We start from the raw sequence: 72,089 nt of genomic DNA, 5'->3' as shown, positions 1-72,089 counted from the left end.
AATAGGTCGTACGAGGATAGGTTGAGAGTGCTCGGCCTTTTCTCATTGGAACGGCGAAGGATGAGGGGTGACTTGATAGAGGTTTATAAGATGATCAGAGGAATAGATAGAGTGGATAGTCAGAAACTTTTTCCCAGGGTACAACAGTGTTACAAGGGGACATAAATTTAATGTGAAGGGTGGAAGGTATAGGGGGGATGTCAGGGGTAGGTTCTTTACCCAGAGAGTGGTGGGGTCATGGAATGCGCTGTCTGTGGGAGTGGCAGAGTCAGAATCATTGGTGACCTTTAAGCGACAATTGGATAGTTACATGGATAGGTGCTTAAGCTCGGACAAATGTTCGGCACAACATCGTGGGCTGAAGGGCCTGTTCTGTGCTGTATTGTTCTATGTTCGATGTTCTAAACATGGAAGTTTCCTCCCTAAAGAACATCAGTGAGTTAGATGGGGTTTTCCAACAATGGATTCACGGTCATCATTAGACAATTCACGCTTGATTTTGCTGAATTCATATTACATTATTTGCCACAGATGGATTCGGACCCGGATCCGCAGAGCGTTATTTGCGTGCTGGCATTAACAGTCTCGTGATAACATCAGTCAACCATTCATTGCCCGTTGATTTAGCAATCAGGTGCTCATACCCCGATGCCGTCGCCTTCCAATTTCTTTACTCGTTAACTCCTTTGAGACATTCGTGTACATCACATTCGAAAAGCTGAATAATAACAGCGAGATCCGTCGGTAATTCAGCTCCTCGAACATCCTCTGCAATTTAATACAACTATGGATGATGTCACCTTCGCCACGGTTCCACTTGACTCTCAATAACGCTTCATTTCCTCCATCTCCCAGATCCACTGCATTCTGGGACAGTGACTTACACAGAGTCACACCCCTTTCAGTGTAGGAAGTTCTCCTCACCTCTGCTCCGCCTATCCTTAAATTGTGATCTCTTGTTTTGATTGGAACCACATGAGGAAATATCCAGAAGCACAACTACATTGTCAATATCCTTTAGCATATTTCACAGTTCATCGACATTGCCTTTCGTTTTTTCTAAACTGTAGAGTGTAATGCCTGAATTCCTCAATCTCTCATTGTACGAAAAAGCTCATCTGTGGAATCAATCGAGTGAATCATTTCTGAACTGCTTCGAATGCATCGGCATCTCTCCTCAAAGAACGTTCATAGTACTCCTTTTACGATCTCACTAATGCCTTTCGTATTTGCAGCAATACTGTCTTCCCTTTCTCCTCTATTCTTTTATAAATAAGCGCTGCAAATTTATATGACTGTCTCATCTGCTGTACCTGCATGCTGATTTTCTCTGATTAGCACGAGAACACCCACATTCCTCTGAACGTAAGCATTCTGAATTTTCGCTCCATTCAGTAATAGGTTGCCTTTATGTTCGGCTGAAAAGGATGGATAACTACATATTTATCCACGTTAAATTTCACTGCCAAATGTTGCTGAAATCACGTCACCAATTAATATCCATTTTTTAAAATTTGTCTAATCACCAGTGCAACCTTCCTTTATACTTGAATTAATTTGATGTGAACATTTGTCTGTAGTATCTTCTCTCCCCTCCTACGTAATGAAATAGATTAAAATAGAAATGGCCTAAACTCTATGACCACAAAACTGCCATCAAGGAAACTAGACATCCCTATTCATATCAATGCATTTTGTTGGTTCGCCAAACCTCGGTCCAAGCATATGAGTTATTTGTAACCGCAAAGGCTCTTATTCCATTGATTATACATTTATGCAGCACCTTATTAAACGCACTTCGTAGATCTACATTTAATAAATCACCAGAATCCCCATTATCCACCTCAATTGTCACATATTTAAAGAAGTCAAGCAAATAGATCAACCATGATATCTCCTTCATAAAACCAAGCTGACCCCCATGGAGTGTGGTCTGACTTTGCGAATCTTTGCGAATATTAAAGAGTGATGAATTCCTTAATGAAGGATTTAACAATTTGTCATCAATCCCAGAAGTTTGCTCAATACTTTTTTATTCACCTCTGAAGATGATTATTCTCCGTTTAAAGGGAGAAATAGACCAGCCAGGAATCTTGGCACACATCAATAGCACAGGTGGAAAAGGCCATGTAGACCTCAAAAGTGATTCTTAGGAGTTAGGTTGAAAGTTAAACGGCAGGACAGTTCGTCTAGTAATCTCAAGTTTGCTACCAGTTTCACGGGCCACTGATGTTAGGAATAGAGTGCGAGTGAAAATGAAGACGTGACTACGAGGGATGGCGCATGAGGGAGGACTTCAGCCGTGTGGATCATTGGGATATGTCTGGGGAAGGGGTTACCTGTACAAGAAGGAAAGTTTGCACCTGACATGGAGGGACATCAATACCCTGGGCAGGTGGTTTGCTCGACCTCTTTGGGAGGGTTAAGATCAGTTTGGCGGAGGGGAGGGAATCAAAGATATGGATCTGAGGATGAAGTAGCAAGGGAACAGCCAAAAACAGCATAAAGAGAATTTAACGCCAGAGTGTCAGGAATAAGGGTGATGAACTTTCAGCATGGAACTGTAATTGGAAATGTTATGTTACAGCCATTACGACTGGCATATTATACAGGCAGGAATGGCTGTTAGATGCTCCAAGGTTGAGATGTTTCACCAGGAAAAACTGGGAGATAAAAAAGTTGGAGGAGTGACATTCCCAACCAGCGATAGTACTACAGTTGCAGAAAGGGAGGTTGCAAATGAGAATTTCTCTACAGACTCGGTATGGGTGAATTCAGAAAAAAGGAAAGAAGCCGTCTGGTCTTTGGAGTTTTCTGTAGACCTGAAAATAGCAACAGAAACATGGAGGAACAGCTTGGGAGGCAGATTTTGGAAATGTGCAGAAGTAATAGGGCTGTTGTCATGGGTGACTTCAACTGGCCTAATATTGATTGGAGCCTCCGTAGTTTAATTGCGTTGTTTGGAGCAGTTTTTGTCAGGTTTGTCAAGGAAGGAAACCTGACTCAGTATGTAGATCAGACGACAAGAGTGGAATCAATACTGGATTTGATGCTTGGGGACGAGACAGGACAGATTTCAGACACCTCAGTGAGAGAGAATTTCGGTGATAGTGATTGGAGCAGAATGTATGCGAAAGTATTCAATTGTGGTAGGGGTATTGCAATGCTATTGAGCAGGCACGGGGCGCCTAAATTGAGAACAGATGTATCAGGAAAATGCATGACAGAAATGTAGAGGAATGTCCCACTGAGGCAAAGAAGGGATGGCAGTTTGAAGGAACCTTGTTTGACAAGAGATGTGGGACATCTAGTCAAAAGGAAAAGGGAAGTTTACTGAAGTTTGAGGAGAGAAGAAATGGGCGGGGCTGTCCAGGGTGACAAGGTAACCAGGAAGATACTGAAAATGGACTGAGGAGAGCTAGAAGGCGGCATGAAAAGGTTTCAGTGGCTCGGGTTAGGGAAAATTCTTCTACATTTATGTAAGGAACAAAAGGATGGATAAAGTGAGTGTCGGGCCGTTCAGGGATAGCGAAGGGAACTTGTGGCAGGAATCTGGGGAGGTTCCTGAATAAATTGTTTACTTCAGTATTCCCTACTGAGAGGAATATTGTCATTGCTGAGTACAGCAGGAAAAAGACTGATACGCTCGATCAGCTTGATGTTAAGATGAAAGATGCGCTGCAAAGTTTGAAAAAAAAAACGATTAGAGTAGATAAGTCTCGCTGTGCCACACCGGATATACTCAAATTTACTATGGGAAACAAGGAAATAAGTTGCTGTGCATTTGGCTGATCATTGCATCCTGGAGAAAGTGAGAACTGCAGATGCTGGAGATCAGAATCGTGAGTGTGTGCTGCAAAAGTACAGCAGGTCAGGCAGCATCCGAGCAGCATAAGAATCGACGTTTCGCGCATGAGCCCTTCATCATGAATGAGGCCTTATGCGTGATAAAGACCTCATGCCTGAAAAGTCAATTGTCCTCCTCCTTGGGTGCTGCGCAACCTGCTGTATTTTTCCAGCACCATTTTCTCGACTCTAATCTTTGCATCATAATTGTCCATTGGAGAAGACCGAGATGGTTGGACTGTAGCAAATGTTTCTATTGGGGTATTGCATATTGGCAAATATGCTTAACTCTGGGAATTACAGACTATTCAGTTTTCTGTCTGTTCCAGGCAAGTTATTGGAAAGCATTCTGATAGACAGGATTTATATATACTTGGAAAACGATTACAGATGGTCAGCATGGCTTTGTGAGATTCAGGTAATTCCTCATAAAACTTATTGAATTGTCTGAAAATGTGGCAACCATGTTAATGAAGGTGGAACAGTGGATGTGGTGCACAAGAGTTTTAGTAGGGCGTTTGATAAGGTTCCACACAGTCCGCTCATTCACAAACTAAAGAAGCATGAGGGACAGGGAAAGTTGCATGCCGAGAGATGGGTGGTAGTCGATGGAATATACTGAACCTGCAGCACATTGAACAGTGGTTTTCCATCGTTCTCTGCTCTGGGACCTTTGTTCTATGTGATTAATATTTAAAATGACATGCATGAGGAAATGGAAGCGTAGGTTTGTCAGCTTTACAATAAAATTAATGTAGAGTCGTGGTGCATAAAGTGTAGGGCTGTTGCAGTTTGCAACAGGGCACTGCAGGATTCAGAAGTGGGCTGCGATGTAATAGGTGGAATTCAACATGGAAATGAGTGAAGGGATTCATTTTATATAGTCGAACCTGATTTCAAAAAAAGGGTAAAGAAAGGATTCTTGGCAATGTATCGGAACAGAAGCATCAATATATCCTTCAAAGTTGTGACCCATGTTTATAGGGGTGTAAAGAGGTTGTATGACGTGTTGGCTTTCATGAACAGGGAGTTCCACTTGAAAAGCCGCGAGGTGCTGCTTCAGCTCTTTAAAGCCCTAGTTAGATCACATTTGGAATATTCGATTCAGTTCTGGTTGCGAGGAAGGAAGGGGAGGCTTCAGAGGTGAATTGCTAAAATGCTCCCTCAACTGAAGGGCATGTTGCATGAAGAAAATTTGAGGCAGCTAAGGCTTTTCTCATTGGAACGAGGATGGATGAGAGGTGAGTTGATAGAAGTGTACAAGATGATGAGAGTGCTATATAGAATGAATATTAAGAAACGCTTTCCTCTGGGAATTTGGCTGTAACAAGTGACGCATCTTTTTCGGTGATTGGAGGAAGGTTTAGCGGAGATGAAGCTGTTGATCCTTTACCAGAGCATGGTTGGTGTGCGTAATGCAGAATCAGATAAATTAGGGACATTTAACCCTCACTTGGGTGTGCACATGAATTAAGGGAATGTAGGTTTGTTTCCTTCCGTGCAGACCTCCGTGGTACATGGAGGTAAGTGCGTCCTGAAACCAGACATCAACGTTGACAATGCCATTGTAGATAGACCCCACCCTGTCGGTACCTGTAATATTAAAAATGATCCGGATCATCGCATACATCAGTAACTGAAAGCAACATTGCAGGAAACGGCACCAATGAGAAATATAAATGGTATGTTGATCTTCATTTCACGGCGATTTGAGTTCAGCAGTAAGGATGTCTTACTGCATCTGTACATGTCCTTGAAGGTACAGAATCTCGTACGTCGTGCAGTTTTGTGTGCAGTTTTGGTCTCGTTAGTAATAAAGAACAAATCTGACATTGTGTAATTGGAGTGAAGTGTGACCAGACTGATCTCTGCGATGGTAGGCTTGTGTAAGCAGAATTTCTGTCGAATGGGTCTTTATTCTAAGTGGTTTAGGAAAATAAATTAATGTCTCAGTGCATTGTTTCAAATACTGAAAGTCCAAGACAGATTGGAAAAAAGGTCGACATTTCGTCTCGATGGGACATATAAAACAAGCGCCTACAACATGAGTTACAAGCAGCCCACTCTGCATTAAGATACGAATTATTGTCTACTCTCAGCGACAGGAATTTTCTACCACATAAGCTGTGGAATCCAAGGCACTGAATATGAATAAGGATTTCTAGCAACGAAACGGATGTGGAGAGAACAGGGGTATGATGAGGAGACACAGAATCAGCTGTCATTATATAAAATTGCGGAGAAAAATGGATGGACCGAAGGGATTACCGCAGTTACTGTTTTACAGTTTCCAATGTTCACTCACATCAAGGGATATGTACAGACTGTGGAAAAATTGCATTGTGGAGATATTCGGCCATTATTAAAGTCTCAATGTATTGATTGGACGACTCCTTTCACGACGTGTCTGTGCACTCGGTGTGAAACCCCTGTAAGTGCAGGCACAAGCTCTCAGTTTTTAGGTAGGACGTCTCTGTCGGGTACACTGGTCTGTGCTTCCCATTTCCTTTTCCGATACTGAGGCTCATGTCAGGTGTTCTGTCCAGTTACATTATTGAAGATCTCGAAAAACTTTGATAAAGTTGAGTGTCTTCTTTGACCGTTTCAGACACCATTGAAGAGTTTGTCACATGTCTGCATGTCTGGAGTCACTTATCAGCTAGACCAGGGAAGCACGAGAGATTCAATTTCTTAAAGTACATCGGTGAAATAAGATGGTGTTTACAATCTCCATTGGCTTTGAGGTCACTATTACTGATACCAAGACTTTAGACTTCGATCTTATATGAATTGATTTTAACTTCCACCAGCTGGCAGATTATTAGCTTGGACTGGTTATACAGTGATATTTCAAAACAGCGCCATCGCCACATAGGGAGCTATTGGATACAACTTCGAGCTGGTTATTTCTGCACTGCTTGTCAATGATTTAACTATCTTGATGAGACTGAGTGAGTGGCAATTTTTACTATTGTAATTATTTTCCTCTTGGATGACTGGACATGGTGGGGTAATTTTTCACATTGACAGTCAGATGTCAGTTCTGAAGTTTGAACGAAACAGCTTCCCAAGGGACACGGCTTGTTGTGCAGCACAAATTTTCAGTCCGATTGAAGAAATGGAGTCAATCGCCTTCGTCGAATCCACTGTGTTCAGGTGTTTCTTCATGTCACGGGCCACGAATTGAATTAGTTAAAGAGTGTCATCGGAAATTCTGTGGGCATAGTGACAAGGGTGAGGTGAATCATTCACTCCACACTTTTGCCTGAGGACGGTGCAGATATACTTCCTTAACTTTTACACTGACATGCAAGGATTTTCCATTATCAATGATGTGTAAAATACATGCGTTGTTTAATCGTCCATCACTATTTATAACTGAATGTGTCAGAATTGTTTATCTACTCGTCTTGGGATCATTTCACTCTCCTCTATCAGATGTTAGTTCTGCTGTTTGAAACGTCAGCAGTTAAGTGCGGCAGGTTTAACGGTTTTAGGTGGGCATCGTTCTGACACTGCCATATTCACCCATTCTTGTCACTGAACAAAACGTTAGCCTGTTGATAATGATAGACTGAAAGATTATCCTGGGGAAAAATACGCATTGTCATTGAATACGATTGCTGCATAAATATGTTATAAAGTTGAAGTTGTGTACTGTACCTTTAAGAGGGAGTAATTGCTGTTCTGCACTGAGAGCTAACAAGCATCTGAATCATATTATCACATGGCAGTCTCAGTGCGTTGGAAAACTGAAAGTATGTAACATTTGTCTGTGAAATGGATACCTGAGTTGGCTTATGTTTTGGCAATAATTTGAATTTAACCAATCAGTTCAAATTATGCTCCGGGCTATTAAAACCCAATTGACGTCAGTTTTATTTCTTTGCTAACACTTCTGATGAAACAATCTGATGTTGGGGATGTAAAAATGAAGCAGTTTGAAAATCAGACAGAGAAGCTGCCATCAAGATGGAGAGAGAGGGAGAGATCCAAGACATTGAAATACTCTATCAAATGTCCCTTTTCATTTGAAACCTCTTCACTGTAAAGGAAAGAAGACGATTCAGAGAGATCTTCTACGGGAAGAAGACGGACAGTATAGACGTTAGCGGCTGCATGTTTTTTTCAATTAAGTTGTGTAATATTAATGAGTTTTTTTTTCAACAGTATATCGATATCGAGTTGGACGTATGTAATAAGCAGTCAAGAGAAATAGGGGCTTAGAATTGTGAATAGTTATTTAATGTTCATTTTTGCAGGTAAACAATAAATTGATAATACTTTCCTTAAATAGTGGAATGTGGGAATTCTCTACCACGCATATTTTAGCAGATTACGAGACGAGGTGAGCTTTTCTGGGTGTTTAGTTTAATTCACAAAAGGGTTCACGGCCCTGTTGTAACAAATCTACAGCACCACATCAGTATGCAGAATTGTCTATTGAAGAAATTTTACTGAGCTAGATCATTGAAAGTATTTATCATGGATTTTCGACTTGGAAGTGAATTGAGTGAATTGTCGATTTGTTGTTGTATTCAGAGTTATAGAGACATAGACTCTTAGAGTCATGCAATATGCAAACAAATCCTTCAGCACAAATCGTCCATGCTCACCAGGTTTCCTAAAGTGATCTGATCCGATGTTCCTGCGTTTCGCACATACATTTTAGAAATGTAAGATCTGCAGATGCTGCAAATCAGAAAGACAAACAGAAGCTGCGTGAAAACCTCAGCAAGTCTGGTAGTATCTGTGCCGAGAAATCAGAGTTAACGTTTCAGATCCAATGACCCTTCCTCAGAACTCTGAGGAATTATGCAGTTATCTCAGCAAGGCCGCGCCACAATTTCTTCGCTATCTTCCCGCAAGGATTGTGGCTGCACTTGAACAAGTACTGGGTATGTATCTACGGTTCTGCGTTTTTGGTATCTCTAGCACTTTCTCTTCTGTAATGTGCCCTCGTTTCAAATCATCACTATATTTATTTTTTTCTCGAGTTCTGGAGTTTCCATATTTATCTACGCAATAAATATATACGCGATATATTTATATAAGATCTCATCCATCCAGCAGGAAAACTCTGCAAGGCAGAGGAGTGGTTGAGGTGGAGTTCTTGTGAGGAGTGTGAACCCAGCATGGCCAAGCTCTTATGGACTGTATTGTTGAAATCTTAACTGTGTTTCAGTGATTTTCCAGTTTTGCAGGAATGACTGTAATGGTTTATATTTTAACTTTGTTTTCGTTGTTTTTCTGTTTTACACCAAGATTCTATAGCCGGAGCGAGAGTACCTTTGTACCTAGGGGAGAAAGTGAGGTCTGCAGATGCTGGAGATCAAAGTTGAAACTTTATTGCTGGAACAGCACAGCAGGTCAGGCAGCATCCAGGGAACAGGAGGTTCGACGTTTCGGGCACAGGCCCTGATTCCTGAAGAAGGGCCTGTGCCCGAAACGTCGAATCTCCTGTTCCCTGGATGCTGCCTGACCTGCTGTGCTGTTCCAGCAATAAAGTTTCAACTTACCTTTGCACCTAAGATTACATCACATGTGGCAATATGTAAACCTATCACTGTACTCATGTGAGCACATGTGGCATTACACCCATTAGACGTTATTCATCTTCAGTGGTTCCACACATCGATGACTGATTGATTTTTAAGAAGTCCTGTACTCTCCCCAGTTTCTCTTTTACCCTTAATATTCGTATGCAATCTCTTTCAATAGTGTTGAACAGTATTTGCCAAAGCTATCTCATGCGCCTTTTTGGCCTCTACATATCCCTCCTAAACCCTCCATGCTCCGAAGGGCATTCACTTGATTCCAGCTGCCTATATCTGACTTAAGCCTCCTTTTATTTCTTGACCATAGCCTCCATATTCCTTAATATGTGTGGGAATCTACTAGAAACTATTTGTTGTTCTGGGTGTGTGTGTGTATTGATATATAGTGAAGGAGGGTTTCTTGTGGATTACATCATATTTTGCAAGTATTTCAGACTTTCCATACGTTATTTCAGTTTCACTTACATCAAAAATGATCTTAATACAGTGACACATTGGAAAATGTCACTCGGCTCTCATGAAATTGATCACTTTATCTCCAGGTTGATGTATGCTTTGTTTGTTTCTTTCCTCATAGCCAATGTAGTCACCATCTACATCCTGCTTTATAAAGACTGTGGATTGTCTCCATGTATCAGACGTTACCTGGGGTCGATGGCAATAGCGGATCTACATGTCATTATCCTTGACTTGATAATGAGACACATTCCCATTGTTTATCGGGAACAGTTTTATTTCCTGCGGGACATTGACGCATGTAATATTCACGCCGTCCTGCTTTATGCAGCCACTGACTGTTCTGTCTGGTTCACCGTCACTTTCACCTTTGATCGGTTTGTGGCCATTTGTTGCCAGAAGCTGAAAAGTAAATATTGCATTGAGAAAATGGCGACTGTGGTTCTGGGAACAGTGACTGTGATGAGTTGTCTGAAGAACATTTTCTGGTATTTTATGCTCACACCATTGTATTCGCTGGCGATTGAGCCCTGGTTTTGTGAGGGAACAGATCAAGTTTACTATTCCCGTGACTGGGTCACAATCGAGTTCCTCCACCACATTCTAAACCCGGCTCTCCCATTTCTCCTGATTCTGCTGCTCAATGTTTCCACAGTCAGACACATTTTAGCGACCAGCAGAGCTCGCAGGAGACTCCGGGCTCACACCAATGGGGACGCTCAGTCTGACACAGAAATGAGAAATCGAAAAAAATCCATCATTTTGCTGTTTGTGATCTCAGCTAATTTCATCCTGTTATGGTCAACGTCAATGGTGTATTCTATTTGGAGACGTATGTGGAATATTGTGTATACCACAGTGTATCTTGATCCCTATGTGCGGGAATTGGGCTTCATGCTGCAGCTCCTCAGTTGCTGCACAAACACTGTGATTTATGCCGTTACCCAGACTAAGTTCAGAAAGCAGCTGAAAGATCTGCTGAAATATCCCGTTACCCAAATTAATCAATCAATCAATCAAGTTGCCACATTAATCAATCCGTCCAGGGATTTATCATTTCAGTTCAATATGTCTGCAATGGAGGAACTTGTCGCTATGGTAAAAGGTCGAGTGCAGTAATGGTTTGCCAACCTCATCCTACAGGGGATTACAGGGACATATATTAATGTTTCTCTCAACTCAGGAGCCAATGAGGAAAGGCACGATCACACTTACTGTGTGTATCACTTCAATTTGTGAATAATAAAGATGTTCATTAAAAAGTGCTGAGCAGCAGAGTGAACGGCATTATGGTTTGTCTTTGTGTTGAAGAAGCTGAGCTGGAGAGACATAAAATAATCTCCAACTCCTGGTCCTCAGCGTAGGGGAGGGGACCGACACTGAGCTCTGCAGTTGGTTAAGTCACTCGGTCCTTGCTTTCACCTCTCGGTCCGCCAATTTGAACTGGCCTTTGGCAGTAGTTATCTGTCTCCCTTTGCCCCTGCCCACCCCCACACCAATGTACCGCTTCCAGTCTCACTCTGTCACTCTATCTCTCTCTCCTAATCCCACTTACGCACTTTATTTCATTGTCCTTCCCTTATACATTCTCCTTCACTCTCTATCTTGCACAGTATACATCCCAAAATCTCACTCTCTCCAAAAAACCTTCCCACAAATTCTTCTTCACCTTCCTTTGCCAAGGAACATGAATTAGTGGTTAGTTTGTAGCTTCACGGCAATGCGAGGGTAACAGTTAGGCGCTTGGGACAAATGAAGTTGTTCATGGACACAGTGGGTATGAGAACACTGACCGTTACTGGGGGTAGCTGTTGAGGTTGCGCCATACGCTGTAGCTGGGGTTAAAGAGCGGGGGTAGTACAGCAGGCTATTCCACAAAGAACAGATTGTGTGGCACCACTGTCTTTTACTCCGGGAACAGAGTGGTGATGGAGAAAGAAAAACATGTCAAGTGGATTAACTGGGGAGGAGTTCACAGATCAGCCTTCAGAATAGGGAGTCTGCAAATGGAGTGCGCATGATGGTGGGGAATTGTACAGGGCGTGAGCGTGACATTGCAGGAGTGTGTGGTGGAGTGCGCGTGATGGTGTGGGAATGTGCAGAAAAATGAGCGTGATGGTGGGGGCTGGTCATTTGTTTTACAGAAGGAACAGCGGGCGCGAGGATAGTGAGCTGCCAGCAAAGAATGTGAAGCCTTTAAATATTTACCTCGAGCAATAGGGTCTTTCTTTTGTAACAGCAGGGAGTGAGAACCACGGGGCTGCCGGGGAAGTAAATGAAAACTTTAATACTTACCTCGTGAATAGGAGGAGTGCATGGCGATCAAAAGTGGACAAGAGAATGCCGAGTACGTGACGTAATATATTTTGGGGGTTGCATTCCCCGAAACGCTAATTAGGTAGTGTCCCCCACTCATTCTGCTCCTCTAACATGATAAATCAATTATCTGTGCGCCATATTGCCAAGTTGTTTTTTTTGCCAATCGTCTCTTTCGAAATTTGGAACGGTTGTGATGGAGTTTAGTGCAGTTGACTGCTCCGGCTGTCGAGTGTGGGAAGTAAGCGTCAACAGGAGTGCCCTGCTGACTTCATCTGCTGGAAGTACACCTAATTTCAGCTCCTTGAAAACCACGTTCGGGAATTGTAGCTGCAGTTGTATGAACTTTGGTTCATTCGGGAGGCTGAGAAGGTAGTTGAGAGAAGTTACATGTAGGTACTTACACATCAGGTCCAGGAGGAAGTTAGACAGTTTACACAAATGGGTCGGAAAGGGATCAGGCAGCCAGTGCAGGGATCCCTTGTGGCCGTTCCCCTCAATAACAAGTATACCAATAGACAATAGACAATAGGTGCAGGAGTAGGCCATTCAGCCCTTCGAGCCTGCACCGCCATTCAATATAATCATGGCTGATCATTCCTAATCAGTATCCTGTTCTTGCCTTATCTCCATAACCCTTGATTCCACAATCTTTGAGAGCTCTATCCAACTCCTTCTTAAATGAATCCAGAGAGTGGGCCTCCACTGCCCTCTGGGGCAGAGCATTCCACACAGCCACCACTCTCTGGGTGAAGACGATTCTCCTGAGCTTTGTCCTAAATGCTCTATCCCGTATTTTTAAGCTGTGTCCTCTGGTTCAGTACTCACCCATCAGTGGAAATATGTTTCCTTCTGCCAGAGTGTCCAATCCTTTCATAATCTTATACGTATCAATCAGATCCCCTCTCAATCTTCAAAACTCAAGGGTATACAAACCCAGTCGCTTCAGTCTTTCAGTGTAAGGTAATCCTGCCATTCGTGAACCTACGCTGCACTCCCTCAATAGCCAGAATGTCTTTTCTCAAATTTGGAGACCAGAACTGCACACAGTATTCCAGGTGTGGTCTCACCAGGGCCCTGTACAGCTGCAGAAGAACCTCTTTGTTTCTATACTCAATCCCTCTTTTTATGAAGGCCAGCATGCTATTAGCCTTCCTCATTACCTGCTGTACCTGCATGCTTGCCTTCATTGACTGGTGTACAAGAACACCCAGATCTCTCTGTACTGCCCCTTTACATGAATTGATTCAATTGAGGTAGTAGTCTGCCTTCCTGTTCTTGCTACCAAAGTGGATAACCATACATTTATACACATTAAACTGCATCTGCCATGCATCTGCCCACTCACCTAACTTGTCCAGGTCACCCTGTAATCTCCTAACATCCTCATCACTTTTCACCCTGCCACCCAGCTTAGTATCATCAGCAAATTTGCTAATGTTATTGCTGATACCATCTTCTATATCATTAACAAATATTGTAAAAAGCTGTGGTCCCAGCACGGATCCCTGCGGTACCCCACTGGTCACTGCCTGCCATTCCGAAATGGAGCCGTTTATCACTATCCTTTGTTTCCAATTAGCCAACCAATTTTCAATCCAATCTACTACTTTGCCCCCAATACCATGCACCCTAATTTTACTCACTAACCTCCTGTGTAGGACTTTATCAAAAGCTTTCTGAAAGTCCAGGTACACTACATCTACTGGATTTCCCTCGTCCAACTTCATAGTTACATCCTCAAAAAATTCAAGAAGATTAGTCCAGCATGATTTCCCCTTCATAAATCCATGCTGACTCTGTCCTATCCTGTTACTACTATTCAGATGTGCAGTAATTTCATCCTTTATAATAGACTCCAGCATCTTTCCCACCACTGAGGTCAGACTAATTGGTCTATAAATTCCTGCTTTCTCTCGCACACCTTTCTTAAAAAGTGGTATAACATTAGCCACACTCCAATCCTCAGGAACAGACCCCGAATCTATTGAACTCTGGAAAATAATCACCAACGCATCCACGATTTCCCGAGCCACCTCCTTCAGTACCCTGGGATGCAGACCATCAGGCCCCGGAGACTTATCAACCTTCAGACCTAACAGTCTCTCCAATACCAAATCCTGGCAAATATAAATTCCCCTAAGTTCAGGTCCTTCAGCCACTGTTACCTCAGGGAGATTGCTTGTGTCTTCCCAAATGAACACAGATCTGAAGTACCCATTTAATTCCTCTGCCATCTCTTTGTTCCTAGTAATACATTACCCTTTTTCTGTCTTCAAGGGCCCAATTTTTGTCCTAACCATTTTTCTGCCTTACACATTCCTAAAAAAGCTTTTACTATCCTCCTTAATATTCTTGGCCGGTTTACCTTCGTACCTCATTTTTCCTCTGCGTATTTCCTTCTTAATAATCCTCTGTTGCTCTTTAAAAGCTTCCCAGTTCTCAGTTTTCCCACTTATCTTAGCTGTGTTATACTTTTTCTCTTTTAACTTTATATGTTTCTTTACTTCCCTCATCAGCCACGGCCGCCCCTGCCTCCTCCTGGGATCTTTCACCCTTTAAGATATTGCTGGGGGGACGATTTCCCGGGGACAAGTCATAAGGTATAGATCTCGGGCACAGAGTGTCTCCGTGTTGCTCAGAAGGGAAGGGTGCAGAGGAGCAGAGCGTTCGTCATTGGTGATTCCAGAGTGAGGGGGACAGATAGGAATCTCCGGGTGAACGACACAGACTCATAGTTGCTGTGTTGCCTCACTGGTTCTAGGGTTTGTGATGTCTCGGATCGTGTTTTTAGAACCATTAATGGGAAGGAGGAGCACTCCAAGTCGTTGTCTATGTAGACATCAATGGCTCAAGTCGGAAAATTAATGGCGTTTCAAGACAGAAATTCAGGAAGTTGGGGCGACAGCTCAGGCCTCGAATATACAAAGTTTTTATTTCTTTTTTTTACACATGCCACGTGCTAGTGAGGCGAGAAACTGGGAGAGAGACGAGTTAAACCCCTGGCTACAACGAAGGCGCAGGAGGAAGGCTTTCATATGCCTGCATAATTGGGGAATGTTTTCTGAACGAGGGACTTCTCCAAATGGGATTGTCTGCACCTGAACAAGAGCAGTACCAATATCTTTTGTGGAAAATTTACTAATTATCCTCAGGAGAAATTAAACTCATTCAACTGGGGCGGGGTGGAAACCTAAACTGTTATTTCCCTATATAGGAGGTTGAGAGTAGTGCAGTCATGGTTGAGTTTTCAAGGTCACAGGAGTGTGCGGGTCGGCAGGAAAGTGACTTGAAATGTGTCTACCTCAACGCCCAGAACGTTCAGATGAAGATGCGTTAACTTGCAGCATGGGTTCCTACACAGAACTCATATCTTTAGGCCATTTCGGAGACATGGATAGGAAACGGACAGTAGTGGTTGTTGCATGTTCCTGGATTTCACTAAGATCAGGAACGATTGTAAAAGTGAGTGTGGTGTGGAATTGTGAATCAAGGACAATACTGCAATGGTTGAGAGGACACTTGAGCACTCGCCTACTAAGGTTAGAAACATGAAAGGAGAAGTCACCCTGTTGGGAGTTTTCAAAGGGTCTCCGAATATTTCCAGAGACCTCGAGTAAAGGATAGCAAATATGATTCTGCAGAGGAGCGAAAGTAACTGGTTACTTGTTATGGGAGACTTCAACTTTCCTAATATTGAGTGGATACGATGAAGTGTCAATATAAAGCCTAGTTTTATAAAGCCTATTTTATCAATATATAACAGGTTATGTAAAACTAGCCTGGGTTTCTCAATATCGTTTTCCAACCCACACAAACTGTGGGCGACCGCCTTGTGGGACAGAATTGTGTTCTTTGTTACTGTGGAACAGATATTTGGAGCAAGCAGACTCCACCTGCACCTGTGCAGGAGGTTTGAGGAGCTGAATAAAACAGAAACATTCGACTGAGTAGCAAGTGTGGCTCAGAAGACACTTGTCACTGCTCCACCAGACACTATGACCATGTCTGATCTGACTGCGGGTCTCCGGAGCACGTTTTTGTATGTATACAACTTTCCTAAATTCACTTGGCTATCAAATGTTGAACAAATATAACTTTGATCAAATGCAAATAGCCAGACACCACAAAACTCTGAGAAAGGGAATTCCCACTTGAACCACCCTTTCAGAATGTCTTGGTAGTGTCCCGACCAATGTCGAAGTGTCACCAATGCCTTTTTCTTCCCCACTTCTCCACTGGTTTCAACAAATTTTAAATGTATCCATTTGCGTGATATGCAGAACGACACAAATAGCAGACTGGAGCATTTTCTACAAATACGTACGATAAACAAATTCGTAAGAAATAGTAAAATTTGCAAAGTATTCCCAATGTTATTCTGCCTTTAAAATTATTCTGCCCACTTAATTTCTGGAAATAAGCTACGCAGAACAGTTGCATTTGGATGAATCCCTTTGCCTCAGATAGTGGAACGATGCCAATGAATCCTCATGAGGAATCCTTCACGAATAGTAAAGATGACTCACGGATTTTGTGTTGTCAGGCGGAAGCAAGTAAGAGAGAGGGAGCAATCGGCTGTTGATTGTCAGGTGGGTAATATTTTTCCCCCTCTCTGTGTGGAAGCATGCAATAATGCCAACTGAACATCAAACTGCACCGTGTGCACTCCCTTTCAACATTGCCTGGAACGTATGATTATGGACTATATTCAGGTGCATCATTGTTGTTATCGTACACAGCGCCATTCATAAGCTAAATATGTCCCTGCTTTATAATTATATTATATGTGCGTCCGTGAAATTTAAAGATTTGATTTGGAATCTTACTATGATGCGTTAGTATCAATAAATCTTATTCATAACATTTATTCTCTAGCTTACGTTCCCTTAACAGAAGAAAACATGTATCAAGCTGTTCCACATTTCTGAATGTCGTATTTCCACAAGATTTCTCATCTGAGATCTTAACTGACAACCTTCCATAACAAATGGCCTTCATTGCAGGAATAAGGAAAGGGAAAAAATTTTGAAAATTTTCGAGAAGGATTATATCTTTTCGATTACCTTAAGGAGTCAAAACTGCACACGATGTATCAGCTGTGGTTGCAGCAATGCCCTGTACAGATGCAGTGAAACAGTTTACATTAAGCCTGTCACACATTGCCAAAAGCAGCAACATTCCATTTACCTTCCAAACCGCACGCTGCATTTGCAGACTAATCTCAAATAATTCATGGAGCATGAACATGGAAATCGCAGAGCCCTGCAATCTTCCTTCATAGTAGAAATAATGAAATTGCAACTCAACAGCTTTGAAGGATCCCTCCAGAATTAACTAATTCTAATCTAATTACGGATGTGTTCAAACATAAAAAGAACAGATCTACTTATTCAGCAGCAATTAACAGTTTTTTGAAACTATTATGAACAGTAATAAGTTTTTAAAAATATTATTTAAATAATCACGGAGACAGATTTCAACATAATTGTGAAACATTAAAGAGGTGCCAGACATATCTTGCCAAAACAAAACTTCCAGAAGAAGGCTTGCTGACGCAATGTTGACTTCTCCACCTCTTAATTTTGCCTGGCCTGTTTAGTACTTCCAGCCTCCTACATGTCTACTTTGGATTCCAGCATCTGCATTATTTGTCTCCAGCTCAAAGTAGTTACCAATCGAAATATTGGTGCATATTATTATTAATATCACGAGCCTTTTTGTAAATAGCAGAATCACTTGTTTATGTCTGAATGAAGGGCTAATGGAATTTGATAAGATATTGCCTGTACAATGGAGAATAAAATGCAAGGAGTCTCTCAAAATAAAACTTGACGCAATTGAACAAAAACAGTACAGCCATTTACTTTGGAATGCAGCGTAGAAACATCCCAAGGGCGAGAGGTTACAAAAATCGTTTACACCTAAAATAACGAAGAACCAACGGCTGTCCATCGAAGTATCCGTTAATAATCAGGTGTTTCACAAGATTGCTCCCATAGAAGGAAATGGGAAGGTGAAGTTAGCACGTTGCGTACGAGCATTGTAACGTAAAATGTATAAAAATACTGTATTTTTACTGTAAAATCAGAGTATGACTTTCATCGCTCTTCTGATCTGACTTGAAGATTAAGAAAACCACTATGCTTTCACGTCAAAGCCAGATTCGAGGAAGATCCTTTAGTTCTATCCCTGCATTAAAAGATTTTTGATTGAATAATAAGCCACTCTGTGCCGGTATTATGTGTGCTTCCAGATTCTTTGTCACTGGTCAGTGAAATCTAACGAGTACACAAGCACCTATAGAACAGAGGGAGAAACGAAAACTTAGATAGGGGCATACACGACATTAAGCAGTCATTAGACAAGACCAACGTTAGCATGATCAGCATCATTTGAAGTTAGAGGATCGATTCATCAGCCTAAAATTGATAGGAAAGATGCTTCTACTGAACCTGCTGGTGAGTGTGTTCATGTGTCTCTATTGTTTGGCTGACGGAAGAGGTTGTAGGAGATTATTACTGGGGTGGGAGTGGCCTCTGTTAATGCTGGCAGCCTTTCTGTGGCAGCGAACCATGTCAATGGAATCCACGGATGGAAGGTTCACTTCCGTGATGGTCTGAGTTTTGTTGTTCGAGAGATTGTTCTCATTGCACCACGTCACAAAGCCCTCTAACTCACTTTTGTATTTTGGCCCGTTGTTGTTTGTTAACTGTTCTCCTATGGCATTATCATCATCCGACCTGTGGATGGTGTTCGTTCGGAATTTGACATCACAGCTGTGGGTGCACTGGGAGTACAATCGCGGTCTGGGGACACCGCTGTAGGTATACAGGGAGCACACTAAGGAGCTGACAACACAGCCGTGGGTGAACAGGTAATAGAGTTAGTGGGCTGAGGACATAGCCGTGGGTGTATAGGGAATACAGTAGGGGACTAAGGACGCAACTGTGGGTGTGCAGGGAACATAGTTTGGGGCTGAAGGTACAGCCGTGACAGTACAGGGAATATTGCAGCGGTCTGAGGACACAGCCGTGGGTGTACAAGTATTACAGTAGGGCAATGAGGACACAGCCGTGGATACACAGTGAGTACAGCAGGTGGCTGAGGGCACAGCCTCGGGTGTGCAGTGAGTACTGTCAGGGGCTGGAAACACAACCGTGTGTGTACAGGGAGTACAGTAGAGGGCTGCGAACACAACCGGGGGTTTACAGTGAGTAATGTAGGAGGCTGAGCACAGCCGATTGTTTACAGAGAGAATGATTGGAATCTGAGGACAAAGCCATGGATGTACATGGTGTACAGTATAGGGCAGAGGATACAGCCATCGGTGCACAAAGGCTTCAGTTAGCATTTGAGACCAGAGCTATGGGTGTACAGTTAGTACAGTAGGGTCTGAGGGCCCAGCCGTAGGTATACAGGGTGTACACTAGGGGGCTGAGGATACAGCTATGTGGGTAAGGGAGTATAGTAGGGGGTTGCACGCACAGCCATGGGGATACAGCGAATACAGGAGGGGGCTGCGGATCCCCCTCCTGTGTTGAGAGTTATTGTGGAGAAAGTGCTGTTGCCTATCTTCACTATTGCGATCTGTGAGTCAGAAAGCTGAAAGATCCCAGTTGCAGGGAGCAGAGCCGAGACAAATCTCAAATCTTACTGAGTTTTGATTTCAGTCTTGAAGGTATAATGGTGTTGAAGGCGCAACCTTACGGGGATGATGGTGATCTACTTGAACCAGGTTAGGATTTCGACTAGTGGGAGGGAGAAGGTGAAGATGTTTGTGAATATGTCCGCGAACTGGTCTGCACTGGATCTGAGTGCTCGACGGGTAACACTTTCCAGGCCCATCGTTTTCCCTGGGATGACTCCCAGGAAGAGTGATCTGACAATTGCCAGTCAAGGGACATGAAATCATATTGTTTCAGTCTAACCTGCAGTCAAACACATTTTCCCCATTTCTTTGTTGGTTTTCAGCACCCAGATGTTCGGGGAGCCGATGATGCGATTGTACAGTTTCAGGACGTGAGCGAATCATGTCTTGACAGACTAAGCCTTCGCCAAAATAGGACATCATGAGGTCAGAGTTCATGCCAGGACAAGTTATTGGGATTTTGTCCCAGTTGGTCGCTGTCTTCTCTGGATTGTGCATTTGGGGGTCCAGGCCGTAACACGGTCCTTGTCTTTGAAAATCCAGGATTTGTCCGGGGTTTGTCTCTGTCGTCAGCGATTACTCAGAGGTGTGTGTCTGTGGGTCCCTGCCTTATCAGGGTTGTGTCTCTTTCGTTCCAGGGTTTATCAGGGGCTGTGTTTCTGTGTTATCGGGCCTCTTACGTTTTGTGCTTCGGTGGAACCTGCCGTTTTCATGATTATGTCTCTCTAGGCCCCTGCTTCGCAAGGTAATGTCACTGTCAGGCACGGCAGACTCAAGGTTATCTCAGTAGATACCAACCTCGTCAGGGTTGTGTCTTTGGGCGTCCAGACCTTCTCAGGATTGTGCCTTTATGTATGAGTGTGTCTCTGTGGGTCGGGGCCATGTTAAGGCTGATCCGCTGTCGATCTTGGTCCTTGTATGGTTATGTATCTGTGGGTACTGGTATTCTCACAGATGTGTCTCTGTGGTTTTGGACCTTCGCAAAATTGTTTCTCTCTGGTTCCAGGGGTTCACAGGTGGTGTGCGTCTGTGTGTCCTTGCCTTCTCAGGGATGTGTCTCTGTGTGTTCAGGCTTTGGCAGGGTTGTGACTCTGTGGGTCAAGGCCTTCTCAGGGTTTTAACTCTCGAGGATCAGGGTTCTGTCTACAGTCTCGGCCTTCTCCGAGTTGTATCTGTGTGGGTCAAAACATTCTCAGTGTTGTGTGACTGTTGGTAAACGCTTTGTCTCTGGGCTTTGTCTCTGTGGGTCCGGGCCTTCTCAGTATTGTGTCTTTGTGGATCCAGCACTTTTCACACTTTCCAACACAGGGAAATCCCCAAACATACATTATAACCACACACACATGCCCCTCTCACACATCTCCCCACACTATCACACAGCTCTCCCACGATCACACAGGCCTCCACAAGCACACAGCCGCCTCATACACAGCTCACCCTACGCAGAGCCCTCCCACACAGACACATCTCCCTCACAGACACATCCCCCACACACAGAGAGCACCCACACACACAAAGGCCCCACACTCCCATAAAAACACAACACAGCCACAAACAACCTCGCCCGCACACTCAGCTCCGCCGCACAAACACAATCCCCACTACACAGACCTTCGTACACTCAGGCAATCCCAACACAGACATAGACACCTCACACACACAGACCTCTATACAGAGCCCAAAAGCACGTCTCCCCACAGATAGCTCCTACATACACAGTCCCTCTACACATAGCCACCCACAGATCAGAACTCCCAACACTCAACCCCACACACAACCCTCACGAAACACACACATACCCCTGCTCACACACTGCGCAGCCACAAACTCAGCTCTCCAATACACACAGTAGCCCACACACAGGACAACACACAAAACCCCCACCACAAATTGCAAGCCCCCACTCACACGCACACACTCACAGATTCACCCAGCCACCACTCATACACAGCCACCAAGCACACAGCCCACGCACAGACACACACCCGCAGCCCCTCTCACACTCACAGACACACCCACACCTTCACACTGCCCACACACACAGCCACTCCCACACTCACTGACCTCCTGGTCACAAAGCCTCCATAACCCAGCCCCCCACACAAATTCGACAGACACACTTTACCACCCACGCACAAGCCGCCACACCACACACACAGATTCCGATCATTGCGCACACGCAGAGCACTCCACCCCACAAACACACAGACATGCCCTCCCACAAATGCACAGCCAACCCAATCTCACAAAGCCCTCCCCTACACAAAGACCCTCACACACACAGCTCCCACCAAAATCACTACGCTCCCATACAGACATAGTTCTCCCACACACACAAACACGCACTCACACACACAGCCAAACCCAACAACACACACCCTGCCCCCGCTGACACCACACAACAAAAACATCACCTCACACAAACATAGCCCCATCAGACATAACCATGGCCACAGACACATGATCCCCCACACACAGACCACACCCCGACACAGCCAAATTCCACACATACATAGACCCCCTCGTACGCAAACTCCTCCACACATCCACTCAACAGCCCCCACTACACACAGGGCCTTCCCACTCCAAACTCCAAAACATAGCAACGGCTCATACACTCAATTCCCCACAAAAACGCATCTCTCACACTATCAAGCAGACTCCCCCCACACAGAACCCTCAGACACACAGCTCCCCCACACACAGCCTCTTACACACATTCCCCACATACACACAAAAATCCCACCACTCACAGACAACTCACACACATAGCCCACATACACATCGCACTCCCACGCACAGAACCCCTCAAACACACAGTACCAACCACACGCACACATCGACAGCTGTCCCACCCATACACAGAAGACACCTGCCATGCTCACACAGCACACCCAAATACACAGACAGTCCAACACAAAAGAACAGCCCTACCACTATCACGCAGCCCTTCTCACACACACAGCTCCATCGCACACAGAGCCCCGTGCCCACCGCTCCACGCACACACATTGTCCTTATACTCATACACAACCTTACTACACACTGAGACACACCCACACACAAAGCAGAATCCGACTATACAGCCCACCACACATACTGGCAACACCAGACACCACCCTACACGAAAACAGACCCCCACACAGAACCACCCACACAGACACAGTGCCCCCATACCCATCTGTTCGCAAACTCAACGCACCCCCCCACACACATAGACTCCAACACACGCAGACCACCACACACAAGAGCCACAACACAGAGCCCCCACAGAGAGAGCCTGCTTACATGCACCTCCGTGCATTCACAGATATCCAATCATACACACAACCCCAAAATATGCACAACACTCCCCCAAACACAGTCCCCCACCGACAGCCCATCCACTCAGAGACAGCGCCCGACTCAGGCACACACATTGCCAACTCACGCAGCCCTCTACTCGCATACACAGAGCCCACATTCACAGCCCACACCCACACACAGTTCCCGCAAATATATACCCCACCCACACATGCAATCTACAGCTCACACACAGACCAGCCATACACACAGACGCCCACATATACACAGCAGTCCCTCATTCATAGAGCACCTCCACACACGCTCCCCACCAAAGCCTTCCCGCCAGGCACAATAGACTCCCCACACACTGAGCTCATCCACACAAAGCTACCCTATATACTTTCCTCCACACACAGCCTCCCCCCACACACTAGCAGTCACCACACACTATGCTACCCCCAAACACAGAACACCGGATGCACAGCACTCCCCACACACCGACCCACACAGAGCCTATACAGACCGCAGAGTCCATCTCCCTCTTGATACAGCCCCACTCCCACATACACAGCTCCCATGTACACAGAACCCCATACTCGCCAACACCCCAACACACAGCACCACCATTCACACAGCAACACCAAATACATACAGCAAACCGACCACACGGAGCCCCGAACACATACAGACCCACCCATCAAAAACAACACGCCCCACGCACTCAGAAACCCGCTCACTCGCAGCCACCCAATGGCATAGACACCCTAAACCGCACACAGCATTCTTGCAAACATTCAGCACCAAGACTCACAGCACCATACTGCCCACACGCCCTTCACATACAGCCTCCCCCACGCTCACATACTCCCCACACACCAGAACACCAAATACACAGAAACTTCCGCATACATCGTCCTCCACACACTTACCCCCACAGAAAGCCGCGCAGGCACAGCGTCCTCACATACGCAGCCTACCCCCACACACTAGCAGGCTCCACACACGAGGCTACCCCCACAGTCCGCCAAACAAAGTCACTCCACACAGCACTCCACACACAATCATCCAAACCCACACACACACCCATGCCAACATGCGCAGCCGTCCCACAATCATAGCGCCACAAAAATCAAATCCCCACATGCACACACAGCACCAATACACAGATATCTCGCACTCACAGCCCCCATGCAGTCAGCACCCCCAAACAGCTCCTCCACTCACTCAGTGCTCCAGACACACATACAGCCACCTCCCCACACACAGAGACACCGACACACACACGTTACACCCCCTACGCACAATCCTCTCACATACAAAGCGCCCTCCACACACAGCATAACTACGCACACAGCCGTAACAGACAAAAGGACATCACCTGCGTATCCCCCAGCGCTGAGAGCATCCACACCCCAGCTGCACCCTTCCACCGCTTCCCAATACAAACAGACACCCACACACAGTGACCCTCACACACTGTCGCCCCCACTCAGCCACCCGCCACAAAAACGTCGTCCTCACACACAGAGCCCCCACGACACAGCCAGCACACACACTCACAGATACCCCCACACAGACACCCCCCACAAACACAAAACATCCCCAAACACTTAGCATATCCCCCTCCACACACAGACACTGCCACAAGCACGGAATTCCCCCACACATATCACTACACACACTCAGCCTCCCTTACACAAAATGCATACACCCGTATTCTCCACCCCTTCACACACACGATCCCCAAATACATCCCACCCACGCAGTTTCAGATGCCCACACATTCAGACCCCGTCAAACAGCCCCTCACACACATTGACACCGCCCCCACACACAGACCCCCCAACAAACAGGCAGCCCCTCACACATGCAGCCTCTCAAACACAGAGATCCCCACACAAAGCACTTCGCACACAGCAACGCTCACACATTTAGCAACCCCAACACACGCTGCTCACCAAAAACAACCACAGAGCCCATACATAAATACACCTGCCCCCATACACATATACCCACTACACACAATTGTGGCCCAAATAACCCCGGTATCACACAGCCCTCCCCACACACACAGCCCCGTCACACACACACAACATGCCTCACACACAACCACCCCACACAGGCATATCCCCTCACATGTACACAGATCCCCCAAACATCTGAACCTCACATACGGAGCGTCCCACACAGGAACAGATTCCACACACATAGCCCACCGCATCCACACACAGCCCTCTACCCACACAGCGTCCTGTCACACATAGAGCACCCATGCACACTTCCAATCTGCACACGGAGGGGCCCGCACACACAGAGCACCACCACACGCAAACACCCACAACCTACAGGGCCCCAACTATCACCCACCACACACAGAGCCCCAGCAAAATCAGCCACTACCCCACACCTTCACTAGCTCAAGCACGTCCTTCGCACTCTCAGCTCATCCCCATGCACACATGTAATCCCCCGTTAAAACAGACCCTCACAAAGAGCCGCAATACATAGACCCCATTCACAGAGCCCCAACACACAGTTACCCACACACACAGCTCCCACAAATTGCCCTCCATTCACACACCGAGCTGCCTCACACACACAGCCCCAATTACATAGCCCGTCCCACACACCGCAAACCTATATACACAGCCCCTCAACACAATACAAACCGCACCAAGACAACACCCCACACACAAAACAACCTATTCACCCAGACCCCCACATACACTGTTCACACAAATACACTGTTCACACACATACAAAGCCCCACATACATTGCCCTCCCCACACATAGACCCCGATGATACGGCCCTCTCCATACACACAGCCCACACACACACACACATGCCCCTTCCAAACACACAGTCCAGCCAACACACCGAGCCCACAAACACAGAGTACCACTCACGAATAACTCAGCCCGCCTGCACACACAGAGTCGGTTTTCCAGCACATATCACCCCCCACATACACACACACAGGTCCATCCAAAAACACGGCCTTCCCACTATCACACAGCCCTCCCAACATACCCAACGCCCCCACACACAGAGCTCCCCACACATGCAAATCTCCCCACTCGCACAGCATGCGCGCGCACACACGCACATACACAGCCTTCCCTAAACGCACTTTCCCCCACAAACACCACCCACAGACAGACACACACACGCCCCGCCAAACGCAGTCACGCACACACGCACAGCCTTTTGCACACGCAGCCCACTGTCACGGCCATATAGACGACTCATGAAAGAGCCCCAACACACAGCACCACACGCATGCATAACTTTGACAATAATCGTGCAAACATGCGCTACTACATTTTGTTTATGTCTGATGTACTCCTGCCACCAAAAGCCTCCACTTTTCATTCAAGTCCCGACGATGGGTTGGCAAGTATAGCCCCAAGATTACTGACAAAGGTTTGCAATGTTCCCCCCTGACGGGAAGATGGTCCTGTTTACTAAACGGTACACGAGCATAAGCTGCACAGCTCTCAATGCTGGCCTGTAACCTTGTCCCACTTTACAATATCTCGTCTGGCACTGTAAGGTAAATTCAGAATTTGATGTTTAAAATCATTTTGGCAGCTTCGGCAATGTCTTTATTCAATGTCCTCATTATTATGATTTGCATCCTCCAAGATCTAACCACTACAATTAATCTCACTGTCTGTCCTATTTCCCAAGTTTCCACGTGTTCTCAGTTAATTACTTGTCTCATTTTCTGTCGCATGCCTGATTAAGCATGGAAATAAACTTCAGTTCCAAACGGTCCATGACGATGAGATATTCTAAATTAACCTCGTCCTATTTTCTAGCACTTGGGCTCATATTCCTCTCAACCATTCGTATTCATGTGAAGATCCAGATGCATTTTAAATGATGTAATTGTACCAGGCTCCATCACTTCCTTTGGCAGCTTATTCCATCCTCTGTGTGGTAATTTGCCACTGATGACCCTTTTAATTCTTTCCCCCTCACTCTAAACTTATGCCCTATAGTTCTGTATTCTCCCAACCCAGCGAATAGATCTTGTTTATTCACTCTTTTCCTGCCCCTCATGATTTTATAAACGCCTTTAAGGTCACCTGTCAAACCCCGGCACTATAGGGAAAGCAATGATCCCCTATTCAGGCTTTCTCTCCAGCTCAACCCTCCAACGCTGTCAACATTCTTAAAAATCTTTTTCTGAACCCTTCCAAATTTCAAAACATCCTTCCGACAGGAAGGAAACCAGAATCTTCCAAAAGCGACCTAACGCATGTCCCGTAGAACCACAACATGACCTCCCAAATCTGTGCCCTGAATTATAAAGGAAAGCATATCAAATGGCATCTTCACTCTCCAAATCTTCCCGTAACAGTACTTTCAAAGAACTATGACCCTGCACTCTATGGTCACTTAATTCAGCAACACTCCCCAGCACCTTACAGTGCATATGTCCTGACCTGATTTGTCTTTCCAAAGTGCAGCACCTCATATGTATCTGAATGAATAGGCATCCGTGACTCCTTGGACCGTTGGCACATCTGATCAGGATACCGTTGTACTCTGAGGTAAGCTTCCTCGTTGCCCTCTACCCCTCCAACTTTGGTTCATCTGCAAACATACTAGCTTTACCACCGATTGTCACATCCAAATCATTTATATAATTGACAAAATTAGTGCACCCAGCAACGATCCTTGTGGCACATCACTGGCTATAGACCTCCAGTCAGAAAGGCAAGCCTCCACCACCATCCACTGTATTTTACCTTAGAATGAATTCTGTATCCAAATGGCCAATTCTCCCTGTATCCATAGGTTTTAAACTTGCTAACCAGTCTCCCGTGAAGAAATGTGTTCAATACCTTACTGACATCCATAAGGACAACGATTACTGTGTGTGTGTAAAATAAGCCACACCGCCCCGTGGCCCAACATTTCAACTCCCCCTCCCACTCTGCCGAGGACATGGAGGTCCTGGGCCTCCTTCACCGCCGCTACCTCACCACCAGACGACTGGAGGATGAACGCCTCATTTTCCGCCTCGGAACACTTCAACCGCAGGGCATCAATGTGGACTTCAACAGTTTCCTCATTTCCCCTTGCCCCACCTCACCCCAGTTCCAAACTTCCAGCTCAGCACTGTCCTCATGACTTGTCCGGACTTGTCCTACCTGCCTATCTCCTTTTCCACCTATCCACTCCACCCTCTCTTCCATGCCCTATCACCTTCATCCTCTCCCCCACTCACCCATTGAAATCTATGCTACTTTCTCCCCACAGCCATCCTCCTCTCGCTTATCTCTCCACGCTTCAGCCTCACTGCCTTTATTCCTGATGAAGGGCTTTTGCCCGAAACATCGATTTCGAAGCTCCTTGGATGCTGCCTGAACTGCTGTGCTCTTCCAGCACCACTCATCCAGAAGCCGGTTTCCAGCATCTGCAATCATTGTTGTTACCCTGTAAAGAGATCTCCTGTATTCACCTGGGGTTTAGAGAGACGAACTTCCGAAACTACATTTAATTGGGGAGCAGTGTGCTGAGGGACGCTGATTAAACAAGGAAGCGAGCAAAGAGTGGTGTCACCTTCTTCAACACGATCTGCAGCTTCACACTATGGGGAGGACGGTGCTGCCAGTGGCTGTTGGGAGCACAGTTGCATTCATCTTTCATGATCTGGAACTTTCCAGGCAGGAGTGGATGCCATATCCAACATCGTCCAGTATGTCAACATCAATGTCAACATTCAGTCACGAATGATATATTTGATGGATGAGGTTCGTGAAATGTTAACGAGCTAACGAGTGTATCTTTGTTTTCACAGTACAGATGGTTTATATGACTCGGCATGGTCCCCAGGTCAATGGGGAGACGTAGAGGAACTGAGGACCGCTCACTCCATTAACGTTTCAGTGTGATTCATGGACAGCACATCATTTTGGTGAATCCTCGCAGTCCTGGTCGCTTCCATAGCCTCTTCATTCAGAAGCAGTCAATTATTCCCACTATATTCGAGTCTCCATGGAAAAAGAAAGGGTGGCCTCTCCGATATAGGCCATCCCCTTCATATATGGCACAACGCACCATCCCCTCACCTCTCCCCATTATCAACCAAACATATCAACATATCCCGTGTGTAGTGAGAGTGAAGGGGCAACTGGGAACACAAGGAAGCAGACCATCAGGGAGATGGAGCAACACTTTTGATGTCTGAAAAGGTCGTAGTGAATCCTCCAGTGCATATCGTATCACTTAGCTCTGTTTTCTCTCTCAGTTTAAGAAGCATACATGCCGTCATTCTCCCTGAAAAAGAAGACAGCTTATGCATCACATTATACTCCACTTGCCAATCTATTATCCAGTGACTTTCGATGTACATATCCATTTGCAAACACTTCAGGCTATCTTGATAATTTAATGTCTTTCTTATCTGGGTGTCATCACAAAATGTAGTAACAGTGCATCTATTCCATCTATTGATATAGATTGGAAATAGCGGAAGACCCTCCACTGGTTACATTCTGTCGAACTGATTAAGACGCCTTCATCTCGAGTGTCTGCTTCTGTTTGATAACTAGCAGTCCCCCATTCCTATTTAGCACATTCGAAAGGCTGATTAAGAAAGAGGAGCAACAGTCAACAATTCAGCTCCTCGAGCGTGCTTCAACATTTAACGCAATCATGGCTGATTTCATCACGGCCTCAGCACCACGTGCTTGCTCTCTATATCGCTTAATTCACTCAATTTCCCAACTTCCACTGCAATCTGTGGCAGTGAATAACAAATATTCACAACACTTTGAGAGAAATAAGCGCCCCTCACACCAGTTTTAAATCTGTTCTACCTTATACGAAAACTACGATATCTTGTTCTACTTTGCCGTGCATGTGAAACGTCCACTCTACATCTGAATTATCAATCACCATTAATATCTTACAGACCTCTTTGAGAAATCCTCTCACTGTTCTAAACTCCAGAGAGTATAGACCTGAACTGGTCAACGTCACGCCAAAAAGACAAACTTCTGATCTCTGGAATAAATCTAATGAACCTCGTTTGAATTGTCTCCAATGCAAATACATCACTCTTCAATTCAGGGCACCGGAACCGTAATCCATTTGCAGTCTCAGTAACACCTTGCGTAATAGCAACACCAGTTCCTACATTTATACGGTATCCTTCTACAAATATACAAGGAAATTGAAATTCCCATTTTCATTACATGATGTATCCAAATATGAGTTTCCTGTGATATTCCCAGCAAACCTAGGTCCCCCTGCACCGAAGCACTCTGACGTCTGTCTCCATTTAAACAATGAATTGCCTTTCCATGCTGGCCAAATTGACTAACTCCATATTTGTCCACGTCAAGTCCCATTGCCAAGTGTTGGCCCATTCACCCAAATTATCTATATCCGTTTGTAAATTTATTACATTTTATTTGCAAAGCAATTTCCCACCGATGTCAGTGTCAGCTGAAGGTTTATGTGCAGTATTGTCTATTCCGTCAAATGACTAATAACGTAGATTAGAAATAGGTGAGGCCTGAAAAATGAAATCTATTGCACCGCACAAATTGCATTTTGCCAACAGAAAATGTCCCATTTATTATTTCGGAATGCCTTTTGTCGATTCACGAATTCTCTATCCAAGTTCATCAATACATCAGAAACTCTCTGAGCTTACTATTTCATCTTTGAGAAGAGCCATAACCAATGCTTTCTTGGAGGCCAGTTACATTACATCTCCAGGATTCGCATGATCGGCGGGTTTGTCCCAGATTTAAAGAGCTTAAATTAACAATTCAAAGATGATTTATCTTTTGTAAAGGTCCTGTGTGGAGTTTCCACCCTCGCTCCATGTCGGCGTGAGGTTCCGTTGGGTGTACTGGTTTCTTCTCACAACACAAACATGTGCAGGTGAGCTGAATTCGCAATGTTACGTTGCCCATGATTTTCAGGGATGTATAGGTTACGTGCATTAGTCAGATGTAAATGTAGAGTAGTAGCTTCAGGGAAATGGTCTACGTGGGATACGTTTCAGAGCGACGATGTGGCGTTGTTGTGCTGAAGGGCTTGTTTCCACATCGTAGGGAACCTCTTCTCATGAATTGCTGTTTCCTTTTTTTTAATGAAAGCTACAAGGTGTACAAATCTCTATTCAGTTTCCACCAGCAGGAAGAAAAGAAACACCCAACTGGCCAGTGACAACCAGTGCTCTTCTACGAGGCCAAGGGTGCGTAACCAAACAGTGAGGGATGAAATTAAAGCAGAGTTGGAGAGGGAGACAATACACTCCACTCCCTGCGGGGCCCACCTCTCCCTAAACCCATCGAGGTTGTTGGCGGACACAGCGTGTTCCATCTCCAGAGACACCCGGGCTCTGACATAACTACAGAAGAGTGGCAGGCAGTCAGCCCTAACAACCCCTTCCACGAGCCGCTGCCTGGTCCTGTTTATGGCCAGTTTGGCCAGGTTGAGGAGTGGGTTGCAGTTTAATTCTGCAAGAGTCCTGTTGTTAATTCCTGTATAATGAATTCTAACAATTATCTTAAATTACAACAATTGTTTCATTGTATTTTATTCCAAAGTGATTATGATCTTTCTAAGTTCTTCAATTTTGATAACCTTTATGTTTTCTTTTAATTCCTGTTTAACGGGAACAGGGCTCGATTGCTGAATAGGAAGCATGAGTGGCTGAGTGGACTCATCATCCTTTTATTGGACAAAATTGATGGGCTGACGTCTTTATAGCTTTTCCACATTTTCCCTTCGATGGTTACAATGTTCTCCTCCTGATGATGATGCACCAGAGGCTTGAGGGCTTATGGAATATTCCTGTTGTTATGCACTGTTTCGAGTAGCTGAACGGTCTCCTTTTGTTCGCTGATAAAAGGCTGAAGATACTGAACTGTCTTGTCCTGTGCTTGAGGGAGTAGTTCGTCTTCTCCTGCTGCCATACAACAGACAAGTGAGTTGAACTACCACCTCCTTTCTCATAAAACTTCGGCATAATTTGTGCCTTTCTCCAATTCCTATGCTGCAGGCTCGATAGGTTGAATGGTCTCCCCTTATTCCAATTTACCATTCTCCAGTCTTTCTGTGGCCTCTTCCAGTTCCTGTGTTACAAATTTGAAAAGGCTGAATGGACTGATTCTGTTGCTGTGGAAAAAGATACTAATGCTGCATGGCCTAATCTGCGTCTCATTTTATAATCACGACAGCCTGATTGGCCTCCTCTTATACTGCATATTAGACACTTGGGGGTGAATAACCTCGTCCTGTTCTGATGTAACAGGGTGGAAGGGCTGAATATTCTTCTTCTGTTCCTGCATCTCAGGTTGGAGACGTGTACTGGATTCCTCCATTTATTGTGTACTTGGTGTCTGTTGCTGACTCCCTCTTTTGATCGATGTAAAAATAAGGTCATCTTTCATTCTTGTAATCTCCAATGTTTATTGGATCATCATGATCAAAAATTTGACGGAAGCATCTCTGAGTTGCTTCCAATGTAACAATATTCTTTCTTCAGCGAGGAGACTATGTCTGTACACACTACTGCAGCTGTGATCTCATTTAGATTAGGAACTGTGGCAGCAACACTTTCCCAACCTACTGTAAGGTTCCCGCCCAGATCCAAGCAGTCTCAGCTGGCTGTGGATGCTTAATCACATTTATGGATAAGTACATTCTGTGAAATAAGTGCACTGGGCTGATATACAACCATGAACGAGAATGATGGAGGCTCAATGTGTTGAATGGCCTACTCCTTTCCTGATATTTCCTTGCAGTCTATGGTAAAATTCAGTAAGGGCTATCACAAGCTCTCAGATGTTAGGAAGTAGGCCTCTTCAGGGTCGACATGACGGTGATTCCAATTCCGTTTTCAAATAGTGTGTCTGGTGCCGGGTGTTCTGACCGATTATATACTTGATGACGTTGGAGAAATTTGATACAATTGAGTGCCTTGCTTGGGGAAAAGCTATTTATCTTAACCATGCCCCTCATCATTTCATAAACTTCTATGACTTTAGCCTTCAGTCTCCTGCGCAAAGAAAAAAAAATGACAGCTTATCATTATATCACAAAACCTCGATGCTCTGTCATTGCAAAACGTTGACCTGTTTCCGGTTTATAACATTCTTTCGAAAGCATTGCGACAAGAATTGTAAGCAATACTCCAAACGCGGCTGTACCATTTCTTGTACAACCACAAATATGATGTTCCAACTCCTATACTCAATGCTTTGACTGATGAAGTTAACTGTGCACATCGCCTTCTGCATTTCCCTGTCTGATTTCGACTCCACTTTGAAGGAATTATGTACCTGCACATTAAATCTCTCTGCATGACAACATTACACAAGGCCATATCGTTAACTTAATGAATCCTGCACTGGTTTTGTCTAACAAAATGTGACGCCTCACATTAACCTGCATGTATTTCCATCTGCCAATTATTGGCCCAATGGCCCGGTTGCCCATGATCTCATTTTCCTTTTGAAAGACCTTCTTCACTGTCCAACATACCAGCAAGTTTGGCGTATTCTACAAACTTACTCTCCGTACTTCGTATATTCTCTTCCAAAAAAATTTATAAAAATAACGAACAATAATAGAAACAGCAATGGTCCTTCAGACACACCTTTGGTTACAACAAATCTCACCCAGCATGCTCTATCTCCTACATTCAAGCCAATTTTGTGTCCAATTGGCTAGATACTAGATGCGGTTCAGTGTGGAGGTTGGGCCCAGTGCAATCTGGCGACTGCGCCAGGCGGGGTCTGCCTACTTGACCTGCCATGGTCTGGAGACTGACCCCCATGTTTTCTGTAGAACGGGCTCGGCATGTTCTGGAGACTGAACCCGGTGTGGTGTGGAGACTGGACCCGATTTGGTTTGTACACTGTGCCCAGTGCGGTCTGCACACTCGGCCTGGTGCGGTACAGGGTCTGGCCCGGGATGGGGTCTGGTGATTGAGTCTGGTACGTTCTGGAAAAAGCACCTAGTGCTGTGTGAAGAATCGGTCTGTTGTGGTTTGGCGACTGGGTCCAGTGTGGTTTGGAAATGTGCTGCTTGTACAGACTGTCGCGAAGGTACTGTTAATTGAGTCACATTTTTCCATTTCTATTTGTCAGCTGGAATTTGATTTATTAGACTTTCTATTTTGAACAGAATACTTCAGAATCTGTACCTCGGTATGCTGGATCTTAGATGGCACCATAAACAAAAACATGACAAAACTTGCACTGCAGTCGTTAAAGTGTACATGACAATGAAGCTAATTCAATTCAAATGTGAGAGAGTCTTTGTTTCCTTTCGCAAATGAAGCTGCTGCTTGTGCTGTGGAATGGAGTGCACACTAGAGAGGGGTATCACAACACATTAAAACAAGAGGGTTTAGTCAAACACAGAGGGAGCCAGAGAAAGAGTGAGGAGGGACATTTGGATTCCCATTTCAATGCAATCACTTGCAAAGCAAGAGAAATCCAATTTCTCAGGCATATAGATGTAGAGGTACACACGTTAATTTGGGAAAGCACACAAACAAAGACAGTGACAAACACTTATATATGGGCGGCACGGTGGCACAGCTGCCTCACAGCGCCAGAGAGCCCGGTTCAATTCCCGCCTCAGGCGACTCTGTGTGGAGTTTGCACGTTCTCCCCGTGTCTGCGTGGGTTCCTTCCGGATGCACCGCTTTCCTCCCACAATCCAAAAACGTGAGGTTAGGTGAATTGGCCATGCTAAATTGCCCGTAGTGTTAGGTGAAGGGGTAATTGTAGGGGAATGGGTCTGGGTGGGTTGCGCTTCAGCGGGTCGGTGTGGACTTGTTGGGCAGAAGGGCCTGTTTCCACACTGTAAGTAATCTAGTCTAATGTAATATATACACACACACTCTCAAGAGCATTCAGATGTATGCAACCGTTCGACCCCTCCACTCTTCAAGCCTGCCTTAGCATTGAATACTGCTACAGCTTGGGTGATCTCGGCCGCAACGTTATTTCACCTTGGGCAACAAGGCAGGGCACGTGACTGAGGTATTCGAATACCTCAGTGCACTTTTGGAGCAGTGACTGTAATTCTCTTAGCGTAAAATTACTTTTGGAATGGAATTGGGCTGGTGCCCAAGATAACGTTATAAATTGGGGCAAGGATCATTATGATGGTATTCGTGACCAACTGTCAGTAGATGACTTGAGGGAAGATGTTCAGAGGTAGAGGAACGTCAGGCCCGCGGGAGAATTTCAAAAGACGGATGATGAAAATCGGGTGCAGCGTGTTCCTGTTAGTGTGAGGGGCAATGCGAGCAGTAGTAGGGAAGATGATCTCACAGGGGCTATTAAGGCTCTGGTCAAGAATGAAGACAGAGGTGTATGTCAGTTATAGGCTGTGGGATCAGAGGAATCTCTTGTCATACAGCGTTCAAGAGTACACGTAATAGGGAAACGAGGAGTGCAAAAACTGGACAACAAAAATCTTTGTCTGATAATGTTAAGGAGAATGGAAATAGATCTTTAAGGACATTAAGACCAAAAGAGAAACTAACGAGAGAATAGAGCGCCTCAAAATTCAAAGTGGTGAATTCGGTTTATTAGGTTTATTGTCACATCTATTCACTTGAGGATAGGGAAAATTTTCTAAGTGGCTACATGTGACGCAATCTTAGGTACAAAGGGAATCATCTCCGCCCTCTGCCAAGGTACAGCATTTTAGTGCAAAGTGGAAAAATAAAGAAAACGAAGTTAGAATTTAAAACATTGCCTGCAAAAGTGGGGGAACACATTTTAACAATTCAACGACACCGTCCATAAGTTCCAGGCTGTGCTAGGTTCACATTCATCAAAAGGACTCGACCTGCCACCATTGCACTGCATTACAGCCTGTTCCTGCTCGATGGGGGATATCCTAAACAAGTATACGCCATCTTTATTTACTGTGGGAAAAGACATGGAAGCGCGGCGGCTCGGGGAAACAGAAAATAAAGTGATGTTTTCAAACAAAGCCACAACATCAGAAAATGAATTGCTGGAAGTCTTAAAATGCATAACCATAGATAAATACTCAGGACCCGTTCAGTTGTATTCCAGGTCATAGCAGGAAGCTGGGGAAGAAATTGCAGTGTCCCTTGCTGAGATAATTGTATCGTTCCTCGAGTTCTGGTTTCGAACGTTTTACTCTGATTTCTCTGCACAGATGCTGCCAGATCTGCTGAGCTTTCCCACTTCCTTCTTTCTTTGCTTCCTATTGACAAAATCTACAGTTATTTCATTTTTATTATTTGTACCATTGACAGCCACTGATGAGGCAATGGACGAAATGAACATTGCTAATGTTGTGAGGTTATTTTCAACAAGGCTGCAAGGAAAACTCGAGACCAGTGAGTCAGATGTCAGCGTGGGTAAATGTTTGGAGTAGATTCGGACAGACAGAATTTACATGCATTTGGAAAGTCAAGGACTGATCTTGGATAGTCTATAATGTTTTTAGTGTCGGCAAATGTGTCTCCCAAACTTGAGTGAAATCTTTCAAGAAGATAGATGAAGGGAAAACAGCATATGTTGTCTACTTGGACCTTAGTGGGGCCCAACACGGTTCCAAATGGAAGACTGTGTAATAAGGTTAGATTGCAAGCGATCGGGATGACCACACCAAGAAAGAAGATGCAGGAAAAGATGCAGATGAGGCGGTGGAATTGGGAATAGGGGATAACATTTTTACAGAAGGCAGGATGGGAGGAGGTCTACTCCATGTAGCTGTTTGATTCATTGCGCTTGTAGCAGATGTCCGTGGTTAGTTGGTCAAGAGAGATGGAGAAGTCCAAGAAGGGGATGGAAGTGTCAGAGATGGTGCAGGTGAATTTGAGATCAGGATAAAAGGTGTTATTGAAATTGATGTCCTGTTCCACTCCTCGTGGGAGCAACAACGACAAAATTCCCTTGGTCCTCACCTTCCATTCCATGAACTTCCACATCCATTGCATGATACTCCACCACTTCTGTCAACTTCAAACAGATCCCACCATTTGGGATATACTTCCATCCCTACCCTGTGCGAACCACACGCACGCGCCTCCCTGTCAACTCCGTCCAACGTGCTTCGATATCTGATAGAAATTTAACTGTACTTCCGTAAATGTCAACTACTTTATCCATTCCAACCAATCTGGTCTCCTCTTGCTCGGCGAAACAAGACGCCAAATTCTGGATCGTTTCAGAGAACATCTCTGTGAAACCTGCACCAACCAACCCCACTCACCCGTGGTTGAATGCTTTAACTTACAATCCCACTCCACCAAGCGCATGCAGGTCCTGGATCTCTTCCATCACCAAACTCTAACCACGCGACGCCTGGGGGAAGAGCTCATCATCTTCCGACTTGGGAACCTGCAAACACACAGGATTCATGTGGGTTTCACCAGTTACCTCATTTCGCCTCCATCCACTTTATCCCAGTCCCAAGCATTAACTCGACACAGCCATTTTGGCATGTCCACAGTATTTCCAATTCTTCTGCTCCACCTTCCTCTCTGACCTATCACCTTCACCCCCTCCTTCATTTACTTATTCTTTTCACGGCTACCTTCCCCACATCCCCAACCATCGCTCAGCCGCACTGCCCACAAACCTCATTCATGATGCAGGGTTTATGCTCAAAGCGTCGATTCACTTTCTACTTGGATGCGGCTTTACCTGCTATGCTTTTCTAGCACCCCACTCTTGACTCTGATCTCCTGCATGGACAATTCCTTCTTTCTCGTGAACTAACTTATACTGATGGGTTAAATTCGAATTAATGTCAAAATACCAAACAGCCCAGTTACCTGTTTGTAGCTAATGATGCATATTTTCAATCTTCGAGTACACGTTCAGTCTAGTGCTTTGTAATACGATAGGTCCTTGTAAGCTCTCAGTGCAAACAGCATTCATTCTCTCTTAAAGGTACAGTAGACACCTTCAGTGTCATAAGAGATGTCACGTTGCGGGTGGACAAGATTTTGATATTGTCACATTTAAAATACTGTGTTTAATTTGCTTCAATCTGCTGGATATATATTGTTAACCTTGAGATGATGCAGAAACGATTTCCGCGGAAGTTGGCGGACTGGAGCGTTTGAAATCGAGGGAGAGGTTAGAAAGATCGGTGCTTTATTACATTGGAGCACCGGAAGCTGAGCGATGTACTCACAGATATTTACAAAATCGTAAGTGGCACGGATATTGTGAATAGCCCAGCTCTTTTCTGCCAGGATAGGAGAGTCGACAAATAGAGGGCAAAGGTTTATTTTGACGGGGGCTTTTTTTTTTGGAATCCTTTCAGTAACAGTTTCACTCAGAACAGGTGTTTGCATGGACCGATATGTCGAAGGAAGTGTTGGAAGCTGGTACAATGACGACTTATTTTTAAAACGCACCCGTGGATGAGTACATGAATGGGATATATTTCGAGAGATATGGACCCACTGTTGAAAACTGGGCCGAGATTATATTGTGTGATCTGGGCATGGACAAGCTGGCATAATGGGTTTGTTTCTGTGCTGCGTGTCTCTCAGACTCTAGCAGAGGGATAAAAAGAAAGTTTACAAGGGACGTTCTAGTAGTAATGCACATCTCCAGACTTTTGTGGTGCCTATCTGTTTATGTATATTGAAGGCTGAGTTAATTTAATATTTGACAGAGAAATAATTCATCGATTATGTGATACAGACAAGAAAGTGTGGCTGAGTTCACAGCCTGATCAGACACAATCTTCGTGCCTGGTGAAGAACGTTCAAAGTATCTAATAACCCACACCTTCCCGTCTTTCCCATGTACCAATGTTCCATTCAACACCTCCAAACCGCTGGATAGGAGTAGTTTTAGGCCACTTAATTCGATAATCTAGCGTACAAAAACAGAGGAGATCATTCAGTCCATGAACACTGTCACACTCGGTTCAGGGGATTTGGAGAAAGTAATGGGAAAGCCCCAGTTGGTATGAAAAAGGGCTCTCACCTCTCTCGTTACAGGGCTTCTCCTCGATGCAAGTTTAGCTGCATTTGTTGGTCATACTGGAGATCCGGAGTCACTGTGAATACAACCCCATCACCTTACCAAGAGATGGTAGACGAAATCACCTGTTTTCCATGACAGCACCATTCAATACCAGAAATACACGAAAATAACAGCCACTGAAATTCTAATAACAGAATGGGGTAACATCAGAAACAGGTCGTTCCATCCAAACCCGACCCCCAAACCTGTCTTGTCCTTCACAAAGATCATGGCTGATCTGCTGTACGTCTCAAATCCTCCTAAATTTCAAAATCTTCAGTGTTCTCAACTCTTTGCTTGATCAAAGTCGACGTATGCCCTCCTTATATAGTTTCAGTGTTCTAGATGCCCTAAACTCTGGAAAAGCGCTGTCCTGACATACACTACGCTGTGTTTGAAGGAAAAAAAAACACTCCGTGCTCCTCCACCGTGATCAATTGATATGATCGGAAGAGATGAACGCGCAGTTTCAGTTAACAGTAACTGTATCTGATATCAAGGCAATGTTTGACTGAGGAAGTCATCAATGAGCAAATCAAAATTAGAATGGGTGGGAATCCGTTTAAACTCCTAAATGAGTGCAGTCAATCACAGCACAACGGACGAATTCTGTTTCTTGTGGATATCCATCATCTAAATACCTGGACATCTCTGTGGCAATGCTGAGAGTAGTTTACTCAGCAAAACTTTCTTCAACTGCTTAATCAATATCTTTTCCAATCATATATTCAAAGTGGGGATGTCATTGAGGATTACACGATGTTCAGAAAATGGGTCACCCTTTTGCTCCTGAAGCAGTATGTGTCCATGTGCAGTTAGATCTGGACAATATTCATGCTTGTTCTATTAAAGTGCATTTAATGATCATATAACAGTACTGCGAAACTGCACGTTTCTTCAGTTAAAATTGATGATTTCATTCAACTCCTCACGTTGCATCACAGGAATATGAGGAAGTCATTCAGTCTTTTGAAAGGATTGGACAAGAACAGTGGTAGCGCATTCAGTCCCTTTGCCTATTATACAGGAAGAAAATGTGTCTCGTGCTATGGATCACAATAGAGCTCCTCAATAATTATTTAAGGCGATAGCCTAGATCGTAATGGCTTCTTATTTTAAAGGGGAATATGAAGTGACTGTTGCAGATGCGATCTGATTGGTTTTAAGTTTGATGTTCACATAAAAAACAATTTATTTACACACTGTAGTTAAACCACAAGCAATTCAAAAGGAATGTATAATAACCTCATTGGAAATCTGAACAAGATATTAGATTCAGTAACCATTGCTAAATTAAAAGTTCTAACGTAGTAATAAAGTATTCAACACCCCCGTGCATAAATGAACATTTCAGACACGAATTCTCACAGACAATTCTCTAAACGACGAGAGAAAAAATCAAGAGAAAATTCAGGCCGAGTAGCAGCCAGGAAACATTCACTGAAGCTTCCAGTTCTGTTCAGACCCGAAGAAACCACATACCAGAAATCCCAATCTGTGAGAGCCAACCACACCCATTCAGACTGTATTAAAATAAGGCTGAGACGTCCCAATCTGTTCACACAAGTGGTCTGAACTATCCAGCTTGATAACTGCCATTCAGTTATTCTCTTCCAATAATCCAGGAGCAAATACCCTCTTAAAACAATCGCATTTTCACATTAGTCAGCAAATGCAGCTGTTTAACAGGAACCAAGGGTAACACAATTCGACAATACGAGGTCAAATCCTAGGAGGAAGAAGCTATTTAGAGTCTCTCACACAGGAACAGAATTAAACATTTCATGCTGGAACATGACACACAAGTGTACCAGAGGCTTCACAGTCAGACTGCGCGATATTATTCCTCGCAGGTCAATTGCACATGTGACACGTGGTATGTTAATGTGGTTTTCTAGCAGAGAGATGGACAGCAAAACGTTTTGTCTGAAGTTTCAAGGAGACATCTTCCATCTTCGAGAAGGCAGCCTGGTATTCTCAATGGAGGACACAAGCTGGCAGGAATGGCTAACTGTATCAGAAGGAAGGTACTGATAGCGATGTTGGGGATTGTCAATATGACCTTCTGTGCAGGGCCGCACACCGAATCCACATAAACGTGCAGAGTACATTCTAAACCTATACCTGTCTCTCAATCGACCTGAGGCTTAGCAGCGGCATATAAATTGTTATGAATACCCAATTAGATTGAGGAATTGACTCTCTAACTTCAAATAATAATGATGCTGTTCATGTAGATCTTGTTCAGTGCAAATGTTGCATAGTGCAGCCGACATTTACACCATATGATCTCTCTGTCCTTGCTTGCTATGATCTGCCAATATTGCTGACAAACAAAACATTTCTCTGCACTTAGAAACACGGGACGATAAATCAAATCAATCAATACCAAGTAAAATATGGAAATTCTCTCCCTATCAATGACTCTTTTGGAAATAAGTGATTACTTCCAAACCTCAAGTTTCAATGCAATCACAACTTTTTCTTTCCTGAACTACAGATTAAATACTCCGTTTCTGCAGTCTCTCTTCATGGTCGACCACTCCTGAAAAAAAGATCAGATCTGTATGCAGTGCCCCAAATACTCTCACATTCTACATTCAAGTATCCGATATGTCCACTTATTTAGAGCGATGGTTTTTCCCCTTCTGTCATTCAAACAGTCCTCCACTGCACCATCACCATTCGTCGTTCGACTGGTCTCAACACCCACCCCCCAAGAACACAAGAAACACAGAGTTGCGTGTGTCCTCACCTACCGCCCCACTGTCTTCATATTCAACGTATCATTCTGAAATATTTCTGCCAATTTCAACTGAATGTCACCACCAGCAGCATGTTCTATTCCCCATCCCTCACTGCCTTCCACAAGGACCATTCCCTTTGCCAGTCCTTGATTTGCGCCACGAACCCCCCCGAACCCCTCTGGACCTCCAGGAGTCGTCCCTTGCAACCAGAAAAGATGCAACACCTGACGGAAAACCAACACCCTCACCTCCATTCAAGGTCCCAAACAGTCCTTCCAGTTGAGACAGAGGTTCACCTGCCTTTCTTCTAAACTAATTTACTACATCAGGTGCTCCTGATGCGTTAATCTCTATTTTGAGGAGACAAATGTAAACTGAGAGAACTTTTTGTCAGGCATTTGAGCCTGGTCTGCAGTGACTGAAGTGTCCTTTCAGCCACCGCCCATTTTAATTCTCTTACCCACTCCCTTTCCAACATGACTATCCATGACATTCTCCATTGCCACAACGAACAAAATCGTAAAATTGGAGGCACACATCATTTTCTGCTTGACCAGCCTACAAAATTGATTTTCGAATTGCAAATAATCTCATATCTCATCCCCCCACTCACTTCCCAGAGCCTTCCCTACCTTGCACTCATCCCTGTCACCAAGCCGATTCATTCTACCTGTCTTCATCTATGCCAAATTCACCACCTTGACCCCGCCACCCCTTTTCTCTGCAATGCCCTCCTCAACCCACCCCAGTCCTGAAGAAGGTTTACACCCGAAACGTCGACTTCTCCATCACCTGATGCTGCCTGCCTTCCTGTGTGCTTCCAGGCTGCTGCTTGTCTTCCCTGGATTCTACATCTCCTGTTCTTTTTGTATGTAACCAAATCCGTTCTCAACAAGCTGGCAGTTGACTTTATTTATCTAATAAAGCATCTTGCAATGATGAGGAACGTGTCATTTAGTGCCCCATCAATTACATGTAAGTATGCATTATTTTGGTAACTCATGATCAATGACATGCCCGTCCATTTTGGACTACATTTCCGAACGTCGCAGCATTTCATCAACATCATTTGAGATGTATGCTGTTTGTTTCCCACATACAAATTATTTATGTGCCTTGCAATTTGCTGTGATCCGAATAGTGACACAAGTGGTACCCATGTTGAACTGCCTGCAACAAGAAACTGGTGTTGTTCTCTGTATTGTCTCATTATCTAATTTTCAATACACGTAGATTTTTGTCCCGTTATATATGGTCTTTCATTCACCTGTCAGTAAAGCATATGAAAAACACTGCAAATGCAACATACCAATCCGACTGATTCCAATCTGTGAATGCCTAAAATAAAAGAAATTCTGCAGATTTCTCGAAGGTGAATCCCCTTTCTGGAATCTCAGCTGACTTTGACAAGGCATATAATAATTCTGGAAGTGTCCAGTTATCATATTCCTTATATAAGAAAAACTAATACTTGCCTCATAACTGACATCAATATGTTCGACACGTAATTCTATTTGGTTTTTCTTCCAGTCCCATATAAATACTTTGGGTTACAGTACCTCTTTCTCGTTCTGCAGGAACCAGAATTTACAGAATCTGATGATATTGAATGGTAATGAAATCTCGTAGTTCAAAGGTTTAAAAGGAATTTGGGTGCGTACATGATTGGCAAGATTTGGAGAGATATGGTTCAAGTGCATGCAAGGTTCGCGAGCTTAATTTGGAATTATGGTCAGCATGGAGTGGCTGGACGAACAGTCTGTTGTGCTCCTACTCTGCTGTGTTACTCACATACACAACATTTCTTCCAGTCAATCGAAAGGTTGCTACGACATTGACGTTTCCTCCAGCACAACAGCAAACAATCTAAAAAGTCTCTCAGCACAACTGCTCCGAACACAGATGCAGAAAGTTCGGATTTCTCAGTACGGTCCTCTTGCTTGTCTAATAGGGCAATGTTGTACATATAACACTATGCACATCAGTCATTTTCTTCAAAAGCTACAAACACCTTTTTACAGAGTCTATTCGTATAAACTTTTCCTATGTTTTGACTGTTTCCCGAAAGTAAATATTACACTTACAATTGCATTATTGATTGGGACGATAAGGGCAAGAACAAAATCTGTGTCATTGGATACGAAACAGAAAGGAGTAGGAAACGTAAAGAAGTCGGAGACAGTGGTTCTGCAGTCTGTAGAGGTGCAAAGCGATATCTCGCAGGTACCAGGTGTCGCTGATAGATGTAATAAAATGGAATTCAGAGAAAGAAACAGAATACATTCGAAAGAGGGAATAGTGAGTCAAAATATACACATATCAAGTCACTTTGAAATGTAAAGGCGGAAGAATGATGTGTGTACAGTGTTTAATCCGTATGTGTGTGTGTGTACAGTTAACTAATATTCTTCGTATGTGAACACCATATTCAGAATTAACAATGCAGACACAGAAAAAAATTGTGACGCATAACATGTGAAAAAACTAGATAACGTTGAAATGCTATTCAATCTTTAGCTGAGGTGTCATGTTCGCAATCGGTTAACGACCACCCCGCCAACCCAAACCCTGGCATTATTTTCTCCTCGCGACTACTATTATCATTAGGATGTGTGTCGTCATTTCCGATTCAGGGTCCCCACCTTATTTCTGTTAATCTCCTTTCTTCCAAGAACTAAATACATTGGCCTACTGTTTAGTGACAACAGCTGTTGTTATTGTTGTGGTTCTGTTCGCCGAGCTGGGAATTTGTATTGCAGATGTTTCGTCCCCTATTTAGATGACATCCTTTGTGCTTGGAAGCCTCCTGTGAAGCGCTTCTGTGTTGTTTCCTCCGGCATTTATAGAGGGTTGTCTCTGCCGCTTCCGGTTGTCAGTTCAAGCTGTCCGCTGCAGTGGCCAGAATATTGGGTCCAGGTCGATGTGTTTGTTGATAGAATCTGTGGATGATTGCAATGCCTCGAGGAATTCCCTGGTTGTTCTTTGTTTGGCTTGTCCTAGAATAGTAGTGTTGTCCCAGTCGAACTCATGTTGCTTGTCATCTGCCTGTGTGGCTACGAAGGATATCTGGTCGTGTCATTTCGTGGCTAGTTGGTGCCCATGGGTACGGATCGTTAACTGTCTTCCTGTTTATCCTATGTAATGTTTTGTGCAGTCCTTGCATGGGATTCTTTACACTACGTTGGTTTTGCTCATGCTGGGTATCGGGTCCTTTGTCCTTCTGAGTTGTTGTCTGAGAGTGGCTGTTGGTTTGTGTGCTGTTATGAGTCCTAGTGGTCGTAGTAATCTGGCTGTCAGTTCAGAAATGTCCTTGATGTGTGGTAACTTGGCTCGTCCTTTGTGTTGTTGCATGTCCACATTCCGTTGTCTTTCCCCTAGGCATCTGTTGATGAAATTGCGGGGGTATCCATTTTTGGCGATTACATTGTAGAGGTGTTCTTCTTCCTCTTTTTGCAGATCAGGTGTGCGGTGACCCTTTTGAAAAGTATCTTGATGCAACTTCTTTTGTGTGTGTTGGTGTGCTTTCTTTCGTAGTTCAGGACTTGGTCTCTGTGTGTGACTTTCCTGTAAACCTTTGCGGTGAATTCTCCGTTTAGTGTTCTCTGTACCATCCCGTCTAGGTATGGGACTTGGTTGTCATTTTCTTCCTCTCTAGTGAATCTGATTCCTGTGAGTGTGGCGTTGATGATCCGGTGTGTGTTTTCTGCTTCTGTGTTTTTAATGATTACAAATGTGTCATCCACATATCTGACCCAGTGTTTGAGTTTAATTTGCGGTAAGACTGTTTGTTCTAATCTTTGCATTACAGCGTCTGCTCTGAGTCCAGAGATGGGTGAGCCCATGTGTGTGCCTTTGATTTGTCCATATACTTGGTTGTTGAATGTTAAGTGTGTTGTGAGGCACAAGTCCAGTAGTTTGAGTATGCAGTCTTTGTTGATAGGTTCCCCGTCTTGTTGTCTGTTCTGCATGTCCAGCAGGTTGGCTATTGTTTCTCTGGCTAGGGATTTGTTGGTAGTGTTGAACAGTGCCGATACATCGAATGAGATCATAGTTTCTTCCTTGTCTATGTGTGTCTTTCTGATGATGTCCAAGATTTTCTGTGTTGACTGTATCGAGTGTCTGGATCCGCTGATCAGGTGTTTCAGTTTCTGTTGTACTTATTTCGCCAGTTTGTGTGATGGTGTCCCTGGTAGCGATACGATGTGTCTGTGTGCGATGTCTGGTTTGTGCACTGTAGGCTGTCCATAGAATCTTGCGGGGTGTTGCTTTCAGGTTTCATTCTCTTTAGGTCAAACCTGGTTATCTCTCTGTTTTTTTTTTTGCATGTTTCTCAGTATGTTGCTTCCCCTATTGGTGAGCTGTTGGGTGGGGTCAAACTCGCTCTTTTGGTAGGTGTTGGTATCTCGAAGTAGTTGTTGCGCTTTCTTGATGGAAATTGCGTTGTCCAGGATGGCCATCATTCTGCCTTTGTCTGCTGCTAATATGACTATGTTCCTATCATTTCTTAGTGTTTTTCTTGCTTCCTTCTCTTTGGAGTTGGGGTTGTGTGTTTGTCTTTTCCTTGTAATCAGGGGTATGCTACTTTGTCTCACTGTTTGTTGTGTCTCTTCTGTCAGTTAATTGTTTCTGAGTGTGCATTCTTGTCCTGCTAGGAAGTCTGCTGTCTTGGCGTCCCTGTGATTATAGTTGAGTCCCTTGGCCAGTATTGTTCCTTCCGTGTCTGTGGGCTCTCTGTGGGAGAAGTTTCTAACTCAGGGATATATTGTGGAGTCCTCTCTGTTGTGTGTTAGCTTTACCATTTTTTCTTTTAGTGCCTTTTTTTGCAGTGTGTGGTCCTGTTCTGTCCTATGGTGACGGCCTGTTCTACGGTCGGGGTCCATTCCTTATTATGGTTTTTGAAATTAACAATTTTTGGCGTGCAATTTCTTGTCCATATTTGTGTCGTCTGTTGTGTGCGTCTGTAGACAGGGGACGAAACGTCTGCAACACAAATTCCCAGCTCGGCGAACAGAACCACAACAACAAGCACCCGAGCTACAAATCTTCTCATAAACTTTGAACACCTACGGGCGAGAGACGCTAAGACATGGCAGGAAATGGGAATCCTGTGCGAACCGCGGAAGCGCCACATTCCCGGTTCCTGCACGAATGTCGAAATAATCGAATCCTTCCACCATGTGTCAGATACAGACCACCAGTCAACAACCTAAAAGCCAGAGACACAGCCAGACAGACCGGATTCAGGATGATCCAGGTAATGATTGCAGATGCACAAAACAGACTACACAAATGCAGACAAGAAATTGCACGCCAAAAATCGTGAATTTCAAAAACCACCAATCAGAAGTGGACCCGGACCATAGAACAGGCCCTCACCATAGGACAGAACAGGACCGCACACCGCAAAAAAACGGCATAAAAATAAAAATTGGGCAAACTAACACACAACAGAGAGGACACCACAACACACAACTGGGTTAGAAACCTGGGTTAGAAATCTCTCCGTGACAGATCACAGTCATGAAAGGAACAATACTGGCCCAGGGACTCAACTGTAACCACGGGGCCGCCAAGACAGCAGACTTCCTAGCAGCACTAGAATGCACACTCAGAAACAATAGACTGACAGAAGAGACACAACAAACAGTGAGACAAAGTATCATTCCCTTGATGACAAGGAAACGACAAACACACAACCTCAACACCAAGGAGATGGAAGCACTAAAAAAACCTACTACGAAACGATAAGAACATAATCATACTGTTTGTAATTTTTATTAATGACTTAGATGAGGGAGTCGAAGGGTGGGTCAGTAAATTTGCAGATGATACAAAGATAGGTGGAGTTGTGGACAGTGAGGAGGGCTGTTGTCGGCTGCAGAGGGACTTAGATATGATGCAGAGCTGGGCTGAGGAGTGGCAGATGGAGTTCAACCCTGCCAAGTGTGAGGTTGTCCATTTTGGAAGAACAAATAAGAATGCGGAATACAGGGTTAATGGTAGGGTTCTAAGTCAGGTGGAGGAACAGAGGGATCTTGGGGTCTATGTACATAGATCTTTGAAGGTTGCCACTCAGGTGGATAGAGTTTGTAAGAAGGCCTATGGAGTATTATCGTTCATTAGCAGAGGGATTGAATTCAAGAGTCGTGAAGTGATGTTGCAGCTGTACAGGACTTTGGTTAGGCCACAGTTGGAGTACTGTGTGCAGTTCTGGTCGCCTCACGTGTGACTACTTAAAGTGCACAGACCAGACATCCCACTCAGCCCCATCGTATCGCTACCAGGGACACCATCACACAAACTAGCTAAAGAACTACAACAGAAACTGAAACACATGATAAGCGGATCCAGACACTCTATACAGTCAACACAGGAAAACTTGGACATCATCAGAAAGATACACAAAGACAAGGAAGAAATTGTGGTCTCATTCGATGTAACGGCACTGTACACCTCTATCGACAAATCCCTAGCCTGAGAAACAATAGCCAACCTGCTGGACATGCAGAACAGACAACAAGACGGGGAACCTATCAACAAAGACTGCATGGCTGAAAATGTCCTGAGGAAGGGCTTATGCCCGAAACTCGATTCTCCTGTTCCGTGGATGCTGCCTGACCTGCTGCGCTTTTCCAGCAACACATTTTCAGCTCTGATCTCCAGCATCTGCAGTCCTCACTTTCTCCTCGAAGAAAGACTGCATACTCAAACTACTGTAACTGTTCCTCACAACACACGTCACTTTCAACAACCAAGTATATGGACAAATGAAAGGCACACCCATGGGCTCACCCGTCTCTGGACTCATAGCAGAGGTTGCAATGCAAAGATTTGAACAAACAGTCTTACCGCAAATTCAACATAAACTCTCGGTCAGATATATAGATGACATATTTGTAATCATTAAAAACAGAGATATAGAAAACACACACCGGATCATCAACGCCACACTTACAGGAAGCAGATCCACTCCATGTGAAAGAAAATGACAACCAACTCCCATTCCTAGACGTGATGGTACAGAGAACACCGAACGGAGAATTCACCACAAAGGTATACAGGAAAAATGCACACACACAGACCCAAGTCCTGAACTACGACAGCAAGCACACCAACGCACACAAAATAAGTTGTATCAAGACACTGTTCAAAAGGTCCACAGCACACTGCAGCACACCTGAACTGCAAAAAGGGGAAGAAAAACACCTCTACAACGTATTCGCCAAAAACGGATACCCCCGCAATTTCATCAACACATGCCGAAGGGAAAGACAACGGAATGAGGGCATGCCATAACACAAAGAACTAGCCAAGTTACCATATATCAAGCACATTTCTGAACTGACAGCCAGATTACTACGACCACGAGGACTTATAACAGCACACAAACCAAGAGACAATTCCAGACAACAACTCAGAAGGACAAAGGACCCGATACTCAGCATGAGCAAAACCAACGTAGTGTAAAGATTCCCATGCAAGGACTGCACAAAACACCACATAGGACAAACAGGAAGACAGCTAACGATCCGTATCCATGAACACAAACTGGCCACGAAACGATACGACGAGCTATCCTCAGTTGCCACATACACAGAAGACAAGCAACATGAGTTCGCCTTGGACAATACTACTATTATAGGGCAAGCCAAACAGAGAACAGCCAAGGAATTCCTAGAGGCATGGCATTCATTCACAGATTCTATCAACAAACAGATCGACCTGGACCCTATATTCCGGCCACTGCAGTGGACAGCTAGAACTGACAACCGGAAGCAGCAGAGACAAACCTCTATAAATGCCAGAGGAAACATCACAGAAGCGCTTCACAGGAAGCTCCCAAGCACTGAGAATGTCATCTAGACAGGGGACGAAACATCTGCAACACAAATTCCCCACTCGGCGAACAGAACCACAACAACGAGCCCCCGAGCTACAAATTTGCTCACAAACTTTGAGCCGTGTTTTTCATTCAGTGGAGATAAACGGTCTGGCATCAACCCAGTGTTTTAACATATTATACTATTTTAACGTATTCTACAAAGTACGGCAGCACCTAGGAATTGCCAAAATAAATAAGGAAGTATACATATTTCTGTAGTTACTCAAAATCTCTCTATTTCGCATCTTCTCAGCTCTGTACCCTCACTTTCTCTCTCCATATCTAGTTAATAACACTTTCAATTGTTGTCCATATCCCATCTCTCAAGTCTCGATCTTTCAGTTTATACCTATTACTCACGTTTGGATGTAATTATAATTGAGTGACATCACTAAAAGACACGATAAATGACCTGCCCAGATTTAATGGGAAGGGGAGCCGAGTTGGGAAGACGGTGAAGCAGCAATGGCTGAAGTTTGTGAGGAAGACAATACATGTTCGGTGACGAAAAGAAAACCATGTCTGATAAGGGATGTCAGTGATAGCTTAAAACATAAAGAAAAAGCATAAGATCTGCTGGAGATGATGAGGAACACAAAGGAATACCAAGCCTTTAAATAACAGCAGAGGGCATCTAAAAATGTAATAATATTTTTAGCTTGTGAGAACATTTATAGAGCTTTCCCACAGACTGCACAGAAACATTGGGAAAGGAGTAGGCTATTCGAACCTTTCCCATTACTGTTCATGGCCTTACTGTCGGAAACTGTAGCGCCAGAAGCGCACAGACGGTTAGGGAATATCAGAGAAGCAGGAGAGTCGACCTTTCTGGCGTAACATCTTCATCAAGAATGTTTGTGACGGGTAGGGTCCCCGCATTCCGAATGAAGGATTTATACCCAAAACGTCGATTGCATGTTCCTGGGATACTCCCTCACCTGCTGTGCTTTTCCAACGCCACACTCTTCAACTCTGATTTCCAGCAAATGCCATACTCACTTTCAGCTGTACTGTATTTCTTAAAGTGATTGACCTTAGGATACTATGTAATGGGAACCACAGTAGTGCCTTTGGTTCACCCTGTGTTCAATCCAACACAAGATAATGATAGCTGATCCTCTGTCACCTCACCATACACTTGTCCTTACAACATACTTTTAGTGTCTCGAAATCCTAAGTTCTATGCAGTGCCTTTACTTCCATAGCCATAAGTGATCAAGAATTCCGCATGGTCACTAGTCTCTGAGTGCAGATACTTGTTCCCGTCACAATGTTGAGAGGCTTTCTATATCTATCAGTGTGTCCCCTTGTTTTAGATATCGCAGCCAGAAGAGTTATCATCCCTGCTTCCAACCTGTCTCACTCTGTCAGTATTTTAGATATTTAACTGAGATCTCCACACATATTTTCCTAAACCCCATGAAATACAGCCCCAGTTGACAGGAATTCTGATACCACAACGTTCCTGTCATCGCAGAGACCAGACTTGTCATCCTTCACTGCATTCCCTCAATCTCAGCTTTGTCCTTTATTCGGCAAAAAAGCCAAAACTGCACAGAAAACTGCACAATGTTCGAGTTGTTTTCTTATTGAGGTTCTGTAAAGCTACAGTAAGACATTCCTGTCATCAAATCCCCCTGGAATAAAGGTTAACGCTTCATTTACCTTCCGATCTGTTTTCGGTTCCTCCATTATTGTGTTTAGTTATTGGTGCACGGGGAGATCCAAATCCCTTTCAATGTTACAGCTACCCACTTGGGTGGGTCTATGTACACTGGTTAGCGTGTCAATGATATTTCCCGTATTAACTTCTGGCTTCAGAGCTCACTGCCTTGCATGGACTTTGAAGGAATGTGCAGAAGGATTAAGAAAATGGAACTAAGTCGCTTTAAAGATCAACATTTTTGACCAATTTCCTTTTAAATGATAGACTACCATTCCATTTTCCCAACAAAGTGTCCAACGCGACATCTATTCACGTTGTTCTTCATCCTCCACGTATTTGCCAAATCACTCCACTTGTCTTAATCACCTTTGAAAATTTTCACATCTTCCTCATCCACTTACATTCCGATATCGTTTAGTGCTGTCAGCAGATTGGAAACATTGCCTTTGATTCACTTCACCAAATGTTTGATACGTTTTGTGAATGGCTGAGGCCCTATCACTGATCCCTCTGATACTACACTATTCTTCCAGTCAAAACAAAAAATATTTTATTCGTATTCACTATTTCCTGTCAGCTGTTCCATTCTAAAACTTTGTTTATACATTAATAATAATATTTGAGTTTGCACACTCGGCTTGAGATTTCATCAAAAATCTCTCTGAAAATTCAAATGCATTGCAGTCATTGCTTCTTCACAATTTATCGACCAGTCAGCTTCTCAAATATTATTCTCATTTCGTCAATCTGTGTTGCCTATGCCCTTTATTTTCAGTCCCAATAATTTCTCCAAAACCGTTGATTTGCTAATTTTATTCTAATCCCTTTTCCTCTACAGACTATTGTTCCCACGTTTTGGAGACATTTTTGTTTGTTTTGTTTCTTCTGTGAAGACAGAATTGAAGTAGTTGCTTCATAGTTCTGCCGTTTCCCTGTTCTCCATTCTGCATTCCCTGGTTTCAGACTATAAGAATGCTGTATTTGTTGTTTCTTACGTTGGCCATTGACAAACTTTCAGACGCTGTTTTCGATCACTCTTTTCACCCTTGTTTACATATTTTTTAAAACTCCAGCAATTACTGTTTTACCCTGCTCAATCTTTGATTTTCCACAACGAATGAATCACAGAAGCATAGAGTCTGTACCATCAGACATACAGCACGATCTACATTATTCCTATGTTGCCACAAAACGTCCATAAATGTGAATGTTTTGACACTTCATGTGCCCGTCCAAATACCTTTTACAGTTTGTGAGGTTACTGTGATAAGTACATTTTCAGGAAGTGCATTTCGGATCCCAACACCCTCTGGGTGAAAAACCACCTTCAAATCATCTCCTAGCATCAAGCACTCCATGTTAAACTGTTTCTCTCATTTTCTTGTCCTTTTGACGAAAAGGAACAGCTGCTGTCTATTCACCCTATCCATGCACCTCATCGTCTGATGTTTCTAAGTGGTATCACACTCAGTGTTCTCTACTCTAGAGCAAACAATCCGAGCTGATTCAGCCTCTCCTCACAGCGGATACTCTCCATTGCCGGGAAGGAAAACCTGATGAATTTTCCCTGCACTTGCTCTCCTGCAACTGGATTGTTCATATAACATTCAGTCAAATTCAAGCATCTGTGGAGAAGAACGTCCTGAGTTTCTTAGTGTTCTGCCAGTCAATAAGTATTCCTCTGTCTAGTTCCTTTGTTCCACATTGCATCCCATTCATATTTGTCTGTGTTAATTTCTGTCTAACATTGACTGTCCATCTGACCATTCCATGCATATCTTTGTGTAACATAAGACCTTCCTCCTCACTGCCAAACACCCGGGCAATGTTTGTGCCAAAAACAAATTTATTGTTCACACTCGCCCCACATTCTCCACATTCACATCTGCAGAATTTATAAATACCACAACACATAAGGGACACAACACTGATCCATGTGGTACAACCGGGGACACGAGTCTCCAGTCATACAAGCAGTCTGCGACCAACATCCTCTGTCTCATGCCACTAAAACAACTTTCAATGTAACTTTGCAAGTTGATCTTAAAACGACTGCGCTTTAATTGCTTTATCAGTTTCCCATGTCAGAAGGAGACAGAGTTGTGAAAAAAAGGCTTGTAGCACACAGGCCTTCATTCGTCAGGGCATGGATTGTAGAAATTTGAAAGTTATGTTGCAGTTATACAGGACACAGGTGCAGCCGCAATTTTTGGTGTTGCCAGGACATAAGCGTCTGAGTTATCGGGAGAGGTTGGACAAGCTCGGATATGTCTTTTGTTAAAGCATAAGATTCCGAGGGAGGATCTTAAAAACTCAAACCGATCATGAGAGCTATGTATGAGGTGTGTGATTGTAGTTTTTTTGTTACCAATCTTGGGGTATCAACAACAAGAGGGTATCCGTTTATTGTAAGGGGAAACAATGAAAGAAAACCTGAGGGGCAAGAAAACCTGAGGTGGAGACATAAAAAATGTCTAAAAGGCTTTTGGAGAAATATATCGATCGGAACCGTTTAGAAGAATATCACCCCAGTAAATGGAAATAGGGAACTGTTGGTCGGCATGCACCAGATTGGGCCACATAGACTTTCTTCGTACTCTCGGAGTCTTTGCTTCTATGTCTCTATATGGAGCTTTGTTAAAGAGCTTGCTGAAAGACCACATGAAGAATGTTCTTAAAAAAAATCAAGAAGATAATTAGGTATGACTTCACTCTAATAACATCAGGCTGACTATTACTTATGAATCTTTATCATTAATCGGCGATCTATGTCATCTTCCCTAATTTCTCCAATAGTTTCCTTAAGAGAGATCCGATATCCACTGGTTTACATATCTATAATCAATCTTCACCACGTTTCCTTGAAAGTGGAACCACGCTATGTTCACCGTTCATCTTGTCGAATTCTGTATTTGCATCCTTCTTTAAGTAATTCAGATACAACGGACTCGTGTGACTATCTATAATATTCACTAGCTTCCTTCACAGATTTCACCTTGATTTGTAACGGGGCGTAATTGCTTCCTGTTCTTCAGTTCAGCTTGGCATTCGTTTGGAATAACTTGGAATTCTCGTCAACTTTGCCTGTGCTCTGCAGTCGCTTCTACGTGCATTTTCTAGGTTTCATTAAGAATTCTTTGAAACTCTACAGAACATAGGTCGAGTTTACTCATCAGACAATCATGCCATCTGAGGGATTAATCTGGAAAATGTTCATTCACTACATGTGCTCAAGATATTCTTCCTTTGATCAGGACACCAAAACTGCGAACAATATTCCACGTACAGTCCCATCAACAAACATTGTAAGCATGCAGGAGGCATTTACTTTTAGTGAGAGCACATTACTGCAGATCCTGGAATCTGTATTGAAAAATTCAAATGGTAGAGATTGCAGTGGGTCAGACAACGTTCATGGAGAGACAGCAAGTTCATGTGTCGAGTCTCGATGATGCTTCATCATCTACATTTCGGTTCTTCTTTACGTCAAGGCAAACCTAACTTTTATTTTCCCGTTGGCGTATGTTCCCTTTGTTTCTTTATCATAACTTTCCGTGTGAGGTCTTTCGAAATTTCTCCTGAATATCTAACATCCATTGACTATGCGTAAAGGAAATACCTTCAAGCAATAAGTTTGCAAATCATGACTTCGCTTTCATAAAAGCGAAATCGTTCTTGTGGGGTAAGATCAGATTTGATAGAGACACACAATATGATCAGAGGATTAGATAGGGTAGACAGTGAAAGGCTTTTTGCTCGGATGATAACGTCAGCATGTACGAGTGGGCACAGCTACAAATTGATGGGTGATAAAATGAAGACAGATTTCAGAGACAGGATCTTTACTCAGAATATTGTGAGGGCGTGGAATGCATTAACTGCCAATGTAGTTAACTCAGCCATATTAAGGACATTCGAATAATCCTTGGATCAGCACATGGATGGTGATGGAACAATGTAGGGGGATGGGCTGAGATTAGTTCATAGGTCGGCGCAACATTGGGGGCCGAAGGGCCTCTTTTGTGCTCTATTGTTCTATGTTCTGTGCAGACTAATCAAGAGAGAATTTGAAATTGAGAAGCCGCGGGACTAAGTCGGCAAAGGCATGTTAACAGAATGGAGATTATAACATAAGTAGTATTACAAACAAATATGTCAAAATTCTGCCACATTTCGATGAGAAAGATACCGAAGCATCTGTATTTCATTCGAAAAAAAAGGCCGAGCAGAGGAAGTGGTGCGACGATTAAAGTTTACTTCTATTTCAATGTAAACTGGCAGGCAGAGCTAGTGAGCTATTTGCCACGTTATCAGATGTGGGGTCAAGACGTTATGAAGACGTCAAACAGGGCACTTTCGATGCACATGTATTAGTTCCAGAAGCGAATTGACAGCTATTAAGAAACGTAAAGAGGGTACCAGGTCAGACTTACATTGAGTTCGAAAGAATTGAACATAGAAATTTTAATAGATTGGCTCCTGCTTTAAAGATAACAGGACCTTCGGCGACAGTTGCAGTGGGAGGAGCGACAGCGAGGTCCAGAAGCCGATGGCAAGGTCTATTTAAAGTATTAAAAACTTACCTCGTGTGTAGACAGAGTACACGCGTAACCTTACCTGCATAGCTTTACACTGTGGGAGAAAATTCCAAACAGACATCTCCCAGAGGCTGAAATTGAACCTGGGTCCCTCGTGCTGTAAGACAGCAGTGCTAACCAGAGCGCTGCCATGCTCTGGTAAGCAATGTCATTCATTCTGTATGTTTTCATGCTTTTGTATTTTGATCAGAATCGAAATCACACTACCTCCATCAAAAGCTGAAGTAAATGAGACTTTAACCAAGCCCTGCCCACATTTGCATTCTCTCCCCGAGGCAAAAATTATACCCTTTAACCGCTTGGATTAATAATAAACTAGATGAGTGTTTTATTTTAAAGGATATTTTTGTTGCTTCGGTGAGGGAAAACAGCACTGAGTTTTAATAACCACTTCTTCCCATTCTGACGCCCTGCTCCCAGAAGGCAGTGATATCTCCCTTCCCCCCCAGGCCGGGTTATATCGATTGGCGACTCGATTCAACCAGCTTCAACTGACAGGCAATGCTGGGGTACAGCAGCACAAATATGCTCTTCAGGCCCTTGTCAAACATGGATTTGGGGGGCATGGGAAGAGGGAAATCTTCATTCAAAATTATAAAGTTTTGGTAAAGTGTGAAAAATGTGCAATCGTGCATGCACAGGAACTGACGTTCTGTTGGGAACTTTGATCACATTATTTTATTTTAGACAGAGCGTGAGTTGCAAAGCTCCTGGGAAACATAGAATCTTTTGCACGAATGGGGAAGTTTGGCTCTGTCCTTCTCGATGATACAGGGTGGTCACTACATTCTGAATCAACATGGGGTGTTACTGCAGGGATTCCTTTCACTCAAGCATAATGTCTTTGATGTATATAAACTTCACCACGTTGTACCCAGCTCAAAAAAGAGATGTTACTCTTTAATCCATTGCAGAGTAGCAGAGAACAGGAGAAAGGAATTCAGACCAAATTCTTGACATCTCCTGGTGAAAAAAAAGGATGTGTGCGCGCGAACAGTGTCGGGTAGTACATGTCTCCGCATTTACAACTTTTGTCCGTGTGTCAATTAAAACAATTTGAGAGATTAATTCAATTAGCGGTAGCAGAATCGGGAACTCCTTATCTCGTTTTTTAAGCAGAAATAATGTTATTTTTTGATGTCCATTGACTCAAGGTTCACGATTCCTTGACACCAAAATCGGTCAAACGGAGTCTTGATTAGATTACTCACCGTGTGGAAATAGGCCCTTTGGCCGAACAAGTCCAAACCGACGCGCAACTCACTACCCCCTTCACCGAACACTACGGGCAATTTAGCACAGCCAATTCACACAACCAGCACATTTTCAGACCGTAAGAGGAACCCGGAGAAAACCCATACATACATGGGGAGAAGGTGCAAACTCTACACAGTCAGTCGCCAGAGGCAGGAATTGAACCCAGGTTTCTCGCGCTGTAAGATAGCAGTGATGACCCGTATGCCACCGTGCCGACTATTGTAAAGAGCACTGACTCTCAGCTCTGGAACTTAGCTGCTTCTTTCATGTTTGCAACAGGAATTTTAGAAGATCCAGAGTTGAATGATCCTTGCTAAAGTGAAAATGGTATTGCAAAGCAGGATTTCACAAAGCAATGGTTACATGAAGGAATTGCTGTCTCCTTGTTATCACCAACTGGGAATAATATTTCATCTTTTTGGTGGACAGAACGCGGATGTTCTCTGAAGCGGTCTCCCAGTCTTTGCTTCGTTTTCCCAGTGTAGATATTCAACCCCTTTGGTGGCTTGACTCTAACCCGTCCGACCTATCTCCTGCACTTCCGCCTCGTGACCTATGACATCGCGGTGCGATTGGAAGTCCCAGGGCAGTTTATTAAAAATACTCCCCTGAGGGTCCGGCGGCCCTGCATCAGGAAGCACTGGGTTGGCCAACCACTATCGGTTTACATGGGAACACATCTCCACATTAAACAGCGTCGAGGCAATCGTTCCTATAGTCTACGTAAAGTTCAAGACCCATCAAACGGAAATTCCTCAGGTATGTTTGGAAGAATTTCTTCCAGATGTTAGCTAATTATTGCTGAGTGCACTGGGTTAAAGTTTGAACATAGATATTTTTGAAATTTTGTGATTCTAATTGAAATCACATTTCGAAAAACAGAATTTGCGAATGTAGACAAAGTTTATCTTTACTCAGCCACAACATGTTCGAGCTGTTGGATATCACACGACAGCAGTGGAAATCTTTTATCATCATTTTCGAACATGAATGCCACATGCCAGATGAAAATCTGAATACATCTCATGAGAATTTGCACTGCAGGTAGGAGGTAGTGGGAGTTTGCAGGTCTCATAATCCCATAAGTCGAGAGGTCAAAATTATTCTCTGTTATTTTCTGCATCAGCCAGCTCTATGTGACAATGCCCATTGTAAGTGTTCCGTGCTGCGCGTTTTGATCACCTTTCTGGATCCCTTAACTTCATGTATGTGAAACAAATATCTCAAATTAGCACACTGGCCAAAATTCCACAGGTGAAGGATTGAATGTTTTCCTATTCCCAGTCGGTCTGGGTCGAGTAATAGAAACTGTTTTCTACGGTGTGGATGAACTGGTGAAGCTAAAACACATTACGTGTGGTTTTGCCAATTTCCTGCAGCAATTAGCCACGCCAGTTCAGACATGTATGATCAGACGATCGGCATGTTGGAGACACCATCAGGACACAGACGCAGTCTCCATCATTAGAACATATATCGCCAATTGTGAATAACCTCAGAAAGATACAAGCGACAGTGAGTCGCCATGGACTCGATGAGCTTTATGGCTTCGGTCTGCATGAGAATGACGTCACGCATTGATGCTACCCCTCTCCCTGGGACAGAGCGGCGTAGAGAGAAACAGTGGCTCATTTTAAATCAAATTTCCGCGTTGGACTGTCTGCAGCCCCGCAGCTCAGGGCCGTGGGGAGACTCTCAGTGAGTGAAGGCTGTCCTTGATTCCCTTCCTCTGGGACAGTTGTGGCTTTGATGTTAACTGCTGACAGGTCGCCGCAAATAAATTGATGGTTAGATCAGAAAAGCACTTTCTGCATGATTGCCTTTGTGAAGACAGATTCTGAACACAAAACTGTACTCAGAGTTTACCTGAGGGATTAGTCTGTCGTGTCCATTTCGTTATGTTTCACCAGCTCAGTCGTGCTGTATAGCACCATCTAGGAGCAGGGAGGCAGATTAGAAGCAAAAGTTCTGGAAACAATTTGCTGTTTGGAATTCCTTCACCAATGTGGAATATATTACATGCTGAGCGAATACTCAGCTTGTCAGAAGTGGGCGCTTGCTGTCGGCATGTTGGTCTAGTTTTATGATTTTCTTTCAGGTGTTTGTGTCGTATCAGAATGCGAGAGATCGCGGGTGCAAATGCTGCCAGCCCCCTTCTTTCTTGTAGTAGCTTTTCCAAAGATGCACACTCTGGAAGTAGCTTCACAGATGATGAGGTCCACCGACGCCTGCACCCCTAATACTTCATGGAAGTGGTTTGGGAGATTCTGCCAATAGTTATAGCTCAATCACCTCTCCTGCCAGCCATCTCTCTTCTCCCTCGAACCGATTGAGGCTAGAGAAGTTTTCCTCTCTGAAGGGCTTCAAAGGATCAGTTCGGTTTTCAATGACTGTTCGTAACTTTCATTGTCTCTTTTTATGAGTGTGCAGCCTAAAATAAATCTACAAGAATCATTAAATTCAGTTTCAAGACTTTAATGCCATTGGGAAAATGTAAGAAACAGTAATAGAAATGGGAATAAAGAGCATTTGGAAGTACATTTTAAAATCAAGCAGAGTCGGAGTGGTTTTGTGAAGGGGAATGGTGAATTACAAAGTTTGCTTAAACATTCATATAGGCAGATATTGGATAGGCTGTCTGCTTTTGACTAAAAGCAGATGAAATGCACCAAGGATTGTGAAGGAAGTGAGACTGAGTATAAGCTGGAGCGGACGGACAAGTGTCAGATAAAATTTGTAACAGAGGTGGAAGAAGTGATTTATCTCGACAGGAAGGGTACAGAGAGCCAGAACAAAATAAACCAGACTTTTCTAATGTGGGGTGGGTCAGAGCAGAGACAGCAAGCTGTCCAATCACAGCAGAGAACTTGCCAGTGGAGCGACTCTGAATGGACAAAGAGGGTTACACGTTGTTTAAAAATTCTGCAGACCAACACTTATATTTAGTTCAATAGTTTAACATTTTGAGGCAACTTCACATCTACTCACACAACCCTTGAGTCGGAAGAGATAGGAGAGGTCTTGAACAAGTACTTCTCTTCAGTATTTACGAACGAGAGGGACCGTATTGTAGAAGAGGAGAGTGTGAAATGGACTGGTAAGCTAGAAGAGATACCTGTTAGGAAGGAAGATGTGTTGGACATTTTGAACAACTTGAGGATAGACAAGTCCCCCGGGCCTGACGGGATATATCCTAGGATTATGTGGGAAGCAAGAGAGGAAATTGCAGTACCGTTGGCAATGATCTTCTCGTCTTCACTGGCAACGGGGGTGGTAACAGGGGACTGGAGAGTAGCGAATGTTGTGCCCCTGTTCAAAAAAGGGAATAGGGATAACCCCGGGAATTACAGGCCTGTTAGTCTTACTTCTGTGGTAGGCAAAGTAATGGAAAGGGTACTGAGGGATAGGATTTATGAGTATCTGGAAAGACACTGCTTGATTAGGGACAGCCAGCACGGATTTGTGAAGGGTAGGTCTTGCCTTACAAGTCTTATTGAATTCTTCGAGGAGGTGACCAAGCATGTGGATGAGGGAAGAGCAGTGGATGTAGTGTACATGGATTTTAGTAAGGCATTTGATAAGGTTCCCCATGGTAGGCTTATGCGGAAAGTCAGGAGGCATGGGATAGAGGGAAATTTGGCCAATTGGATAGAAAACTGGCTAACCGGTCGAAGGCAGAGAGTGGTGGTAGATGGTAAATATTCAGCCTGGAGCCCAGTTACAAGTGGAGTTCCGCAGGGATCAGTTCTGGGTCCTCTGCTGTTTGTAATTTTTATTAATGACTTAGATGAGGGAGTCGAAGGGTGGGTCAGTAAATTTTCAGATGATACGAAGATAGGTGGAGTTGTGGACAGTGAAGAGGGCTGTTGTCGGCTGCAGAGGGACTTAGATATGATGCAGAGCTGGGCTGAGGAGTGGCAGATGGAGTTCAACCCTGCCAAGTGTGAGGTTGTCCATTTTGGAAGAACAAATAAGAATGCGGAATACAGGGTTAATGGTAGGGTTCTTAGTCAGGTGGAGGAACAGAGGGATCTTGGGGTCTATGTACATAGATCTTTGAAGGTTGCCACTCAGGTGGATAGAGTTTGTAAGAAGGCCTATGGAGTATTATCGTTCATTAGCAGAGGGATTGAATTCAAGAGTCGTGAAGTGATGTTGCAGCTGTACAGGACTTTGGTTAGGCCACAGTTGGAGTACTGTGTGCAGTTCTGGTCGCCTCACTTTAGGAAAGATGTGGAAGCTTTGGAGAGGGTGCAGAGAAGATTTACCAGGATGTTGCCTGGAATGGAGAGGAAGTCGTACGAGGATAGGTTGAGAGTTCTCGGCCTTTTCTCGTTGGAACGGCGAAGGATGAGGGGTGACTTGATAGAGGTTTATAAGATGATCAGAGGAATAGATAGAGTAGACAGTCAGAAACTTTTTCCCCGGGTACAACAGAGTGTTACAAGGGGACATAAATTTAAGGTGAAGGGTGGAAGGTATAGGGGTGATGTCAGGGGTGGGTTCTTTACCCAGAGAGTGGTGGGGGGATGGAATGCGCTGCCCGTGGGAGTGGTAGAGTCGGAATCATTGGCGACCTTTAAGCAGCATTTGGATAGGTACATGGATGGGTACTTAATCTAGGTTAGAAGTTCGGCACAACATCGTGGGCCGAAGGGCCTGTTCTGTGCTGTATTGTTCTATGTTCTATGTTCTATGTTCTAACCCCTCCAAACAAAATCGTGTTATCACGCAGTCTGCTATCACATGTCCATCATTCACCATCAGCTATCCACGCATAGCTATTCAATCTGCCAGACTGATCGGGGTACATTTATTTCTCTATCAATCTGACCTTTGCCTTTGGGCTCTTTCTCAACCTACCTTTTACATTTTCCCCCTCCTGCCAACCTATTCCTGCATTATGAATCAACCTTTTCCTCGTTACGAACTGATCCCAGGAATGCTCCCGGAACTCGAAACGTTACCTGTGATTTCTCTCCAACTACAATGCCAAAACTAATGAACATTTCAAGCAATTTATGTTTTCTTTCTAATTTCCAACAGTTGCCATTCGTTTGTTTTAGTTTAATGATTGATTGATTTCTCTTGTTTCTATTGCTGCTTGCTAGTGGTAAGCGCTGATTAATGCAGCAAAAAGAAGTGAGAAATGACTTAATGTGCATTTGTTGACATGTCATTAATAGGAGATTAGCGCAGTGAGAGTGGCCAACAAAAGATCGCTTAACATTTTAAGGGACTGATAGCATTATCAACTTATTTGAAGAGAGAGATACAGTGAACATTTCCAACTAAAAAAAAATTAAAGCCACATTCCCAGACAGAAAATAAAGGAGCTGATCTCCCTTATCAGCACTATCTTTGCTAAGTAGCAGTCACATAACATCTGGTATACAATGTATTCTTTTTTAAACAGAGTATTTTACACCATTTGCATACTTTTGACAAAATGAAATACTTACACGCTGAAAACGTACATATGAAAGCATGTGTTTTTGAAGTACAATATTGATAAGTGATTAGAAATATGATGAAGGTCCCCTGTTGCAGATATTCGGCGAGTTTTTGGATGCAATGTCAATAAGCATGATAGAGAAACTGAAAGATACCACCGGAAATGGAGGTGAGAATGAGGGCGTGGAGCGACCCTTTGGCGACATTGAAGCCATTGGTGAACGCACGGGTCTTCTATTATGGTATAGGGGTGCGTAAAATGCTGAATCTGGGAGATCCAAAATCACCTTGCTGAGCTTCTATTGACATGGGGCAGGGAGCACTGGAGCATCAGGCTGGGAGATCCAACCTCTTCAGGAGCAGCTTCTATTGATATGGAGTAAGCAGCATTGAGACATTAGGCTGTGAGCTCCAACGTCACCCAGAGCAGCTTCCATTGACAGGGAGCAACATGGAGCATTGGAGCATCAGACCAGGAGCTCCAAACTCACCTGGAGCAGATTCTATTGACATGGAGTGGATAGCATTAAGACATCAGTCTGGGAGCTCCAACCTCACCTGGAGCAGCTTATGTTGACATGGATCAAGGAGCACTGGCACATCAAGCAGAGGAAAATGATCATCAGGCATTTCAATCTGAATCAAAATCGTTTGTGGATAGACGGAGCAGCTGTCCCAGGTGAATTTGTAAATTATAATGAAAAATCCTGCAAATATTCAACTCGTGGAGGACCATCTGTGCAGAGACAGACGGGGGGAATATTTAGTTTCTGCCCTTTCGTATATGACTGGCAATGCACCGTGATAAATTCTGGGAAAGTCTCTTTAGCTCGTTGTGCATTTTTCAATTTCTCACAAAGGTAGCAAAGGTCATTACAGTAATCCACAACTCTGAGATTTAACGAAGTCATCCCAGAAAGCCGGCAAAATCGAGAATACTCAAATGTTTATGTTTTTCAAAAAGCCACGACGCACCTCCGTTATTTTAGCATAACCAAACACACAAGCCTACAATGTATCCTAATAACCAATCAGATTCTGCCACAATTTTGCAACAGGTGCCTAAGGGAAAGACAACGGAATGAGGACATGCCACAACTGAAAGGACTAGCCACACGACCATACACCAAAAACATTTCCGAACTGACAGCCAGACTACTGCAACCACAAGGATTCATAACAGCACACACACCAACAGCTACTCTCAGACAACAACTCACCAGGACGACTGACCCGATACCCAGCATGGGCAAAACCAATGTAGTGTACACAATCCCATGCAAGGACTGCACAAAACACTACATAGGGCGAACTAGAAGACAGCTAAAGATCCACATCCATGAACACCAACTAGCCACGAAACGACATGACCAGCTATCCCTAGTAGCCATACATTCAGATGACAAGCAACATGAGTTTGACTGGGACAACCCTCGTATTATAGAACAAGTCAAACAGAGAACAGCTAGGGAATTCCTCGAGGAATTGCACTCATCCACAGATTTTTATCAACAAGCACATCGACCTGGACCCAATATACCAGCCACTGCAGCGGACAGCTGGAAATCACAGCCGGAAACATCACAGAAACGTTTCAGAGGAGGCTCCCAAGCACTGATGATGTCACCTAGACAGGGGACGAAAAGTCTGCTACACAAATTCCCAGCTCGGCTAACAGAACCACAACGTATCTTTATCATACAACGTTAAGGAAAATCCTAAAGCGTTTTTTCGTAGAAAAGGAACAAGTCGGTAACTAGAGAGAGAGAGAGTAAGACAACTCAAGGACAAAGGATGAAAGGCATGTATTGGATCAGAGAAAATGGATTAATTTCTTATTGAGTATTCACGAGGAGAGGGACCTGACAGATGTTAAGGCTAAGGATGGATATCTGATTGCAAATGACCTCGTCAGCATGAGGGGTTAGGACGTGTTGGGTATTATCAAAACATTAATGTTGACAAGTCCCAGATCAAGATGGGATCTATCGTACGTTACTCAGGGAAACGAGAGAAGAAATAGCTGTGGCCTTAACAGATATGTTTGTAGAATTCATGAGCATTGGTTAGGTCCCGGCGAATTGTTAATGTTGTTTTTTTTTTCATAAGTGTCGCAGGGATAATCCAGGTAATTATGGACTGGTGAGATTGACGTTGTGATAATGAAGCTGCTGGCGAAGATGCAAAGGGATAGCATCTATTTCCATGTTGAACAAAACGGGATTGTCGTTGATTTGCAATACGGTTTTGTGCAGGCATTATTATTTCTCAGAAATCTGCTAGAATTCTTTGAGCAATTGACAATGTTAATTGATCGTGGAACAGATGTCGATGCCATGTGCAAGTAATTTAGTAAGGCATTAGATAAGTTACCCCATGGTAGGCTGATGAAGAATGTGAAGGCGCATGGAGTGCAGGGTGTAATAGCGAGGTGGCTCATCGAGAACTGGCTGGACAACAGAAGATAAAAAATAGTAATGGAAGGGATTTTCACAAAATGGAGACCTGTGAACAGTGGTGTTCCACAGGGATCCGTGACGAACCAGTTTTGTTGGTCATATACATAACTGATTTGGAGAAAGGTACAGGTGGAGATTCACAAGTTTGCAGTTTGTACTAAGAATTATGGAGTAGCAGACAGTGAAGGGGCGTGTCTTTGTATTGAAAGGAATATAGATAGATTGGACATCTTGACAGAAAAATGGCAAATGGAGTTCAATGGGAGAAGGATTCACATTTTTGGATCATTGGAATCTCTTTTGGGGTAGAAGGGACCTGTACAAGAAGGACATTTTGAAACTAAATTGGAAGGGGACTAACATACTGACAGGGAAATTTGCTAGAACTGCTTGGGAGGAGTTAAACTAGTCAGGTGAGGGAGGCGGGGTGGGACCAAGGGAGATAGTGAGGAAAGAGATCGATCTGACACTGGTACAGATGAGAACAGAAGTGAGTCAAACAGTCAGGGCAGACAGGGACAAGGTATGACTAATAAATTAAACTGCATTTATTTCAATGCAAGGGGCCTAACATAGAAGACAGATGAACTCAAGGCATGGTTAGGAACATGGGACTGGGATATCATAGCAATTACGGAAACATGGCTCAGTGATGGGCAGGACTGGCAGCTAAATTTTCCAGGATACAATGCTACAGGAAGGATAGAAACCGTGGCAAAAGAGGAGGGGGAGTCGCACTTTTGATAAGGGATAGCATTACAGCTGTTCTAAGGAAGGATATTCCCGGAAATGCATCCAGGGAAGTTATTTGGATGGAACTGAGAAATAAGAAAGGGATGATCACCTTATTGGGATTGTATTATAGACGCCCTAACAGTCAGAGGGAACTTGAGAAACAAACTTGTAAGGAGATCTCACCTACCTGTAAGAATAATAGGGTGGTTATGGTAGGGGATTTTAACTTTCCAAAAAGCAACTGTTACTGCCATAGTGTTAAAGGTTTGGATGGAGAGGAATTTCTTAAGTGTGCACAAGAAAATTTTCTGATTTAGTATGTTGATGTACCGACTAGAGAAGGTGCAAAACCTGACCGACTCTTGGGAAATAAGGCAGGGCACGTGACTGAGGTGTCAGCGGGGGAGCACTTTGGGGCCAGTGAACATAATTCTATGCGTTTTAAAATAGTGATTGGAAAGGATAGATCATATCTACAAGTTGAAGTTCTAAATTGGAGAAAGGCCAATTTTGACGGTATTAGACAAGAACTTTCAAAAGGTGATTAGGAGGCAGATGTTCGCAGTTAAAAGGATGGCTGAAAAATGCGAAGCTTCAGAAATGAGATAACAAGAATCCAAAGAAAGTATATTCCTGTCAGGGTGAAAAGGAAGGGTGGTAACCATAGGGAATTCTGGATGACGAAAGAAATTGAGGGTTTGGTTAAGAAAAAGAAGGAAGCATATGTCAGGTATAGACGGTATAGATCGAGTAAATCCTTAGAAGAATATAAAGGAAGTAGGAGTATACTTAAGAGGGAAATCAGGAGGGCATAACGGGGACCTGAGATAGCTTTGGTAGATAGAATTAAGGAGAATCCAAAGGGATTTTACAAATATATTAAGGACAAAAGGGTAACTTGAGAGAGAACAGGGCCTGTCAAAGATCAGCAAGGCCGCCTTTGTGTGGAGTCACAGAAAATGGGGAGATGCTAAATGAATATTTTGCATCAGTATTTACTGTGGAAAAGGATATGGAAGATCTAGACAGGAGGTAAATAGATGGTGACATTTTGCAAAATGTCCAGACTTCAGAGGAGGAAGTCCTGGATGTCTTGAAACGGTTAAAGGTGGATAAATCCCCAGCACCTGATCCGGTGTTCCTGAGAACTCTGTGGGAAGCTAGAGAAGTGATTGCTGGACCTCTTGCTGAGATATTTGTATCATCGATAGTCACAGGTGAGGTGCCAGAAGACTGGAGGTCGGCAAACGTGGTGCCACTGTTTAGGAAGGGTGGTAAGGACAAGCCAGGGAACTATAGGCCAGTGAGCCTGACCTCGGTGGTGGGCAAGTTGATGGAGGGAATCCTGAGGAACAGGATGTACATGTATTTGGAAAGGCAAGGACTGATTCGGGATAGTCAACATGGCTTTGTGCGTGGGAAATCATTCTCACAATCTTGACTGAGTTTTTTGAAGAGGTAACAAAGAAGATTGATGAGGGCAGAGCAGTAGATGTGATCTATATGGACTTCAGTAAGGCGTTCGAAAGTAAGGCGATTGATTAGCAAGGTTAGATCTCATGGAATACAGGGAGAGCTAGCCATTAGGATATAGAACTGGCTCAGAGGTAGAAGACAGAGGGTGGTTGTGAAGGGTTGTTTTTCAGACTGGAGGCCTGTGACCAGTGGAGTGCCACAAGGATCGGTGCTGGTCCCTTTACTTTTTGTCATAAAAGAATTGGATGCGAGCATAAGAGGTACAGTTAATAAGTTTGCAGATGACGCCAACATTGGAGGTGCAATGGACAGCGAAGAGGGTTACCTCAGATTATAACAGGATCTTGACCAGATGGGCCAATGGGCTGAGAAGTGGCAGATGGAGTTTAATTCAGATACATGCGAGATTCTGCATTTTGGGAAAACAAATCTTAGCAGGACTTATACACTTAATGGTAAGGTCCTATGGAGTGTTGCTGAACAAAGAGACCTTGGAGTGCTGGTTCATAGTTCCTCAAAAGTGGAGTCGCAGTAAGATTGGATAGTGACGAAGGCGTTTGGTATGCTTTCCTTTATTCGTCAGAATACTGACTACAGGAGTTGGGAGGTCATGTTGCAACTGTCCAGGACATTGGTTAGGCCACTGTTGGAATATTGCGTGCAGTTCTGGTCTCCTTCCTATCGGAAAGATGTTGTGAGACTTGAAATGGTCAGAAAAGATTTGCAAGGATGTTGCCAGGGTTGGAAGATCTGACCTACAGGGAGAGGATGAACAGGCTGGGGCTTGTTATCCCTGGAGCGTCGGAGGCTGAGCGGTGACCTAATAGAGGATTACAAAATTATGAGGGGCAAGAAGAGGATACAAAGGCAAAGGCCTTTCCCTGGTGTCGGGGAGACCAGAACTAGAGGGCATAGGTTTAGGGTGAGAGGGGAAAGATATAAAAGAGACCTAAGGGGCACATTTTTTACGCAGAGGATGGTACGTGTTTGGAATGAGCTGCCAGAGGAAGTGGTGGAGGCTGGTACAATTGCAACATTTAAGAGACATTTGGATGAGTATATGAATAGGAAGGGTTTGGAGGGATATGGGTCGGGTGCTGGCAGGTGGGACTAGATTGGGTTGGGATATCTGGTCGGCATGGACGGGTTGGACCGAAGGATCTGTTTCCACGCTGTACATCACTATGACTATATGACTCTATAAATACGAGGTCATGATATTTTGAAGATCCAAAACAGACGAAATCATACAGTAAATTTAAAGATCATGGGGAAAATAGATGTACAGCGAGAGCTGGGTGTACAGGTCAATTGTTCCCTAAAGTTGGCAACGCAGGTCAGCAGAGTAGTCAGCATCCTTTCCTTTATCGGGCAGGGTATTGACCACAAGAGTCGAGAGCTCATGTTACAGTGGTATAGGTTTGGTTCGGCCACATTTTGAACACTGCCTTCAGTTCCAGTTACCACACTACGAAAGGGATGTAGATGATTTGGAGTGGGTGTACAATAAGTTCACTATGACGATGCCTGGTATGAAGGGTGCTATCTATGAAGAGAGGTTGAGAATATTAGGATTACTTTCATTTAAAAGGCGGAGGTTGAGAACTGACCTGTTTGAGATGCACAAGATCATGAGATGTGTGTGCACACAGAGAGGGAAAATTACTAGGTGTTATGAGTTCAAGTGAGAGGGGAAAATTTCTGGGAGGTGTGCGTGGAAAGGTCTTTATGCAGAGGTTGGTGGGTGCCTGAAACGTATTACCAGCGGAGGTGGTAGGGGAGCGAACGACAGTGCCGTTTAAAATGTGTCTGGACAGATGCATGTATGGGCAGAGAGGAAATTGAAATAAACTCATGGGAAATAGGCACCAAGCTCAGATGCAGAATCTTAGTCGACACAGGTTTGGAGGGCCGAAGAACCTGTTCCTGTGCTGTACTTTTCTTTGATCTTATTATTTGAATCAATTTGATGAACTAAGTCGAACTGTCTCCAATGAAGCTACATCCATTCGAACGAGGGAATGCAAAGTGAATGCAATCATCCAGTCTTATCGGTTGCTGTGACGTTTGTCACACGTGGCCTACATTCATATCCGATTCCATGAACAGGAAATGATACCACTCCACTTGCCTTTCTTATTTCCTCTTCTCACTGATATTGAAAATGAAGTTTTTTGTTATTGTTCTGTTTGATATGCCATTTACCTCAGTATTATGGAGGAATTTATGTCTATATTATGAATTAAATCACTTTGAATGGAATATCAGATGAGAAATCTGTACGTTTATGATGGGTATGGGATTGTCTTCCTGGGGCGCTGTCCCAAGCACCTGGGAACGTGAAATCTTCTTCGACGGGGTTACCTTCAGCCGTACCATATTAGGGCTTTTTTTTTGTTTAGACACTGCTTTACAGAAGCATTTGAGAGGGTTATCAACAGAACAGTGTTAATCTGGTAATGAACTTTGAAAGAAATCCCAAATGTAAGTTGATTATGAATAACACAAGCACAAACAATAAAGTACTTCTGTAGAGATTGGTAAATAGGCAACAAGAGTAAAGTGCTGACATTACGAATACACTTCCAGATCCGAATGCAGAGTAGGAAACCTTGAAACTCTAAATCACTCAGCTTTTTCCATGAATTCTCTCGAAACAAAACAGACTATTTACTTCAAGAAATAGAAAGAAATAACTAATCTGGTAGTCATTATGGAGGCGTAAGTGCAGTATGACAGGTTTTTACAGCTGAAAACTGAACACCATGTGGTATATCGAAATTGCAGTAAACTAGCAGAGAAGGAAGGCGGTAGGATTGACACATATTTTGATGATTTTACTTACATAATGAAAAGAATATCTGAACGTTAGGAAAAACGACTATTTCATGGAAGGAATGCTGACAAACGTAAACAGCAAATGAATACTATAAGAGGTAAGAGAACGATGGGACATTCACAGCGTATTTTAGCACAGACAGAATTATGAAATTCCAGTGAATGCAAATAAACAAAACAGGAAATAATAATGAACGTGTACATCCAACATCTGTCATTTAAAGCAAATACTTACATACGGCATGTCGAAAAAGTCCTCCTTTGTTTGCAAAAGATACTACTTCCAAAATGCTGTACAGAATACGGGAAAGAAAAGAGAAAAATACAGTCTCTGAGACTTTGCAGAGCTTGAAGACAAAACAGCCCATTTTTCCTCCAACATGGAATTCAAAAGACATAAATTATGACAAAAAATGCCATTTACGAAAACTGATAGAATGTTGTCATTCATTCCGAGGGCAATGGAATACCGTGGTGGGGAGGTTCTCCGCTTGTCATGGGTGGCATTGGCGAGACTGCCTCCTAACTAATGTGCATACCATTTGCTAACCAAGGAAGCTATACACGAAATAGTTATTGTCCACATAAGGCGTAGATTAATAAGTTTTATCAGCTGTAAAACCCATGAGGAAAATTGAGGAAAGGTGGAGCAAGCATATCCATTGGAGATTTTATTTTCACTTCAAAGCGGAACTGGAAATACTGGTCATTCAGTCGTTATAATTCAGTAAGACATTTCCATTTTTTTGCTCCCTAACCCTTAATACCATTGATCAACATAAATTAAAAAAAAACATAAATTTATAACCTGGAACCAAAAAAACTGCCCTGCAATTCACAGCCGTTTGTGACATGCAATTCCAAACCGCTATCTCCGTTGTGTGTAGAGGTGCTTTGTAACATCGGTCCTGAATGTCAGACTGTGTTGACTCGGTCAATGTTCCGTGCTCATCAAAGTTTGCTTTGGGGGTGGCCGTGGCCTGTTGCCTTTCTGCACATTTCCATTCGATGTTTAACATTTAAAGAACAGATGTTTTTCATTGAATGAGTCCACAGAGAGGCACAGATGAGCAACACTTCTATTTAATGGCACAGCAGGCTTGCGGGTGTGTGGATTACCACTGCACCTCATTCACTGTAACTTTGTTCTCTCTGTTCTCTTGATTATTTTGTACGAGAGGTGGTTTCCTATCCACATGGTATGAGATTGCAGGTCAGTCCACAAACAATAATCAAACAACGCCAAAGTAGAATAAAGCCCTGAGAAATGCTTGCAAATTAATGGGATGGTAAACAGGTGGAAGAGTCATTTGGAGAAGGATCGTGCCAGGTCGTGATGAACTCACTTTACAACAAGTGTAAAGGGGAAACAGGATGAGTAGCAGAGCAGCAAATAGGAGGGGACTGAAGCTTGGTGTTGCAGATATGAAAATGGAGTTATATTGGAAAAAGGTTGTTTGAAAAATATTTCCCTTGAAAAAATGGAAGCGTGAAATGTTGAAAACAGTGTCTCCACTGTCGTCGAAATCGGATTTTTGCATTCAGCAGTATTATTATTTTTATAATTTACTTCCATTTATTTGACAAAAATAATTGTCACACTTCAGATGACAGTGAAGATTTAATCACATCCCTGTGATTTTGTTGTCAAATGTTGTCCTGGCCAAGTAATAGTGACAGCTTTATTTCCTCAAAGGACTTTAATCAAATACAAGTTTTTTAAAAAAATGTTTTATTTTGATGTATGGTCAGATGGTCGCCATTCGGTTCGCTTTAATTCAATAATATTTCCTTAATTTAAATTAAATAACGATTCAATTCTGGATTGTTGTCCAGGGTCG

At 43.8% G+C, this 72,089-nt stretch overlaps 1 pseudogene; it reads right to left on the bottom strand.

Moving 5' to 3' along the window:
- Positions 1-18,657: 18,657 nt before the first annotated feature.
- On the bottom strand, positions 18,658-46,682 carry LOC148135268 (uncharacterized; annotated as a pseudogene).
- Positions 46,683-72,089: the final 25,407 nt, after the last annotated feature.

The sequence above is a fragment of the Chiloscyllium plagiosum genome, unplaced genomic scaffold (genome assembly GCF_037043375.1).
Source record: "Chiloscyllium plagiosum isolate Xiang-an unplaced genomic scaffold, Cpla_swu_hap1 HiC_scaffold_50, whole genome shotgun sequence".
Taxonomy (NCBI): domain Eukaryota; kingdom Metazoa; phylum Chordata; class Chondrichthyes; order Orectolobiformes; family Hemiscylliidae; genus Chiloscyllium; species Chiloscyllium plagiosum.
The sequence above is the reverse complement of the archived record's forward strand: the minus strand, read 5'-3'. Positions and strand labels throughout refer to the sequence as shown.